This window comes from Armigeres subalbatus, chromosome 3 (genome assembly GCF_024139115.2).
Source record: "Armigeres subalbatus isolate Guangzhou_Male chromosome 3, GZ_Asu_2, whole genome shotgun sequence".
NCBI classification, from domain to species: domain Eukaryota; kingdom Metazoa; phylum Arthropoda; class Insecta; order Diptera; family Culicidae; genus Armigeres; species Armigeres subalbatus.
The window spans coordinates 6,426,384-6,498,472 of record NC_085141.1 but is presented as its reverse complement, the minus strand read 5'-3'; the positions used below and the strand labels follow the sequence as shown (position 1 = coordinate 6,498,472).

Here is a 72,089-nt window from a genome sequence, read left to right as displayed (position 1 = left end):
CCCCTACCAACCGTCACCCGTGGATTCAAGCCATCCAAGCCATGGCAGATAATCTGGAAAACTGTCCCATCACGTTCATGTGGGTTCCAGGGCATTGCAACGTACCCGGAAACGAGGCCGCCGATGCTCTCGCGCATATTGGTCATTCAAGCACCCGCCTCACAAGGAACGTTCCCGGCACCGATGCCAAAACTTGGCTAAGAAACATCATAGAGGACGCTTGGGCTAACGAGTGGCACAACAACCGAACGCTATCCACCCGAAAAATAAAAGGGCTTTGGGACAGTTCGTCGAATGACATTTCGTCGAATGACGTTTAGTCGAATGACATTTAGTCGAAAGTACATTTGGTCGAAGGGACATTTAGTCGAATGGACATTTAGTCGAATGGAAATTTAGTCAAATGGACATTTAGTCGAATGGACATTTAGTCGAATGGACATTTAGTCGAAAGCATATTTAGTCGAATGTTGAAAGTGTTTTGTCGGTAATAGGTAATTAGTTAAATGGATAATTCGTCAATAGATTTTTGGTTGAATTTGAATAAATAATCCACAAGATTCATGGATAAACTGATAAGAGGAATTCAGTCGACGTGAGGAAGTTCAGCGGAAGTGCGGAAGAGCGGAAGAAACGAATTTGGATGTCAATGAGGATTTTTAACCTGAGCTAAAGAAACTTATGGAGACTCTGGTGTATTATAGAAAAATTGAAAACCTACAGAAATAGCTAAATATTAGATGGTGTACTGATGGTGAAATACCCTCTATTTTTTTCGGCACATTATAAAAAAAAAACAATGATATCAATGCCACTTCTTCATCGTAGTCGGCTTTGGAGCATTTCGTTGATTGACAGCTAGTCTAATGACATTTGGTCAAATGACATTTCGTCGAAAGGACGTTTAGTCGAAAGGACATTTGGTCGAATGAAAATGGTTTTCTTATTCTATTCATTGAAACTCTTTCTTTCACTCAACATTTATGCAATAATTAGTTCAGAATGAAATTGTCTTCCAACCTAATTCGTTTATTATTGGCCGAAAACTTAATTCCGACCAAATGGTCATATGAATTTCTGGTGAAATGGTGAATGAATTTCTTTTAACCAGGTGGTAAAGATTCATCGTAGTCGGTTAGAGGGGTTCGCCAAAGTCAATATCCAGCTGGAAATATTCTCGGGATATTCACCGTTTTCGTATTATTTATTGTTTTTATGGACCCATCATTCTTTGGACAATATTGGAGCACTAATTATGTGACTTTTAGAAAACCCGAATGAATCATTTTTTTTTTGTTATTGACTAAAGTTCTTTTCTTTCAAATAGCCATTCGACGGAACATTGTTAGACTAAATTTACCAAGATTTTTATTTCGAAAACTCGCTTTCGACCAAACGTCATTCGACCAAATGTACGAAGATTTTTTATACTTAAATCAAATTTCGACTAAATGTCAATTCGACCAAATGTCCTTTCGACGTAGTGTCCCTTCGGCCAAACGTCATTCGACCAAATGTCCTGCGTATCTAGTGGATTAAAAAAACATTTTCGACTAAATGTCCTTTCGACCAAATGTCCATTCGACGTAATGTCTTTTCGACCAAATGTCATTCGACTAAATGTCATTCGACGAAATGTCTTTCGACGAAATGGTATAGATTCAATAAAAGAGATAACGACTCCCTGGAAGGACCGAACCAATCGAAGGGAGCAGGTGGTACTCTCCAGATTACGGACTGGCCACACCAGAATCTCACACAATTTTGCTGGAGGTCCCAACTTTCGACAAAGCTGCGACACCTGCGGAGGGCCTAATAGTGTGGAACACTTTCTCGCGGAATGCCCAGTCTTCCATCAATCAAGAACAAAATATCAAATCAACAGCATTAGCGACGCCCTTAGAAACGATGAAACCGGTGAGAAAATCCTAATTTCATTCCTGAAAGACACGGTACTCTTTCCATCTATTTAAAACCACAGGTAACACTTGATGGAACCCTATGGAACTATCTGACATCAACGAATGAGACTGAACGAAACTTACGGAAAAACAAATCACTTCCCTCATCCTGGAACATGGACTCTTCCATAACGAGACGAAAATAATTACTTACTTAACTAGACTTTAAGACAAAAATTGCCAGCATTTTTCTATGTATAATTACAGTTATATCTATTTGTAACCACGCTCTTGTAACCGGCGAGGGGGACCCTTAAGGCCCCTTTCCATTTTCTTTAATTCCTCAATGAGGAGAACCAGCCAAGGGCTGAATCCTCTCTAATAAAGAAATATATAGAAATTAGTTTTTGATTCAAAATTGAATGTTTTTGATAGCCCATTTTGATTGAACGCATTTAGAACTTGTTTTACACTAATTCAAACATGCACTATCGATTTTTCCTTTTCCACTTCCCCTAGTGTACCTTAACTGCGTTTCCGATTTAAATTCGAATGAATTTCCGGATAAAATATAAATGAATTTTTGGTATAAGCTTGAATGAATTTCTATTTCTTGTGGAAATTCGAATAAATGATCAATGAAAATTCGTATGACATTCCGGCAAGCATTCCGGTGACAATTTGAATGAAGTTTCGGTTGAATTTCGAATGAATTTCCGGCGATATTTCTAATAAATTTCTGGTGCAAATTTAAATGATTTTCTGGTGGAAATTTGAATGCATTTCTGGTAGAAATTCAAATCAAATTCCGGTTTAAAATTGAATGAATTTCCGGTTGAAGTTGGAACAAATATTCGTTGGGAATTTGGGTGAATTTCTGGTTGAAATTTGTTTTAATTCGAATGAACATTTTGGTGGCATTTTGAATGAATTTACGGTTTGAATATATATGAATTGCGGGTTTAAATTTTAATGAATTTTCGGTTTAAATTCGTTTGATTTTCCGCTGGAAATTCAAATGAATGACTAGTAGAAATTCGTATGTATTTCCGGTAAAAATTTAAATGATTTTCCGGTTGAAATTTGAATAAGTTTTCGTTTGAAATTTTAATAAATTACCGGTGGAAATTCGAATGAATGTGCATCGAATATGTGTGAATGAATTTTCGGTGAGAATTTGAATGAATATTTCGTCGATTGACTGTCCTTAAAAAAAATCAATAAAATTATCGTGAAATTTCAAACGGTATTTAAGTGACAATTTAATCCAATTGAATTTCCACGGGAAATTCGTTTAAATCTCCGCAAGAAATTCGGTTGAATTTCCACGGGAACCTTTTTTAAATTTACATAATTACTGTGCAATTTGCTCCGCTTTCCCTGAAGCGCTCATTGTCGTCTAAAAGATGAAGACTCAGCTGATTACACACGACTCGGTTGACATACTTAGAAGCCCCTTTTTCCAACAGTGACTAATGATAACCACTGCAGAAAAGTACAAAATTGCACCACTCTGTACTGCTCTGTATAATGGGATATTTCAGAGAATCAAAAGAAAGAAGAACGTGTTGCTTGTGGCGTGCCCAGGGAACTGTTTGTTTGATATACCTTTGACTTAATGACGTGAACCTGTTGTAAAGTTCAAGCCGGGTTGTTAATGGGTGCACCAAGTGGCCTCTACAAATAAAGTATGATACTTGGCATGTCAGTAGGTCAGAGAGTATGTATTTTCAGAATTATTTTCGAAAAAACAAGCTGGCTTCAACGAGAAATGGTAAGGTAATTATGTAACAAACATAAAAGTGCATTTCATTTAACGTAATTTATATTAATTTTATGAATAAAAGGTAAGAAAGATGGTGAATTGTACTTTGTTAAATTACAATTCATTGACAATTGCGTCTATCGCATACCATTTGAACGACGTATTGCATCATTTAGGATTTAGTCGAATCGATCGGCACTACATGTGAAAATCAGAAACACAATAATTGTTTTCAACTGCAAGGGGCATAAAATCGCAACGAATACTATTAGACATGCGTCTATGCAATTTTATACTTTTGATACAACCCTGCCTGGAAATCGGAAATCAACATTGTTGGTGAACTCTCTGATCAATCTACACCCAAGCAGGGGGTTTAAGATTTTCCACCATACGTAGCATGTAACAAATGTTTTCCATTACCCATTTGCCTGACTCTTGTACAAGTTTTGTAGAAAATATCTCAAAATTCTGCGTTTTAGGTATTTATGTGTCTGAATAAAAATCTAGGAATTTAGTATTTCCAAAAAAAAAATGATCCAAAATTTGTAAGGATTCAATAAAAGAGCTGGCTCGCGATGAAAGGTGCAACATTACATAAGTTCATCAGTATGCAAAAGGATTGAATATCTAAAACAAAAAGAGATTCTTTGATAAAATGCATATGATTAGCGTCGGTTAGATGCTCTTATCTAAAACAAAGTTCTAATTACTTTTTGAAATTCAACTAAGCCACGCTTGGTTGAGCAGACTTGGCTGTGTTCAATTTAGTAAAGAATTAGCCTTCTCATACCCTCATCGTACCTCATCCAATGCTTGCATTAGCATATCCTCCCGCACACAAAGTGGAGATGTGGCCAAAATCGTTACCAAGAGGACTATTGTGTACGCGATACCTGGGATAACAATCTGAATTTCGATCGTAGATAGTGGTACTTCGTAGCTGTGCGGTTTCCAGAGGAGTGTGTGATGTGTAACGAATCTGTGCTGGAGCTCAGCTCCACTGGGAATTGCCTCAGGCAGGCGATAATGTAACACACTTCTCCCTGAGCCAAGCACAACTTTGGATCGGAGCAGTTTCGAGTCAGTTAGGGTAGCTTAGCTGAGTCCCCAAACTGCTGCAGCTATGCCATGTCATGCGATCCACCACAGGCACCGGTGAAATAGGATGATAAGGCGTAGAATAGCTCGCTCGGAGCGTTGTTTCTGCGGCTCGCTGTAGTTACCCTTCTGATGTTAGTGACGAGAACGACGAGAATCGAGAACATTAGGATGAAAAGTTTTGTGTTGGGGAGCTTTTGTTTTACTTTGTGTTTTGCACAGAATCAATATAATTTTCCAATGTTTAAATATAGGGAAATACGTGGGAGTGAGACGGAATAAGTTTGCACGTGGATCAGGGCTGAAGCAGAAGGAATGGGGTAACATAGCTGTGCCGAGCGTAAAACGTAAATCTGCAGAATTAGTCAATGATGATGAGTTTTGAAATGATTGTCTTTATCAAAATCAAGTATCATAGATACTGATTTTGACATGTTTTCTTTTAAATGATAAAATTAGTGAGACTACAACCTACTCGATAAGTTCTCTGATGTAATGGAAGCGAAAGTTGATTCTGGGAAAATTACAGACGTACCACTACTCGAATTGAAGAACTTTTCAGCCAAGCTCTACATGTTTGCAACAATGCCATTGGGTATGGCTATGAGCTCCATTATATAACCTTGCATCGGATCGGTAGGCGATGCTTGTTTCAAAATAGGTAACTTCCAACTGTATTTATTCTTGTGGGAAGCTAACGCATCACGTATCAATTCTCCCCAATGAGTTACGAATGGAAATTCTTTATCAAATTTAGCATCATAGAAATCAAGCATACCGAGGCTGCATTCTCTAATCAACAATGAGCTCTTTCGGTTCTGTTTCTACTTCGAATCAGATTGCAATCTGCAATTGGCACCCTTTGATCACGTTAGCAAATAAATCAATTTGTGTGTACCGTGCTCCATTGCAGGACAACTATTGGTATGAATTCAATGGACAACTGGTCATCTATTTGATAGCTCAAGACCTATCAGAAGGAATTCAACCGCTCCAGTATTTACATGTCCTTCCGTTTGTGTTTCCCAAGTAATGGGTAGGTATTGCCTTCTGATGCGGTCGCTCACAACCAGGAGACATACATACGAAGGATGGTCACTCGAATGACATGCAACAAGAAATGCAATCAAATCGACCATTTGTTCGGGGGCAAAGGTTTGACTTATCGAACCGAGACATTGATGATTTGATTGAACTGTTGCAGTAAATGGTCGTTGATTGGGACTGGATAGAAACAAACAAAAAGGTACAAACCCAGAACACGACACTCAAAATGATTTTTTTTCTTTTTTGATCAAAGTTTTGGACGAATCGGTGTGGAGATCGAAGTGTGAGGCGCTGAAGAGTAGGGGAAGAGGCCCCAAAATGTGAGAAATGTGAATATTATCAATATGAATGAGATTTTTTCTAATTTTTATATGGCATCAGCTAGCTATATTGATTAACTGTTGCGTGAGGTAGAAACACCCATGAAAATCGTTATAGCTAAGACATAAAAGCAGTCTATGCTTAGCTAGGGCATATTGCCCCTCCTTCCCCTACCGTCTTAGCAGTGAATGTGGAAATGCGTAGTGGCGGTCATTGATTATGAAGCAGCGAATCATCACCGGTCGGCAGGTAGGAAGCAGCAATTGTGATTTTTTTTGGCTTCAGTATTGTAAGCCGCTGGCTGCTCAATGGGATTATAAGTTTGGGAAACACTGCCGAGCACGGGGTCGCTTATTACTCGTTGCACTCACGCTAAAAATGAACTACTCAAAATTGAGTCGAATCCGACTCATTTTCATTAAAAACGGGACAACTCAAAATTTGAGTAAAAGATACTACTTCAATAAAATGATGATTTCGCGAAAGTTAAGCTTGGCCTTCCATCAATTTTTAATACGACAGATGCGAATCAAGTTTATCTATCTATCTAAGTGCATTTTACGACAAAGAGACTCCTAGTTTAGTGCAATCATCATTTTAATGAAGTAGTATCTTTTACTCAAATTTTGAGTTGCCCCGTTTTTAATGAAAATGAGTCGGATTCGACTCAATTTTGAGTAGTTCATTTTTAGCGTGCTGGCAGAGATCCTTACAACACTCCTTCGGTACTCACCTGATCAGAAGCTGGATTCTGGACGTCGGTTGTCAAACTCCAGTACTCATAATGGAACGTACACACGGTCAAGCAGTTTGACCAACATTGACTCCACCTCTCGTTTATTCAAACATCCATCAAGTTTCACCAACAGCGACACGAACAATCAATTTATTCGACCAACAATATCACACACGAACGACAGAAGCGCTAACTTGAGCACCAACCATCAAAAAATATATGGGGGTTTGTGCAACTTCACTACAAATGCTCAAACATATTCGGCGAATCTTGACTCCACCCCGACAACTCAAACCAAAATCAAACCGTTTTAATTTTTTCCAACCGAGCCGCCAACTGTCAAATGGTTGTTCGAACAACTTCACACACGTTCAAACAAAGCAGCAACCGAAGCGTTTTCTTGGGACGAAGTCAATGTTCGTCAAACTGCTTGACTGGTGTGTACGTTGCATAACAAGGAGAATATTGCGAGAAAAGAGAAAAATTCTAATTTTGAGGAGCAAAGAAGAAGAAGCAGACTGAGTGTCGGAAACTTCAAAATGGGATGCACTGTACCGTGGGGCATCGAAATCCGTACACTTAAGCACCTTCGTATATGAAAAAGTCATTAGAAAATAGGAATCGAATGTAAATTAAACGTTTGTCATTGACACAGGCGCATGAAGGCTTTTACTTTTGAAGTGTTTCACATTTACTCATTAAAAACTATGAAAAACATAATAAAATAATGAATTAAATCCACCGTGGACGGATTTCGAATCAAAGGATCAAAATCCGTACAGCTATTTCTTAACTAAATATTTAAATTGAAACAACCTGATTGACTAAACTACCACTGTAAATAGATCGATATGCATCTTGAGAAGCGATCCTGTCAATTTGTATTCCGCTTATCTTATGTAATGATTTGCAATTAGCAATTGAAACACAGTTACTTTTGGTGCAATTATGTTGTACCCGAAAACAAGATGGCGGCACAAACTCCGCGTTTGGTGGGTGGAGATTTGTTTTTGATTTTTGTGGTTTTAATTTTAAAACCTTCTTTCCAATTATATGCCCTAAAAGCTTACTGTCAAGTATCTGAACAGAATAAGATTAATTATTCCTACATTAATTACCTTTAACCTCTCTTAATTTATTGATATCTCATGAGGTGGACGGATTTCGGTGCTGTACGGATTTCGGTCCCGCACGGTACGAAAAGTGTTGATATTTCTTGATATCAAGAATATTCGAGAAATCTAAAATGTTTCAAAATCACCTAAATATATAACAAAATACCTTCAAAGTACCATAAAACTTGTTTAAAAAATATAGCGGCATGTAACACTCGTTTAAAGTTGCATATTCTCGTTGAATTTAATAATCAACATTCACACCGAAAAATAAACCAAAAAATTTTACCGTGCAACAAGTGATTTGACGTTTGCGGAACAGCTTTCCGACAGTCAACCATCGGACCCCGGTTCGAATTTTTCAATCTTCTCGCAATTCGCGAAGTCGAAGCAAATTCTGCTCTTCCCTCCTATGGGAAATCCCATTGCTATCTGTCAGAGTTTGAGTGAAACATGGCCGCCATCTCCTCCTCTCTGTTGCTCTACTGTAAAAACCCATAAAGAACTGTCATTGGTTGTGTGAAGAATTTTGCTTCGACTTCGCGAATAAATCAAGGTAAAAAAGGTCGAACCAGCCAGACCAAAAACTGGGGAACCTCAATTCAGGTAACACGAAAATCGTAAACTAATCAAAAGAGCATATAATGTTTGGGAGTGAGTCTAAAATGAAGCCAACTACCATTTTAAGCTTACATTCTAAATTTGTTCACCCTCGCAGGGGCATGCATGGTAATAAAGAGGTTTTTTGATATTGGTGTACTTGCGGTTCAGATGACTACGTTGGCTAGCCTGGTGGTGTGACCAGCCGGGCGCCGGGATAACTGGACGAAACGGCGGTTCGTCTCGGTGATTGGTGATGGTAGGCGATGGTGAGCGGTGGTGTCAGGCAACTCACTGACAGGTCGTCAACGATGCGGGTTGGCCACGGATGGATTTTCCAGATGAGTCGGCTGGCTTTCTAAGCGGATTGGCCGAACTGATGACGCGATTTGGCCCCGATCGAGCATCAAGCTGGGATGGCCGGATTGAGGGCTCTCGAGGCGAGTTGCCGGAAAATGAAGCGGGTTGGCCGGACTGGAGGCTCTCGAGACGGATTGGCCAGACGATGAAGCAGGTTGGCCAGACTGAAGGCTCACGCGACGGATTGGCCAGACGAGGAAGCGGATTGGCCACCAAACAGCAAGAACGGCCTGATTTCCCAATTGAGGCCACGTGGTAGTTTGAGCTTGATCCCAAGATGGCGTCGGGAGAATTTCGGTGCTTCAGTGGCTCGCTTCTGATCAGCGGGTAATCGATGGCCTAGGTCTGGTCTCTAACCTCAGAACTCCTGCTGACCCTTATCGGAAATCCTAAATGGACTCCAGACGTTCAAAAGACAAAAGAAAAGGCCCAGTTCTGGACCTTCACATGGGAAATTAGAACCACAAATACTTCATTTTGCACCACCTTACACACCGCACAAATACACCATAACCTCAACCTCTATTTTTAGTTATTCATTTACCTTTTCTTTTTTTTTCTTAACTTATTTTTTCTTCAAAAGCACTCTTTTTCCTCATTAAAGCTAAGAAATAACTGTAGGATAGACACGTTATTCAGATTATTTATACAATGTTTTTAGCCCCTTTTTAATCACTAACCGTACTACTACCACTTAAGTTGATATTTAGCTCGTTCGTGTCTTTTAATATAATTTTTCTACAGTTTTTACTAAAAAAAAGAAACACAAAAAAAACATTATATACTTTTAACATTATTTTTTAACACGTTTTACCCAAGTTACAATCAGTTACCACAAATAGGCATCCTTGTCGAACTAACGTTTAATTAAAGTATTCGTAGCTGAACAATATGTAGTATGGAATAACAAATTGGGCAAACATTGTTGACATTTGTAACAAGCTTCTGTTCTGCTTTCAGCTATGCATCTGAATAATACTTTTATAAACGTTACCGACTTATTTCTTTTTAAATCGAAATGTATATTGAACAACTAGCTAAATACAAACAACTTAAACTTGCAAAGTTTATGCTGTTCATCGTAATGCATATGTTTAAATAATTTGTTTTTGAAACATCGAACAAACGCTTGAAAACTCTATTACAATCTACGCACGAGCATGAGCTTATTAAGAAGTCTTATAATTGACGTTATCAGTAAACATCATTGCTTCTGTTTTCTTTCGAGTTTTGTCTATTTATATAATTATGAAACGTTGAATAAACGTTTGACAATTCGCTTATTGTAATAACAACAAAGGCTTTGGTTAAACGTTGTACGAACGTTTATTCCACTCTACAAATAAATTTATTTTTAGCGGACTTATTCTTATTAAAACATTTTGCACTTTGCCATTCACTAGAGAATAAATTATTATTTTTATACTTACTTCAGGAATGATAGAAGAAATCTGCAAGAAAAATCTACCTCCATGATGGCAGATAGAAGGCAGCAGCTTCAAAACTCACTAAATCAAACTATAAAATTAAGACTGATAATTCACTTTTCGGAATGACATTACACTAACTATAACGTCATTGAACTCCTATTAAGCTTTTGTTTGGTTGTTGACAATTTTGTTGAGTAATGACCAACAACCCCATTACAGCTATTCAACCAGTATTGTTCAACAACGTATGGTTTATACTTCTAATTCAGCTTGGTACTTTCCAAAGTGACAAATATAGCTTATGGTAAACAAGAGGGCTGGGGATTCAAAGGTCGTTGGATCGATACCGGTATCTTGTTCATAATTTATTTTTCATCTTATTTCCAGTATGTTGAACAATGCCTTAATAAGTGTAACAATGTAATGAAATAAATTGAAAGATAAAAACGCTAATAGCATTTAAAGTCTTCCCCTTAGACGCAGTTTCCGTCAAAAAAAATCTGTAGCGACCACCGATACTGACGCCACAGAATTTTCTTCAGTCATAATGCGAATAAATTTATTGCATCGTCTCCTTTCGACGCGTGGTTGGAATTCTACTACCAATGACAACTTTGTGCCGTTGCCAAACGAATTCTGTTTCAAATTCCGATCGGATTCTGTTCAGATTCCCGAATGGGTTCTTTTCAGAATCTCAAAAGGAATGTTTAGAATCGTGAAGGAATTTTTCTCAGAATTTCGGGCAGATATTGGTTAAAATTAAATGGGGCCCTCCTTAGCTGTGCGGTAAGACGTGCAGCTACAAAGCAAGACCATGCTGAGGGTGGCTGGGTTCGATTCCCGGGGCTGGTCTAGGCAATTTTCGGATTGGAAATTGTTTCGACTTCTCTGGGCATAAAAGTATCATCGTGTTAGCCTCATGATATACAAATGCAAAAATGGTAACCTGGCTTAGAAACCTCGCAGTTAAAAACTGTGGAAGTGCTTAATGAACACTAAGCTGCGAGGCGGCTCTGTCCCAGTGTTGGGATGTTATGCCAATAAGAAGAAGGAGAAGAAGATGGTCTCCCTCGGAAGTGGCGCTTAAGCCATCTCACTTTTAAGCCGGGAAAGTCAGTAAGGCTGACGGTTATAATATCTCAAAAACTATAACTCGTAGGAAACTGACATTTTGGGGTTTTCTTATCTTGTGTATCTACTTTCGACAAAAAAATTGTAAAAAAAAATTATTTGTAAAAATAGAGCTTGAGCTTGAGCTTGATTGACTGCTCGTAGTTGCTACTCCATTATGACCAGATCAGCTGTTCTTGCACAAGGAACCAACAGATGTTTGCTTGGGACTAGCACACATCTTCAATGTGCAAGTACTGGTGATCTCATTTGATAGGTCATACTGGCGCCTGCCACGTCAGAATGCAAGTCAATGTAGGGAAGGGAGAAGAAATGATGATGCAATCACTCGCCCACTGCAAGCCGAATATACCTCTGCACTTGCCACGAGTTCATGCGGAATTTGTTGGAATTTTTGGGTTAGGTTGGAGAGGCAGAGGTCCGTCTTGGTTAACGAGCTGCCAATGTGATAGATAGGAGAAGGTAACTGATGGAATTTCTAATTGGATGTAGGAAACGAGCTCCATAGTTCATTTCCAATTCTAGCAGATTACTGTTAGAATACTCAAGTTGAAGGTATAGGAATAGTAATGGAAACGGTATGGAAGTCCATTTCCAGTTCTAGCGATTGCTAGAACATGAGAAATACAGAGGAAGATACAAAGTAGGAGAATGGAACGGACCTGGGATTGAACCCACGACCTCCTGCGTATGAGGCAGAAGCAGTAGCCATATGACTACCAAGCCCTCTTCTATTTGTAAAAATAGATTTTCCGATTAAAGTCCGCCTAAATCCCCATAGTGCAGCGGCAAATAGGACAACCTTCACAAAGATGTTGCATGGGTAAATACTAAAATTATTGGTTTGCATAGTTAGAGGAAGAGTGATAAATAAACAAGGCACCTATGGAGGTAAAATGAACACTTGTATCAAACTTTCATTAATTTATGATAAAAATTGTGCAATTATGAAGCGGAAGTTCAAGAAACAAACCATATCAAATAACTAAGATAAAATTTTGAATATGTAAATTTAATTTAAAAATAACTGATACCGCCAACGGGGGTGTCATTGGGCCAAAATGTGGTATGCTCCAAATAAATGTTACAAAGCTCTAGTAGTTAACAATGGAATCAAGTTTTAATTAGTTTGGTACAATGAATTTACCACTGTGTGGGGAAAAAAAAAAAAAAAAAAAAAAAAAAATAATGAATAAGGGAAATTCTTCAAAGTTTTGATCAAAATTCGTAACAATTTCTCAGATATTAGGAGTTGAAACATTTTTCGTTTTTGGCCCAATCTTACCCCTAGGTCCAATGTCACCCCGAACGACGGTATTTCAAAACTTTTTTTCTTCTTTTTATTATATTGATAATTAGGAGCTTTTCAAAAATTATGGCAGATTTTTCTTTTTTTTCTTCCCCTTGAAAGCGGTGCACCCTAACCCCTTCAAAGGGGGGCACTCATGCCCCTTGAAAGGGAGGGCACTCATACCCCTTAAAAAGGGGGGCACCCCCCCATTCAAGGAGCATGGAGGCACCCGCTTTCAAGGGGCCCTCAAGGGTGCCCTCCTTCAAGGGGCTTGGGTGCCCCTCTTTTCAAAGGGCATGAGTGCCCCCCTTTCAAGGGGCATGATTGCCCCCCCTTTTAAGAAGTATGGGTGCCCCCCCTTTCAAGGGGGATGAGCGCCCCCCCCCCTTTAAAGGGGTATGAGTGCCCCCCTTTCAAGGAGCATGAGTGCCCCCCTTTGAAGGGGCTCGGGTGCCCCCCTCAAGAGGCATGGTGCCCCTCTTTCAAGGGTCATGGTGCCCTCCTTTCAAGAGTCATTGTGACCCCCTTTCAAGGGACACGGTATTCCCCCCTTTCAAGGGGCTCGGTTTTTTCCCCCTTTCAAAGGGCTCGGTTTCCCCCCCTCTTTCAAGGGGCTCGAATACCCCCTTTCTAGGGGCTCGGGTGCCCCCCCCCCCTTTCAAGGGGCTTGAGGGGGGCTCGGTGCCTCGGTGCTCGGTGCTTTCAAGGGGCTCGGTTTCCCCCTCCTTTCAAAGGGCTCGGGGGCTCGGGTGCCCCCCTCAAATGTGCCCTCCTTTCAAGGGGCTTGGGTGCCCCCCTTTCAAGGGGCATTGGTGCCCCCTTTCAAGGGGCATTGGTGCCCCCCTTTCATAGAACTTGGGTGCCCCCTCCCCCTTCAAGGGGCACGTTGCCCCCTTTTCGAATGTGCCCTCTTTTCAAGGGGCTTGGGTGCCCCCCTCTAAAGGCTTGGATGCCCCCCCTTTCAAGGGGTATGAGTGCCCCTCCTTTCAAGGGGCATGAGTGCCCCCTCCCTTTCAAGGGGCTCGGTTGCCTCCCTTCGGGTGCTCTTTCCCTTCCAAGGGGTTCGGGTGCCCCCCCTTTCAAGTGGTTTGGGTGTCCTCTCAAGGGGCTCGGGTGCCCCCGCTCAAGGAACTCGGGGGCATGGAGCCCTCTTTTCAAGGGTAATGGTTCCCCCTTTCAATGGGCACGGTGCCCCTCCCCCTTTCAAGGGGCATGAGTACCCCCCCATTAGTGTCCCCGCTTTCAAGGGGCTCGGGTGCCCCTCCTTTAAAGGGGCTTAAGGAGGGCTCGGTGCTTTCAAGGGGCATGAGCGCCCCCCCTTTCAAGGGGTATGGGTCCCCCTTCAAGGGCCCTTCTCCCTTTCAAGGGGCTTGTGTGCCCCCCCGTTTGTAGGGGCACGTTTTCCCCTTTTCAAATGTGTCCTCCTTTCAAGAGGCTTGGGTGCCCCCCTCTAAGGGCTTGGGTGCCCCCTCTTTCAAGGGGCATGAGTGCCCCCCCTTTCATGGGGCATGGGTGCACCCGCTTTCAAGGGGCTTGGGTGCCCCCTCCCTTTCAAGGAGTTCGGGTGCCCTTTCCCTTTCATGGTAGAATGCCTTTCCGAGGCTCGGCTGCCTCCCTCAAGGGGATTGGGTGCCCTCCTTTCAAGGGGCTTGAGTGCCCCCCCTCTAGGAGCGTAACTGGCCCCCTTTCAAGGGGCTCGGTTGCCCCCCTTCGGGTACCCCCCCTCAAGGATGCCCTCTTTTTAAGGGGTATGAGTGCTCCCCCTTTCAAGGGGCTCGGTTGCCTCCCTTCGGGTGCCCTTTCCCTTCCACGGGGTTCGGGTGCCCCCCCTTTCAAGGGGTTTGGGTGTCCCCTCAAGGGGCTCGGGTGCCCCCGCTCAAGGAACTCGGAGGCATGGAGCCCTCTTTTCAAGGGTAATGGTGCCCCCCTTTCAATGGGCCCGGTTGCCTCCCTTCGGGTGCCCTTTCCCTTCCAAGGGGTTCGGGTGCCCCCCCTTTCAAGGGGTTTGGGTGTCTCCCCCCCCTTTGAAGGGGCATTAGTGCCCCCGCTTTCAAGGGGCTTGGGTGCCCCCCCCCCCTTTCAAGTAGCTCGGTTTTCCCCCCTTTCAAGGGGCTCAAATACCCCCCTTTCAAGGGGCTCGGGTGCCCCTCCTTTGAAGGGGCTCGAGGGGGGCTCGGTGCTTTCAAGGGGCATGAGCGCCCCCCCTTTCAAGGGGTATGGGTCCCCCTTTAAGGGCCCCCCTCCCTTTCAAGGGGCTTGGGTGCCCCCCCCCTCTAAAGGCTTGGATGCCCCCCCTTTCAAGGGGTATGAGTGCCGCTCTTTTCATGAGTCATGGGGTGCCCCTCTTCAAGGATGCCCCCCCTTTCAAGGGGCATAGTGCCCCCTTTCAAGGGGCATAGTGCCCCCTTTCAAGGGGCTCGGTTGCCTCCCTTCGGGGGCCCTTTTTCCTTCCAAGGAGTTCGGGTGCCCCTCCTTTCAAGGGGTTTGGGTGTCCCCTCAAGGGGCTCGGGTGCCCCCGCTCAAGGAACTCGGGGGCATGGAGCCCTCTTTTCAAGGGTATTGGTGCCCCCCTTTCAATGGGCACGGTCCCCCCCCCCCTTTGAAGGGGCATGAGTGCCCTCCCTTTGAGGGGCCTTTCAAAGGGCTTGGGTCCCCCCCCCCTTTCAAGGGGCATGAGTGCCCCCCCTTTCAAGGGACATGAGTGCCCATTGAAAGGGGGGCACCATTACCCTTGCTTTCGCGGCGTCGGTCAACCGGGCGGGTTCCGATCCCTTTCAAGGGGCTAGGGCGCACCCGCTTTCAAGGGGCTTGGGTGCCCCCCCTTTCAAGGGGATTGGGGTATGGTGACTTTAGCCCCTTTTAAAAGGCATGGGAGCTACCTTTCAAGGGGATTTAGTATTTTGGCCATAACTTCTGATCGTATAGTCCAATCTGCCCAATTCTCAATAGCAAACAATAGGACAGGATTCTCAGTCGAAGTAATTCGAGTAATTGCGAGTAATTCGGCCAATGCCAACTTCCAAAAAGTGTGCCTACAAATTTTTTTACACATACACACAACGGCGGAACACGTGTTGTTCGTGTGCCCACGTTTTCGCGCAATGCGTGACCACATGCTTGCCACATGTGGTCTGGACACTACCCCGGACAACCTAGTTCGGAGGATGTGTGAAGATGAAGTTGGCTGGAAAGCCGTTTTTTCGGCTATCGTCCAAATCGTCTCGGAGTTACACAGAAGGTGGCGCGTGGACTCAAGGATGGCTAGTTCAGGCGCAAACGAGAGGTGGTCCAAGGGTTCGGAGTCGGCTTCATGCTCTGTGGTCGAACTCGATCTTTTTATCGAACAAGTGGCCGCGCGAAGAACAACATGGTATCGTCGCTTTCGCGGCGTCGGTCAACCGGGCGGGTTCCGATCCCGATGACGGAAAGGGGTCCTCGTCAAGGCTGGGGTAGGCGTAGGCACCGCGTCGGCAAGTCCCTCTGTGTGTTGGAGAACAGACCCTATCGCAGAGAGGTCAATTTGGGGTGCACGTGGCATCATCATTCTTGATACCAGTCGTGCAGAGGGAAGCAGGCGCGAAGTCGACCCTTCCCACCTTCCGAGGACATAGGGCGTGGTAAGGCCACCTGGAAAGCCGGCAATGCGCTGGCACGATACCATGGTGTTCTTCTAAAAAAGCGAGTCAGTCACACGCAGCTATCCTCGAGGGTGCGTCGTGCACTGGCCCCCCTTTGAAGCATTACTTTCTGGTTGTACCGAAGGGACTATGGGCTTGGCGGCAATGGAAACGGTTTAGCGGGTCGGGGATGTAGTCCTGCCTCCCTCGCAGAGATGCATCCTGAACAGAACATGAGCCAAGAGCGCGCCTTGGTGTTCTAAGTTTTGAACTCTGAACACAGTTCAGTGTGCACTGGGTTGGTACGCAAGCGAAACGATCATGGTAACTAAGATTCCTTAGATTTGGAACTATGCAAAAACATACGAGCATGCTTGATTTATATCCGTTAGATGCCCACGTGTTCCATTACTAGCCGAAAAATGAGTAGCATGCCGTCGCTTGAGTTTGTTTTCCTAGGATACATGTTGCTAAGTTAGGTCAGTGCTCTTGAACAGTGTGCAGTGTTCAGAACTTTTTGAACATGAACACGCGTTCTCGTGTTCAGATGCATCTCTGCTCCCTCGTTTGCTGTTGGAGGTGGTCCCTAACCCCACACTTTCTGGACAACCCAGAATGTCTGTTGAGCAGATTCCCCCTCCATTGCTTAGGAAGAAAAAAAAACATACATACATACACACAAACAGACATCACCTCAATTCGTCGAGCTGAGTCGATTGGTATATAACACGATGGGTTTCCGAGCCTTCTATCAAAAGTTTGGTTTTGGAGTAATCATATAGCCTTTACGTATACTTAGTATACGAGAAAGGCAAAAATATCAATAAATTATCAAAGCCCTATACTGCCCCTATTTGCATAAGCGTCCCATGTCAGTTTTCTTCAACTTGAGTAATATATACAGCTGAATTATTTAAACTCGTTGTACATGGAGAACTAAAAAAAAATCTTATAAATTGATAAAATCCGCAATCTTTCTGAAATTTGGCATAATTTTCTTCTCCTGTATACATTGCCATGGAACTATTGATTGGACCATAATTATGTTTATTTGTTGTGCAAAAGAGTATAAAAATCTAGAATGTGACTTTTATGCGAAGAAATAGTAAGATGGGACTACACAAGTGGGTTTTGATTTTCAAATTTCTAGAACAAAGCCTATGATTTTATCAGTTTTTCTTAAAGATGAGGTCATTTTAGACTTATTTCTGGAAGAAAATCAAAATCGCCAAAAAACGACATGGGACTCTTAAGTGAATCGCAGCAGTATATTCGTTTTTTCATTCGATGTTTTTACATTGTTAAATGTAGTTATTGTCAGATTCTCTGGATGTGATACACTGCGCGGCGTTTGTAATGTTCCCAAATGGGTACTTGCACAAAACTTCACGCGGCGAATGACTGTCGAAAGGTACGGCCGCGCCAAACGATACACCGCAATGCTATTCACCCATAAGAATCAAGTAAACGGGGTGCAGAAATATTGTATTATATTATATTATATATATTATATTATACAACAATTGTATTAAAATCTTCCGAAATTGTATATGTCCAATTATTATACAGTTTCTATAAGGTTCTTATGCAGGACTGTATTAAAATCTGCCATTCGCTGGTTGGGTGTACAAAGCGCAACCCTCCTCAGTTTTCATATGCCACCGAGTATGTTTTATTTCGTCGCGAGACAGCAAAAGTAATTAATTAGTGTTTTATCCCATCCCATAGATCGCAACGCGTACCAAAGCGAACCCAGATAAATCGTCCTTTGTAACTAAAACGATATTATATCCCAAGACAATCGTGGTTATTCAGAGGTACACTCGGTATCTAGTAGCAACTAGAGTCGGACTAACAATCGTTACCTTCCTATATGACCGTAAGGACGTGGCCGGCGTCGTTAATGACTTAAAATATTTGAGCTCCCGAAACGTGTACATTGAGAAAGGGTAGCTAATCCCAAGCCCCATTCGGTACAATTTCGCAAGTTGTAGTCAATCACGGAGTAGCAACTACGAATTGTGCGGTCATAATCCTTATGCTCATGCTCATGCTCAGAATTTCTTGAGAAAATATGTATATGCAAAAATCATATGGTCTGTGTTCGTATCCGCATGACGAGAAAACGGCTGGATGGTTTTTCATCATTCCTTCAACAGAGACGTTCGTTACAGTTTCCTAAGGGTTTTCATGAACAAAATTAAAAAAAAAAACCGTGAAATAGGTATTTGAAAAATAATTCGAAGAAATTCGGAGGAATTTTCTAACAAAATATCGCAAAATTTACCGTTGAAATCGTCTCATTAAAATTTCTATAGAAATTTAAGGGTCAAAAATCTTTTGAAAATACCTTCAAAATTCCGAAAAATGTTAAAACTCTTTATTACCGTCGTGCGGTGCTTCTTTTGATGCGGGGGGCTACTTTGGATTTTCGATATTCCGAAAAAGTTAAACGAAAAAAATATCAAATTTTAAACAGAAAGTTGCCATCCAAGTATCAACGAGACACCCAAATTGTGATAATGGCAAATTGCTAGTAATTCACGTTATAATTCTGGTTTCAAAATGTCCAAAGTAGCCCCCGATTTGTCAAAAGAATCCCCGCACGACGGTACTAAGACTTCCAATCCCAAGTTTATTCATCTCAAAAGCCCTCAAGAAGTTTACGTTGCAAATCCTAGAAATTTCCTCAAATATTAAGTAATAATGTCTATGTAAAAAACAATGCGTGGGGAACGATAAACGAATGGAAAAATTACAGAAAAATTACAAAAAACCCTACCGTCTTCTAGTTTCAATTTCTGTTTTTTTTTTCTCTATATTGTAAGCGATTTATTTTATTGTTATGCTATATGCTTATAATTCAAATATGACGGCCTAAGGCACTATTCTAAATTACTTTTAACACAAAAAATATAAGTGGCGTTTGAGTTTTGCACCATAAACCATATACCAACTTTTTCTTTCAACAGCACTGACATAGCCAAGGGAGTTCTAAACTCAAAATGATCGTATTAATAGAGAACTTTTGCTCATTTACTGCAGTAAGCGAATCCTGGAGAAAACTTTTCCCCGTGACCTAGGGACCAGGGACACGAAATCGCAGTTGGAGAAGCAAGATATTCCCGAAGCAGAGGGCCAACTTTGTGGATTCCTACACGACTGCGAGCACAATCTGTAAGCCTCATTTGCCCACTATCAGTCTCTAACTCCGCGTCGCTTGCGCCGAGCTGAAAAATAGTGAATAATTTATAAACCACTATTCACCGGGCGCCAGCTCTGATTTTCCCGGTCTCTGAGCTCAGATGAAACGACTCCGGACGAACCGTCGTCGTCGTCGTCCAGTGTCGTTGCGAACATATCGCCCGGCATGCAGAGGTAAAGAAGTGAGAACATTCAGAGCCAATGAGCTAGGAAAATGTTTTATGCGGTTTTTCAACTGCCAATATTTTTTGCAGGCAATCTGCGAGAGGAAGGACGATCTGCGTCACTTTTTTCATTGTCCTCTGCAATGAAAATGTAAAAAGTTGGTTCCACTCCTCGTGAACATGTCAATTTCGTTGGAAATCTGGAGCTCACAGATTTTCGCTTTGATATGGTGGGAACGGACTTTTGGGATTGATGTGAAAGACAGAACGATAATTTAGTACTGGCCGGTTGTGGTTTAAAGCGGAAATAAAAAGAAAAGGGTTGACTGGGAGGGCCATAGCAGAAGCTATTTCGGAGAGGAAATAAAATAAAAGTTTAAATTGATAGTTTTATGATTGTTTCGATGGAGCAAACTCCTACTAGCGTTGGTCTCCCATTTTCATTTTTATGACAGCTTTGACAATGTCTGTTCAAGTTGATTGGATTTATGTTCCTACTTGTTTAACAGTGAAGTACTGAAGTTGACCCATTGATACTCCAAAGAGTATCATCAATCTCAAGGCCGCACAATCCGAGGACATCGCCAACGCTAACCACAAGTCAAGGTCCTATCCGTCCTCTGGGAAAGCTCAATTACTTCCCGGAAGTTCTAACATATGCCATCCACCATTCTGCATGCGAAAGGCTACCATTCGTTGCATTCGCCTGCACTTTAGCAGCCACCGTCGACCGGATGCATCCATTTTGTCACCCATTATTCACCATGATTTATTGAATTGCCATAGATAAACAAGAATGCAACGATGTGGAGCTAAAACCACACGACTCGACACTGGCAGGGCAGTGTCAGTGGCAGCAGACACTGTGCACGAGCTGATCCTCGAAGGACCGCCACTACTCTATTTCGAGCTCATCGGCGCATTAACATGTGAACGCGACGAGAGATGAGGTCAAGGCAAAGGGTCCCCGGATAATCTATACGAACAACACATGGGACACAATCACAAAGCTATCCCCCTAAGCTGCGAGGGGAAGTCCTGGACGCCGCATGTCATTAGTTCAGCTGCGCTCTTCTCGCTCGAATCTATCAATTATGGTTTTTGGCACTCTGAAATTCAAATTAAATAAGGGCCACTCCCCGCTCGACGAACCTCGGCTAAACTAAGCGCATAAAATCTGGTCTGTTTATCGATTTTCCACGCTGGTGAAACTGCAGACTAGCTTGGCCCTTGCTGATCTGGTGATGATTACCATACAATGATGGTCCGTATTGTTTCCCGTGTGGCAAAAAGTGCAGCCCGGTTCCCTTCTCAACCGAAATGACGGTGAAATTTATGGCGGTGATAAAATTTCCTATCGATTGAACTTGAACCGCTTCCACGAGCTCCATTTGCGACGGCACTGGCGGGACACATCGCAGTTGGCTGTGGCCCGATCGAGATTGTTCTCCAACGCGAGGTAGGCTTACACATAGTTGGCCGCGGGGGAATTTTGCTTTATGATTTTCCCCCGGTGCATAATTAAAGAGGCATTCGAACGGAACAGCTGGTGGGTTGGTCCGCTGCAGTCGGGCTCGGGTTTTCCGTTCCAGGGAATAAACATACCTACCACAGAACACACGACCGTTGGTGTGGTGATTGCGGTAATGTTTTCCTATCGGTAATGTTTAATTTCGAGAATTGGCAACAGGGGGAAACTGTTGATTGCTGGCTTGCTGGGCAACTGTGGACGAGCAAATATTTGGCATAAATTTTTCAGTAAAATTAATGTTCATTTAGCGAGTATTGATTTATGTGATTACAGTGGGTGGATGATTGTTAGCACAAGCAAAACAAGTTCTATGCAATGACTCCTGGTCGATTGTTATGTTTGCGTTTAACTCGTGATTGGAGTAAAGTTATCCAAAGTCATTATTATTAAGGTACCAGTCAAAACGATTAATGCAAGAGATGGCGTTTTTTCAATGGTAGTAAAATCGAAATTGCATCACTATTAAACTACTAATCAGTGCAAACTAAGTGCAGGAGATAATCTTTTCACCTCATACTTTATTCCTTATCACTACTTTCTTCTAAAACACCACCATTTTCCATAAATTTGCAAAATACTTGATTTTCCCATACATTTTATCGATTTCCAACTACCATTCTTCCATGAGCTCATGGTGAAAATTTTGAAAATCTCAGAACATAGAGTAGCAGGCTTAACAACACAAATAGAAACGCCGGTATCGCCACTCAGTGACGAGTACCGTAAACATGGTGCACGAAAGGTTGTTGTCTACACTTTTTACGGCTGCTGCACCCTGGAAGTAAATGCCATCGAAGTAAACAGACGGTCCCTTATTAAAACATATCCAGCTTTTTATTATAGCCACGTATGATTACCATAGTTGATTTTGACATATGCTGTGTACAGATTTTATGGTACTTGCAATCCTAGCAACCTTAGGAGATTTGCTGAACAAATTGACATGTCAAATTTTTCGCATTGTTTTGATGTCCAATTATCGATTTATTATTTCTTCACGATATTTTACTTCGTATCTAACACTTTTTTTTAACATTTTAAATGGAAACGCAAAACAGGAGATGAGATTTGATAATTTTGACAAACGTATTTTTAATAATTTCTTTTATTCCAGATGAATCAATGAAAAAGGCTTCTAATGTCTAAATTGAATACTGATCATGAACCTATATGTAATCGGACTTTACATCTGTTTCTGCCACTGTCTGTGTCGACAGCCAATGTGGAGCTTTATCCTCCTTTTGTAGCGTTTTGTACTATGCATTTTCAAATGTTGGGATTTATTTTAGGCGAGAAGTCCGTTTTTGGCCATACCAGCTGCTCTGCCCTGTACTGCCGAATATCGATGTGAACGATGTATTGCATCTTCAACTGAAACTCGTTGAGTGTATATAATATCCTTGTGTAAGGTTTTCCAAAAAGTTTGTATGAGGACAAATTATTGGCTCAACGTCATAAGCATATTGTTACATAATAATATTATGGTATCATATCATCATATCGGCTCAAATTTGTTTACCAAGTATATCAAGGACTATCTTGAACTGGCAATAAATTCCTCCGTGTTCGGATTTAAAATTTAGGACATTATTGGGTCGGTAGGGTTTATTTACATTTAGTACGCCGGATAGAGAATCAATCCTATGCTTCAGCTTTTCTCACTCAAACCGTGTAATTCGTGCGCGATTTTAGAACCTGTCAAGAATCAGCATGTGTTCAGAACTTGAAGAAATTACAAATGTAATTCAACAGAGAAAACATAAAATATACAAGCTAAACGGCCTTCAACCGATAATACGCCATAAAATACTGTAGCGATTGGAGAGCTGTGAGCGGGAATTTTGTGTGTGATAATTGATATATTATTGAAAATACATAATTTCTGAGCTCAGGCCTCGAATTATTCTTCTATAGTTTTGGTTCCCTCTCCGAATCCAATTCGTATTCTCGGGATAAGCTTCATCAAAGCAAACTCAAATATCAAATCTATGTTTTGTTTGTTTTTCTGATGAATTATATTCATTGCTTAGCTGCAAAAAAAACTTGGAATTAATAACCACCTAAAAATAAAAACATAATAAATATTGGTCAACACATCTGAAAGAAAATAAAAACGGTTATACTGAATCGGTTTGGATTTCAAAACAATGCAACATTTTTTGACATATTACTTTTAGCACGCCTCTAAGGCTACTTTGACTGCCCTATAAAATCTGTACACAGCATGTGTCAAATTTGAATTACCATAGTTGATTTATGGCTAGCGTAAAAAGCTGGATTGATCTTGCCAAAATCAAATAGAGCGTACATTTGTATACATAAAAACTACCAAAAGGCTTATTTTTTTATTTGGGCGTGTAAAATGTGATGAATACACACACAGTCTATAATATTTTTATAATCAGGGCGATTTTTATTTTCTAAATGTTTTAGGGGGGGCGTTCAAGCTGGCCCTTTCTAGAAATTACATTTTTACGTTTTTTGGGAAAACGTGCAGCTTTGCCATATTTTCGTCTCAATAGTAACATATTTATATATCATTACAAAGCTCTCAAAGATATCTATGCAATAGGTTTGATAATGTACTAATAGTTCCGTCCAGAATTCAGTTTTAAGTATAGTTTTGTAAAAGCATATTTTCCGCAATATTTAACAAACAAAACAGTTTGGTACCCCGCAGTGAAACATAATGCACTACTCTGTTGAACTCCTAAGCTTTAAGGACCATGAATAAAATTCTGCCAAAATTTGCCATTTTGTAAAATACATGAATTTGAAAAAATGCCCAATTTTGCCTTTCTCGAGCACTAAGTATACGTAGAAGCTACATGATCGCTCCAAAAGCATTTAAAAGGAAGCACGAACACCCATAGGGTTGTATACCTATCGGCTCAGTTCGACGAAACGAGGTGATATCTGTGGGTATATATGTGTGAATGTCTGTATGTGTGTGAGCAAAAATGATCTTAACTCTTGTTTAGACACTTACCCTAAACCGATTTACTCGCAACAACCCAAGTAACACAATAAAACATATTGATAATTGCACAGTTTTAACATTTGTCATATAAGCGTCATGTTGACGTTCTGGGAGAACAGTTTGGTCATTTACCTGTTTTCAAGAAGTTTTTCTTACATGAATTATTGGTTGTTTTGGAAAAACTTCTTAAAAACAGCCCTACAGCCAAATTGTTTCTCCAGAACACCAGCTTGACAAAAATTTTCATGATATGTTTGATGTTTACACTTGTTTTATTCTTGTTCATTAAATCCTTTAAAGTACATTCTATGTACAAGTTTTGCATGCATCTAATAAGTTATCAGCATTAGTTTCGTATGAGCTATGTTGGCGTTTAAAAAGACATGTTAATGCCATAGATTTTTGAACAGGGCAAGCTATTCTAAAAAGTTGATATTCAAGGTTTTTGGCACTAAGTTGTCACAGTTCTGAGTTCAGTTTATCGCGAATTACAAATTTCTGAAGCGGACAGAGTTCAGTGCGTGATCTCTCTTGTTTCGGACAGCAGAACGATCGCGCGGTCGGCCGAAGTATTGTGTTCTGCATTGCGCGGCCGGTAATGAAAATTAATCAGTTCAGTGCGTGATCTCTCTTGTTTCGGACAGCAGAACGATCGCGCGGTGGGCCGAAGTATTGTGTTCTGCATTGCGCGGCCGGTAATGAAAATTAATCAGTTCAGTGCGTGATCTCTCTTGTTTCGGACAGCAGAACGATCGCGCGGTCGGCCGAAGTATTGTGTTCTGCATTGCGCGGCCGGTAATGAAAATTAATCAGTTCAGTGCGTGATCTCTCTTGTTTCGGACAGCAGAACGATCGCGCGGTGGGCCGAAGTATTGTGTTCTGCATTGCGCGGCCGGTAATGAAAATTAAACAGTTCAGTGCGTGATCTCTCTTGTTTCGGATAGCGGAACGATCGCGCGGTGGGCCGAAGTATTGTGTTCTGCATTGCGCGGCCGGTAATGAAAATTAATCAGTTCAGTGCGTGATCTCTCTTGTTTCGGACAGCAGAACGATCGCGCGGTCGGCCGAAGTATTGTGTTCTGCATTGCGCGGCCGGTAATGAAAATTAATCAGTTCAGTGCGTGATCTCTCTTGTTTCGGACAGCAGAACGATCGCGCGGTGGGCCGAAGTATTGTGTTCTGCATTGCGCGGCCGGTAATGAAAATTAAACAGTTCAGTGCGTGATCTCTCTTGTTTCGGACAGCTGAACGATCGCGCGGTCGGCCAAAATATTAGTGTTATTTCCCATCCCATAGATCGCATCACTTACCAAAGTGAATCCAGATAAATTATCCTTTGTAACTAAAACGAAATCCTATCCCAAGACAATCGTGGAGATGCAGAGGTATACTCGGTCTCTAGTAGCAACGAGAGTCGGACTAACAATCCTTCCATTCCTATATGACCGTAAGGACGTGGCCGGCGCCGTTATTGACTTTAAATATTTGAGCTCCCGAAACGTGTACATTGAGAATGGGTAGCTAACCCCAAGCCCCATTCATTGTGTTCTCTGTACAATTTCGCAAGTTCAGTCAATCACGGAGTAGCAACTACGAATTGTGCGGTCATAATGCTCATGCTCATGCTCATGCTCAATTACAAATTTCTGAAGCGGACAGAAAGTTGTGATATAAAATAAAAAGGAATGTACATTTTCGAAAGCGAAAAACTGAACTACTTAAAAATATGCACACTAAAGTATCGCATAGTGATAACCCCTTAGTTGATGAGTCAGGTCTTATGAATTCTTGCTTAGGAAATACTGAAGTGACTGATTCATATGAACACAAAATCATTTCGATTGCTGACGACGAATGCAAAGCTACTTTCCAAGAAACGGAGTTACCTGGAATTTGAAACTATGCAGCCTGACTCTCAAGCTTTCTGCAGTGAAATTAAAAAGTAGGCCATTGACTTTCAGATTAAGCATACTGCGCCAAATGCTCTTTTACTCATCCTCAAGAGCAACATACCAGAGAATGTGCTACCAAAGTGTGCTAGAGCTTTAGTTAATACTTCGAGACACACTGATATCTCATGTGATGACAGGCTTGGCGGGAAGTATTGGCATTATGACCTGCAAAAAGTTTTAGTGGAATGTCAACAAAGACGGCTTGCCCGCATTTAAAAGTTCTTCTACGTCTTTTTGGCCTATTTTGGTTAATATATACAAGTTAAGAGAAGTTCTTCTTCCATTGATCGTAGCAGTCTTTTGTGGAGGCAGTATGAAAAATGTTCGAAAAATTTATAAATTATGCATAATAACAACAGTTACTTATTACAGCAAAACCTAAGGATGTTAACGTATTTCTGGGGCCATTCGTGAGCGAGCTTAATGATGTTCTACATCGTGGAATTGAACTCGAGAATATGAATCTCAAGGTAAATCTCCGTTGCTTCATCTGCGATACTCCAGCAAGATCCATGCTCAGAGGTAAAAAGTGAAGGACTTTCCAAATAGGGGAAGGAGGGGCAATATGCCCTAGCTAAGCATAGACTGCTTTTATGCCTTAGCTATAACGATTGTCATGGGTTTTTCTACCTCACGCAACAGTTAAACAATATACGTAACTGATGCCATATTAAAACTAGGAAAAATTTCAATCATATTGATAATATTCACATTTTGAAAAAGTGGTGATATTTCGTTGCCGGAAAACTCATGAGGCAAAACGCCTTTTAGCAGACAGCTCTTAGGGAACAACGTACCATGCGTCGGCACATCAGCATTCTGGTACGGACAGTGCGTGGAGACGCGAGTATATTGTAGGATAGTTCCACTAGGGCGTTTTGCCTCGCCGAAATGTTAGATGTTTTATCAAAATGTAGAAAATTTCAGTTTTTCCTATATTCCTATCTGTTATTTTGACACATTTTTCGCCTAACCTACATAATTTCACGTCTAGTTTTATTATGGCTATCTTAAACATGGTAAATATAAGTGAAAACCCGAAAGTCGTTTTGCCTCGGGGAGGGGGGCGTTTTGGGGCCTTTTCCCCTACCCGTTTACATTTGATATTATTTACAGGAGTATTCGGTCACAATGGATATAATTCATGTTTAAAATTCACCACTGAAGGGGAATACTGTCATATGTTCAGAACTATGACATATCCGGATATTACGGCACCGCTCCGAAACGATAAGGGTTTTATGTCGTTTTCGGTTATTGCTGGGTCGAACCTATCACGGAAGAATAAAAGTACCCAGTGTTGTGTTTTTTAAACTTATTTTTGAGTTATTTTTTCTCTTCTCTTTCATCCACTCTTTCTTCTGTTGTCAAAAACAAAAGAGCCAAACAATCCAACGACGCCAGTTCAATACGGGAAGCCAATTTTGAGTTTTATTACCTGAGGTCGAAATTGAGTGAATTAAACTTACATTTGGGTAGATAAATTTTCCGTTGGGTACTTTTTTAACATGGGAGTAAAGGCAAACCACTTCGACCCTACTTACTCAATTTTGGCTTCCCGTACGGATGTTCGAGGTTGGGTGAATTAAACTCACTATTGGGTAGTTTATTTCTTCCCTGAGCTCTGCCCCGGATCCGCTCATACAGCTGTCAAAACGTTCGGTTATTCATTCAGGTTGGATCGCGATCCGCACCAGATCCGACCCAAAACGAATGAGCACTGAAAATAATCGAAACGTTCGATTAAAGAATTCTTACACATGGATGTCAATGTAGGTTCACTGTTTGATTCAAAAAGTATATCTTTCCTGATTAAACTGTTCTACCCCTTGAATTCAAGAGTTAAAACACTTGAGAAGTCAATTACCAGTCACTCACTAACATCAAGTGTGATGTTTGTTTCATTAAAGTGGAATACACGTGGTCTCATCCTACTAATCAGAAACAGTGACTTCAAAATGTAAAACACTTCCGATTCAATCGTTTTGGATTTGGAAATAAAGAGAATTCTGTTATTTTGCTGCAAAGTAAAACCTATGCAATCGAAAGTGCTTTACACTTTATTAAAGCATGTTCTAGTTTGAAAAAAAAATGCTTGTTGTGGCAGTTAAAATTTGAAGAGCGATCCATGTTCTCAATAAAAAAAAATATGTTTTCAGAAGGTAAGTAAAATTGAAAGAAACTTATAAATTACACTAGTCAACAGTGTTTTACTCCCTTCAACCATTCTCAGTGTACTTAAAAGATTTTTCTTCGCTGAATTCAGTCATGTATTCATATTTTTTGTAACACGTCCAGTTATTGAGAAAAACGGGTTTAAATTAACAAAACTTCGTGTTCTTATGGGAATTTGGTTTCTCTGTTCTGTAAAGCTGGTGTTAGTTTTACTACTTTGAGAAAGAGGTTTGAATTATATAGAAGAAATCGTACAAGATCTAAGTAAGTTGTTGAATCTTTTTTGACACGTTCATTTGTTGTGAAAAACGGAATTTATTTCACAAAAGTACGTATTTTCATAGAAATTTGTTTTCTCTCCTCTCCAAATCCGAATTTCGGCTCCTTTGTTTTAGAATAAAGTTTGAATTTGGTGAAATGGGTCTTGTAGAATGTATGTGGGTTGTTGGATTTCATTTGGCACGTTCAATTGTTGTGATAAACGGAATTGAATTCACAAAAGTACGTATTTTCATAGAAATTTGATTTCTCTGCTCTGCAAAGCTGAATTTCGACTCCTCACTTTTAGAATAACGTTTGAATTTGATGAAATGGTCCTTGTAGAATGCATTTGGATTGTTGGATTTTATTTGGTTCGTTCGTTTGTTATGAAAAAAAGAATTCAATTCACAAAAGTTTGTATTTTTATAGAAATTTGTTTTCTCTCCTCTGCAAAGTTGAATTTCGGCTCATAACTTTTAGAATAAAGTTTGAATTTTGTAGAATGGACCTTGTAGAATGCATGTGGGTTGTTGGATTTCATTTGGCACGTTCATTTGTTGTGAAAAACGGAATTTAATTCACAAAGGTACGTATTTTCATAGAAATTTGGTTTCTCTCCTCTGCAAAATTGAATTTCGGCTCCTCAGTTTTAGAATAAAGATTGAATTTTGTAGAATGGGCTTTGTAGAATGCATGTGGGTGCTGGATTCCATTTGGCACGTGTTTTTTTTTTGTGAAAAACGAAATTTAATTAACAAAAGTATGTATTTTCATAGGAATTCGGCTTCACTGTTTTGTAAAGCCAAAAATATCCATTTTCAGAACAAATCAATGCGCCAAATGTAATCCAACCAACCATATGCAATCTACAAGGCCTTTGCTACAAAATTCAAACTTTATTCCCAAAGTGAGGAGCCGAAATTCAGCTTTGCAGAGCACAGAATCCAAATTTCATTGAAAATACGTACCTTTGTGAATTAAATTCCAGTTTTCGCAACAAATGTACGTGCCAAAAGAAAGCCAAAGACCAAAATGCATTATACAAGGCCCATTCTACAAAATTCAAACTTGAATCTTAAAATGAGGAGCTGAAATTCAGCTTTGCAGAGGAGAGAAACCAAATTTCTATGAAAAGACGTACTTTTGTGAATGAAATTCCGTTTTTCACAGTAAATGTACGTGCCAAATGAAATCCAACAGCCCACATGCATTCTACAATGCCCATTCTACATAATTCAAACTTCATTCTTAAAATGAGGAGCCGAAATTCAGCTTTGTAGAAAAGAGAAATCAAATTTCTATGAAAAAAAGTACTTTTGTAAATGAAATTCCGCTTTTCACAACAAATGTACGTGCCAAATGAAATCCAACAACCCACATGCATTTTACAAGGCCCATTCTACAAAATTCAAAATTTATTCTAAAGTGAGGAGCCGAAATTCAGCTTTGCAGAGGAGAAAAACCAAATGCCTATGAAAATACGTCCTTTTGTTAATGAAATTCCGCTTTTCACAACAAATGTACGTGCTAAATAAAATCCAACAACCCACATGCTTTCTACAAGGCCCATTCTCCAAAATTTAAATTTTATTTTAAAAGTGAGGAGCCGAAATTCAGCTTTGCAAAAGAGAGAAACCAAATTTCTATGAAAATACGTACTTTTGTGATTGAAATTCCGTTTTTCATAAGAAACGAACGTGCCAAATTAAATTCCAGCAACCCACATGCATTCTACAAGGTCCATTCTACAAAATTCAAACTTTATTCTAAAAGTTATGAGCCGAAATTCAACTTTGCAGAGGAGAGAAACCAAATTTCTATGAAAAGACGTACTTTTGTAAATGAAATTCCGCTTTTCACAACAAATGTACGTGCCAAATGAAATCCAACAACCCACATCCATTCTACAAAACCCATTCTACAAAATTCGAACTTTATTATAAAAGTGAGGAACCGAAATTCAGCTTTGCAGAGGAGAGAAACCAAATTTCTGTAAAAATACGTACTTTCGTGAATTAAAATGCGTTTATCTCAAAAACTGGACGTGTTACAGAAAATCTGAATACGTGCCTGAATTCTGCGTAAAAAAATCTATTGAGTACATATAAAATGGTTGAAGGGAGCGAAAAAAAGTTCAATTTTGTTGGATAGTGTATCTAGTGACGTACAAACAATCCAGCCATTTGGTTGGAACGCGGTCGAGTTATTAACGTTGCGAACGGGAATGAGGGGTGCTGCCCAAATGGTCCCGCTCCCTATTTAAAAAATATTTCAAAATTAGTTTTAAGCTCCACAATGTCGGCATTGTAGTAATCACAATCCACAATGCATTATATATTAATTAGTTCATTGATATTGTATGTATAATGTTCATTTCATTCATTTATTTAGTTAACATCTAAACAGATAACACTGAATCAACAATTTGACGCCACAATGCACGGTTCGAGGCTGCATCTCTCCATCCTCGGATACGCCCCACGCTCGCCAAGTCGTTCTGCACCTGGTCTGCCCATCTCGCTCGCTGCGCTCCACGCCGTCTCGTACCTACCGGATCGGAAGCGAACACCATCTTTGCAGGGTTGCTGTCCGGCATTCTTGCAACATGTCCTGCCCATCGTACCCTTTCGGCTTTAGCTACCTTCTGGATACTGGGTTCGCCGTAGAGTTGGGCGAGCTCATGGTTCATTCTTCGCCGCCACACACCGTCTTCTTGCACACCGCCAAAGATGGTCCTAAGCACCCGTCTCTCGAATACTCCGAGTGCTTGCAAGTCCTCCTCGAGCATTGTCCATGTTTCATGTCCGTAGAGAACTACCGGTCTTATTAACGTCTTGTACATGACACATTTGGTGCGGTGGCGAATCTTTTTCGACCGCAGTGTACATAATGTACACCCTTGAAATTGTAGATTCTGCTGAACAATGGTGCACAAAATAATTCATTTTATACATACATATATGTACTGCCGTTGCAAATATAGGTAACTGTCACATATTGCGATGATTTTTTCACCAATATGAGACAGTTACGCTTGTGACGGCAGTATATGTTTGCGACAAATTGTGTTTTCCCCGCTTGTCTTAAACATTTAAACATCCAACACCTTTTCTCAAATTTATGGTGCAATATCATTAGATTATTGTTCAACATGACTGGCTTCTACCTCACTATCATCGCCCAGTTGAAGTTCGTTCAAAAAACGCTTCATTGGCCAATTACTGTTATCATGGTCACTTCCGGTTGGCTGCACTCGAACTTTTATTCGATTGTGTCAGTTGGTTAGACAGAAATCTGAGAAGAATAGCCCTCCGGAACCAGCAGAGCCACCTTCCCCGGCCTGCAGGGGCGTCAACGGCAACGCCAACGAAAGCCATTGCCAAATATTTCCAGCTGATTTCCTCCCAATGACGACGAGATTTTCTTTCGACGACCAAGCAAACTTAACAAGCTCAACGGGAAAAGTCACATTGCAGCAAACGAACAGTGTGCCATTGCCTTCCTCCAGCTTCGCTCGCACCAACTTTGCGGAAAATCCGGCTTTTATTCTGTATCCATGTGGGATGCTCGAGCATTGCATGATTTAGTTCAATTTCGGGGTGTATAATCCTTTCTGCTTGGGCGGGAAGCAGGAGTGGTGAACCGAACGTAAGAAGAGTCAAGTGCTACTCTTTAGTGAGGTTATGTACTTGGGGGCCCTCTGGTTGTCCTCTGTTGGACGTTCGAAGAAAGCCGTCGAATCTCAACGGTCGTTAAAATGAGGCGTATGGAAAGGCAGTCCATGAAACGACTAGGAATAGAGGACATACTGAGCTTAGCGATAAAACCGTGCAATTACGAGGAAACCCATACTGAACACGATCCTCGGCATTCCTAATAGAATGGGCTCTATGAGATTTGAGGAAAAAAACTTGATATTACGAAACATTGAATGTTTTTGATTTTATTATCACTATTATTGTGGACTATCTTTTTTTCAAATATTTTGAATCTTGCGGTCATTAAGTGAGCAAAAACTTAAGGAAAAAGGAGGATGAGCCCAGGAAATAGAATGAAGTTACAATAACAATGGAGAAAGAATAGAATGCAAAGAAAAATTACCAAAAATATTTAAAAAGTTAAAAAAAATAATGCAAGATGGAAAAAAAGGAAAATAAAATTTAAAAAAAGACAAGAAAAAATAATAAAGAGAGAAAAAATAAATGCAACGAAAGCAAATTTCAAATGACACGAAATAAGATATTTAAACGGTATTCATTCCTGATCCATTATTGAACGGTACCATTTATATTATCCCACCGATCTAAAAGTGCATTCTGCACAAAGACCGATCATCATTGGTGGATTAAATTTTACTGCCGTTTCCCCTGCTTCGCCATTCCAACTTGATATGTCGCTGATATCCTGTTTTCTCCACATTGGCGACATGGCGAAAATTTTATGTTCCTATACCATCCGAAAAAAATAACCCAGAACCCACCAGCTGCAGGCTACATGGCACAACATGAAGAAAAGTGAAACGACAAGTACTTTCTCATTTATAGTATAGGTTCGAAGGATTACCGGTTTATGGGCGACCATCGGATTGGGCTATGGTGCCAGACAACTATACTCTCTATTACGTTATTCGATGGCCCCACTATCAGTTGCTTGGTTGAGTCGATTGGGACTAACAAGCTCCGGCTAGTGGATTTCAGCAGCAGACAGCCCAAAGGATAAAGGGCCAAATAATTGCACTTTATTGAAGTTTATATGTGTATAATGTTGTGGATTTTGTGAGGTGATTTATTTGCTCCCATGTCAGCTCAACAACAGTTTAATATATTTGATTTTTTCTTTTGCGTTTTGGCAAGTGAGTTTTTTAATAAGGACCGAAATCAAACCAGAAAAAGAGTTGATTGAAACCTTTTCATAGAAACATTTTTCAAGGAAATGAGAGAACCTACAAATCCCTACCCAAAAAATCAAATGACCACTAACTCCCTAAAGAAGCCCGAACAGTTGCTCGCCAAACTACAGAATTGATGAAAACCCATCAACGTAATGAATCTTTTCAACTTCGCCCCTACATCAGAAAAGCAGCCAACCAAAGTTCAGGTGAAATAAAATCATTTTTCAGCAGGACGGAAAAGTTTGCCACGATTTGAATAGACGTCCCACCCCCAGTATGGCTTCCAAAATGAAAGAAAACAACTTTTTCTTGCGTTCTTATGTTAGGGTTTTCCACGAATGCAGAAGAGGAAGATTTGTCCCGGTGAAGAAAAATGGCGCTAAAACTCGTATGTTGTGAAGGGAAATCTAATATCAACCAACCGGTATGAATCTTGAAGTAGAATAAATTTGCCAGGTATTAAAGCTAAAGAATTTAATTATTTTTATACAAACCGACCTTTCTTGACTACGCGCTTTTTGCCAAATATCTTGTTGGCATTTATTGCACATTTGCACAGCTGCTTAACATAGCGTTTACTTAGTGACAATTAATTGAAATTTCACCTCTATTTTTAATTAAATTTTGCATGACAAACTTTTTTCGTATTCTATCTATTACGTAATTTCACTTAAAGACCAAGCGTGAACTTGTTTTATTCAAAACGTGGAAATTGTCCCCGCTCACCCAAATTATCCTTCTATCCTTTACCATATGTATCTCGTAATGCTTGCGGTATACTTTTCTTCCATGCGGACAGACTAATGATGATTGCAGATAGTCTTTTGCTTGTAATAATCAGCAAAAACGTTTTATTGTACTTCCCTTCTACAGAGAAAAAGGAGTTAAAATGCGTAAAACCTTTTCCGTAACGAAATGAGCCGTTGAAGTGCTAAAACCCTCCCCGACGTTTACTTGAATGTTGTACATTTTTTCAAAATCCCCTCCCTTCGTCCCCAATCTCGACTTTTTGTAAAACATTTCCTTCTTTCAACGGCTCATCAACCGTTTTCAACAAAAACATTTAATTTCCTCTGAGCCTTTCGACAGCAATGGTCCTCATATGCGGCAAACAGCTTTTTGAAATACGTACGCAAAACTGCCTCTAGTGGATTGACTTTGGTGCCGCACTACCCCCCAATTTCCTAGATCGGAAGGCTTTGCGCGCCAACACAGTGGAACGGGAAGGACCATGGAAACACATGTGCCCTTATCTGCAGTGTAACGACGGCTGTGCCTACTAGATGGGAAGAAGGATACGGAATGGCAGGCACGTCCTCCAGTGCGCCTCTTACGATGAGCCCCCCATTTTGTGCTTCCGCCGAAGTACTTTCCCCAATAATATGTGTAACATTTCTGCATAAACGTAATATATGTCTCTCCAGTGAGTAGCCCCCCATTGACTGACTACTAGGGTTAAACACGCGGCGTGTTCGACACCGCACCTAGGCGGGAGCACCGTCCTCGAACGTGCAATGCCGGGTCCGTATCCTACCATGTCTAATAGCGAACCAGTCTGTTACTTGTTGTACGAACAACTCAACCGCCATCGCCCAGATGGAGAACGAGGCCATCCTCTATCCAGCACGCTCTTTGTCATATATCATGAATATCATCTTGCACATTATGCTGCTGCTGATATGCGCGCGAACAATGAGTGGAAAGCGTTGGTATATGTATTCAAAATCAACGCGCCTTATTCGTATCGTATCCATATTTCGATAACGTGGATGTAGCTCGGATAAATATAAAACGGCTAATCGATACACGGAGGGAAGATTTATTGTGCTAATTCAAAATCAATAATTTACATTATTCCATCGAAACAAGTTTATGAGAAACGGTTGAAGCTTGAATCACCTTATATCTGGAATCTTTGTTTATTTTCTTACAGTGCTTCTAGTTGCTCGATTTAGATTGTTTTCATTAATAAAAAAATCTACTACGATCGGTTGAAATTGAAAAAAAAAACAGATTAATCCACCTAGCGGTGATGGTGCCTTTCTCGTTTTCTTTTTTTCAAGTGAGTAATTTCTACGCACTTTTAATATGAAAAAAAAGTATTTTGGCCATAACTTCTGAACCGATTTGCTCGCAACAAGTTTCAATCGACGCAAAATCCTGTTGTTTCCTATTGAAAATTGGCCCGATCGGACTATGGATCGGGCCAATTTTCAATAGGAAACAACAGGATTTTGCGTCGAATGAAACTTGTTGCGAGCAAATCGGTTAAGGATAAGTGCCTGAAAAATGAGCTAAACTTTTTGTGCACACACACACACATACACACATACAGACATCACTCCAATTCGTCGAGCTGAATCGATTGGTATATAACACTATGGGTCTCCGGGCCTCGAATCAAAAGTTTGTTCTTGGAACGAATATATAGCCTTTACTCGTACTTAGAGTACGAGAAAGGCAAAAACCTGTGATAGATGAAAGACGAAATAATAATAAAAATGTTGATGCCAACGTAAAAAATCCAAAGCTTTTTGCAGCTGTAGACAAAAAAAGTTTTTGTTACAAAGGAGTCTGCGAACTCGATGAGGAGAATTGCAGTGTGCCATAAGTACGATTTGGCGTGAGAATTTTTGAGCTCCGTTTTTTTCCTTGGTTTTCACAGTAGAGGCATAAATACTAAAACGCTGTTGGCGCTGTAGTCATTTAAATTATGTTGCCAAATTAAGCTTCAACAAACTTTAATTGACCATAATTTATGCATCATGTTGTAGTGCATGTTTGGTTTCATCACCAACATCGATTTGACAGAAGGATTCGTGTACTTGGGCTCACTGATGACCTCCGATAATGATACAACCAGAGAAATTCGAAGACGCATCATGGCAGGACATCATAAGTACTTTGGACTCCGCAAAACGCTCCGATCGAATAGAGTTCAGCGCCGTACCAAACTAACTATCTACAAAACACTTATTAGACCGGTAGTTCAAGGACAAACGCGCACTGGGAGGTTTCAAAAGAAAAGTTGTAGCCTAGCCTGGCGAGGCTACCTAACTAGGGGGCGTTTGAATGATTTTAAAAACAAATGGTTTATGCGCCACCTCCAGGGAGGACCACTTGTCGTTCTCAGTGCCCGGCAAACTCAAACCTCAGGGCGAGTTCTGTTTAAATCTATCGCGTATCCTAGCAGATGCCGAATGCTATCCAGGTACTCCAGACTCCACTTACTAACCAACTCAAAAAGTATTCGAAAACCAAACTTCCTACCGATTACGAGTGCACTTAGTCGACCAGTTTCATCACCGGAAAAGTTCTTCCCAACACAAACCCTGACACGCTTCAGGACAAAATGGAGGACTGATATTCCCAAGCAGTCCGACTTGGAGTAACAACTATTCAACAAAACTACATCAAAAGAAACGAACGAAACGTGAAAAACCTCTTACGACCAGTGCACTTAATTACGGGACTTCCTCGGCTGAATTATAACAATTACATTTAGAGAAACGAGAAAACTTTAGCATCACATTTATTAACAAATTATTTCTATTCGGGTACCCACTTCTCTCTACATACTTCTCTATTTGATTTCTCCTCCCTTATGCTCTACTATCTAAAACTAACTGTGCGGATTTCTTCTCACTACTAACGGCCTTTTTAAACGGTATCTACCCCAAAGCTTCACACAAACCAAAACATTTGTCGGGCTTACTTACAGTTTGATTTCTGCTTGCCTTCTCTTCTTTACCGGCTCTCTTTCAATCCGCTTCTCCTCTTCGTCGCGTCGCGCCTGCGACGCCGGTTCACCAAGTGAACACAGACTTCACGGCTAGACGGCTAGATTATGCTACCGTAAAGGATACCGTCGTCGGTACGATGAATTTCCGGCGGGAAATCGCTCTTCCGGAGTGCGATAGAACGGCGCAACTCCCTTCTGACTCCGGCCGGCAGTCAGGAACCCTTTGAAGCTGGCACGTGGGGTCAGGAGCGTGGCAAAGACGTAATGGGCGCGGTGTGGCGAGCGGGAGGCGGTTGGTGCGGAACAAAACTTTTTTTATTTTCTATCACGCACAGTACCGCACAGTTGGCTAACTTTTATTGCCTTTACTACAACACTCGACAAACACACCGCGGAACTAATTAAATAAAATCTTCACACTCCTGCCTCTTCCACGGGTCAGAACAAAGTGGACGAGACAGAACTTGAGTTTCCTCAGATAGGTCGCGATCTTAGTCTAGGCATTCGTACCGGAAATCGAATACCGATCTTTTCAGAGATCGGTTCCCGATTACCCTTTGAATTAGTCAGTAGTTTCATCCTTTTCCCTCTCAAATATTTGGCATCTAGCTAGCTCGGTTCAATTCTTACTCCGATTTCTTTTTCATAACAATGTAACGACAAGTGGTCCTGATAGGAGATCTTACTCAATCCCAACGGTTCCAAGCGCATGTTTCGCGAGATCATAACTCAGCGCGCCAAGTGAGTGAATGAGAAATTCTGGCGGTGAACTTTCTTGCAGGAAATGACTTGGGTTCATTTATTGCATGCGAGGTTGTGAGATTATACTGCTGTTCGTTTCCTACTTTTGATTATTTTCTTATAGAAATATATAAACGCAGAACATCAAACATAATTCGGAATACCGCTACGCTACAAAGTGCTACATACCATCTATTGTGGGGTGCCGATGGCGGACGGTACGTGGAGGAGGCGAATGAACCACGAGTTGCGTCAGCTGTTGGGAAAACCATCCATCGTTCACACCGCGAAAATCGGAAGACTGCGGTCGGCCGGACACGTAGCCAGAATGTGGGACAGTAATCCGGTGAAAATGGTTCTCGACAACGATCCGACGAGAACAAGAAGGCAAGGTGCACAGCGGGTAAGGTGGATCAATCAGGTGGAGGACGATTTGCGGACCCTCCGCAGACTGCGTGGTTGGCGGCGTGCAGCCATGAACCGAGCTGAATGGAGAAGACTTTTGTATACTGCACAGGCCACTCCGGCCTTAGTCTGGTAATAAATAAATAAAATTCGGTGGAAATTTGAATGAATTTTCCGTGGAAATTCGGATGAATGTTCCGTAGAAACACGGTTAAATTTCTGTGGAAAATAAAATGATTTTTTAGAACATTCAAATGATCTTTTTAAGAAATTCAGATGATTTTCGTTACAGGATAAAAACAAAATTAATTGTCTTCAAAAGACAAATTTGTAATTGGATACTCTCGGCAGGGAAAGTCTATTTTTATAATGCTAGGAACAAATTTCCCAGGGTGTAACAAGCACATCGTAACTGCGTAACTGCGAAGTTAGAACAAAAGCCATAGTTTTCACTGCAAATCACTAACAAGATAAATATTGCATCAAACCGCTAACAATAGAATAACCTCTCCTGTGCTGCCCCACATGCTATCCAACTCGTATCTAACTTTTGATTTTACACAATCATCCTGTGAGGAAAACTTTTGATTACGTATCCTTCATCCTATAACATACTGAAGCTGTTCCAACCAGCGGCATCCTTCATTCCGGCATGAGGTTACGGTTTCACGCTTACCCAAGGCCTACTATTGTTTTGCTCGTTCATTCTAAACTCACTTCCATCGCAGTAGCCCACGCACGTTCTCGTCTGTGGCGTTGCTAGGCCCATAAATTATGTGAAAATTTTTGATGAATGGCTACGATGCGTATGCGATTTTATCCATTCAAATGTCCCCCCTGGGACTAGAAGGAAGCTACCGTTATGCGGTTCGGGTTTTCCGAAGAAATGGTACCCCACCTCTTTTTCCAAAACTATTTTATGTGTTTGGGAACCAAACTACATTGAAAACTTTCCGATGATTTCATCAAACGATGAATACCTAAAGGCGTTTGGAACAACTTACCGCAGTCCCCTTTTCCTGTTTCGTGTGTAAACTCAAAAACTTTTTAGGTACCATATCGGAAATAGCGTTCAAAAATCTTTTTGATTTGACGTTCAACAAGGCGTGAAAAAGCTCACCGAACTGGGAAAACCACTTCAAATTGTGTCTGCCACAGTAGTTGATGGCGCTACCAACAAGAACGTGGTAACGGTTGAAAGCAGCAAAACTTTACGATTATGACCCTAACTGAAATTAAAAGAAAGTTTATGAAGTCGGCTTACCGCATCAGGAAATCAATTAGTGCATGATGGTTTCCCGTTCGTATCACAGGGTGAGTACGCTTTCTATCCCCTTGATGGAGTCCGGAAAGGTGCAGGAAGGGCAAACTTTTCTCCGAATGCCTGTGATGAGAAATTATGCCGGCTATTAGAATAAATTAGCAAGTCTTCCTCGACCTAGGATCGAAGCAGAGCGTAAAGTTGCTTGGAATGAATGATATAGTTGTGAAATGTGGATGTATGTGGGCAAATTGTAATTTGATCCTTTACGATCTATTTTTATTTCAGTACTATGTGCGTAATGATTATCTCAATCCGCGGTCTTGAAAAATCTGAAAAAGTGCACGTGGTGTCTTTGTTGTACAAATATAATATCAATATTTGCCCTTTTGGAATACGTCATACTCCATGACAAATTGACAAGCTTCGCAACAATCAAGTTTGATTTTTTCCAAGCTCGCCATAATGGCGGCTGTTATAAATATTTTTGACAGCGGATGCTGTTTAATTGTTTAAATTTGTTTAAAGACGTAAAAAAGTCTCGCCAATTTTCAGGCACCAATCGCCAGGTAATTACCGTTCACCGGTTTACTCGTAACAAGCTGCGTTCGACGGAGAATCATCACTCATTGTTTCCTATTGAAAATTGAGCTGAACAGGCTATGGGCTCGGAAGTTATAGCCAAAAACAAACTTTTTATTGGAGGCCCGGAGACCCATTTTTTATTCGCAATATGCATTTCAAAAATTCACTTATTTTCAAGAACGTGAGATCCTGTTTAGTTGTTTCGTGCCAGATCGGACAACCGAACGAATATGAAAAGTTGCGTTTGAAAAATTATTATTTCATTTTTCATTTTAAGCAATTGTCTCTAATAGATTTATTGCAACAAATTGCATTTGACGATATTGTCTCATTGTTTTATTTTGAAAATAATGTGAACAGTTGTATTCAAAACATTAGGCTCAAAAACTCATTCATTTTTTCAGCACGTTCAACTAAAGATCTGAGTAATCAAAGAACTCATCTCGATATATTTTACAATTAACGAGAAAGGCAACATCGCCGCTAGGTGGATTAATCTGGGTTTTTATTAGTGCAAAGCAGACTTGCAAGAACGTAGTTACTCCATGTGCTGATAGTAAAACCAGCAGTGATGACAAATGGGATGAAAATGGAACTTAAAAGCAAGATTCAAATGCTCAACTACCACAAGGCTAAGTTCTATTTCAACCTTCTGTCTGTCACCACACCTGAGATTTTCTTTTGTTTCATAGAAGCATAAATACACATTTGATGATATAGCAAAAACAATTGACTCCCAAGGAGAAAACCGCAATGAATTTGTTCTGAGGATCATCGTTTGCAAAGTGAGTTTCACCTTCTGTCATAGATGGAAAAACATGTTTCAAAAAATTTAATTTTGTGAAATAAAAGAAAATATTGTTGATTATTAATATTTCATATACTATTTTGCCAAAGCAGGAACTTAATGATGCGTATAAGAATAACCCTTGATTAATCCGGTAGAAGTCTCAACGAACAATAAGAAAAAAAAGGGAAAAAATGATCCCCAATTGTTTGTTTGCGTATATTTACTTTTATGACTAATATAAAAGTGTGCTATAAATATTCCAGTTCAAGACTGGAACAACAGCCCTACCTTACCCTTAGGGGTTTTCTGAAAATTCCATCACTTCATTCGCAGAGCACACCTTATTTCAAATTCCAGAAGGTAAATATTTAATTATTTATCTGGAGCCTACGCAAATCTCCTCAGACAACTGTTGATGATGGTTTGCAACAAAGTTTCATCCATGTTGGAAGTTTATTTAGCCGTAATGAATTACCGCTCGGGTGTATTCGTTACTGACAGAGCAAGTTACGTTTTTTGGCTTCTGTTAGCTACATGTTTATGAAGTGGATAATTGTTTGTGATATGGTTACCACCCAATGTGGTTGCAAAGTCAATACAAGCTGCTTCTGTTAATTAAATGTTGTGCTCGGTCGGTTTTCGAAGTTACTTTTCCGCAGAAATTTCCTCCCAAATAAAAATATGTCAATCCGCATGGTGCTCATTCTACTTTTGATTATGTGTCAGCTGAACTTCTACGAAGGCACGATAAGCATTCATACAATACAACAGAACACAATTTAACATTTATAAATTGTAGTAATTTTACAAATTCAAAATAAAGAATTCCTGGAAATATATGGAAATATAATTTACAACTTCCTACCACCAAATTATAAATGGATCAACGCTACAATAATTTATGAAATTGCTGATCTTTTCTGTAAAAATGCCAACAGCATTAAAATTTATTGTCATTATGTAAAAACAACATTCTGTATTCTAGCTTCGGATGAACTTCAAATAATAAAGCAAGCCATGGACGACATTCATCTAAACTCGTGCGTTCGATTCGTAGAAAGGAAGAACCAAGTAGGCTATGTACGAATAACTTCCGAATCAAGCGGTTGTTGGGCTGACACAGGACGATCAGACAGTGTTTCAGTATGATATGGCATTAATTCGACAGAAATCAATTTCACCCACATTTTTTTCGTCACAGCATCTAAACCTTGGACCTGGCTGTTTCGAGAGCAAAGGAACTACTCTCCATGAGCTGATGCATACCTTAGGATTTCTGCACCAGCACACTCGTCCCGATCGGGATCAATACGTACAAATTATGTACCAAAACATCATACAAAGCCCGGAAGTGTTGTTCAACTTTGAAATAATCAAACCGTGGACAGGGCTTGCCTTCCCATTGCCGTACGATTACGATAGCATCATGCACTATAAGGCCCACATGTATAGCAAAGATCCCCAGCGGTTGGTAACCATTGCGCCTAAGAGCTCATCGGTAACTAGGATAGGACAACGAGATCGACTCAGCGAGCTTGACATAATCTCAATAAACTTCCTGTATTGCGTGTGAAATAAATGTTTCTGCACAAAACAATGTTTCGATTGTTCGCGCTTTATGACCGACTATCGCCCTTGAAAAACAGACTCTAATTTCAATCATCTCGTATTAGTGCGATAACATTAGGTCGGTTTGGAAGCTATCTTAAAGATGTACGTACTTGCCCTGGTTGTCGGTTTGGTCTACCACGTCACAGCAAAGTTTACCGTAAGGGATTTGTCTAGTTATGGAACTGCGCTGTATCGAACAATTGATCCGAGAGTTGGTAATTTAAATTTTGAAATCTTGTGTTCTGTAACCTATGAATTACTTTTCGTCATTCAGATGAACTAATAAGAAACTTGGATCCATCATCGGGCATCCAGCCATGGCAATTGGGAAACCTGGTGGGAAGCGATATGGCTCTGCCCATTCCAAAGTTGAACAACGCCCTTGCAGGGAACTCTAGTTCGTACTTTCGTTGGCCAAACGCTACAGTGATCTACGAAATGAACGGCTCATTCAGTAAACAAATTTCCCAAAATTCTTATAACTATATTTGTTGAGTGAACATTTCTTTCAGATAGCACAGAACTTCTTTTCATCTACGGAGCGATGCGAGAATTCGAAAAGTACACATGCGTACGCTTTAAGAAACGAACCACAGAAGAAGCCTACGTGTCTATTGACAACTCGCAGTATGGATGCTGGGCCGATGTTGGCCGAGGACGCGGCAAAACTCGGGTTCACCTGCAGCCGGGATGTGCGAACTCGCTGACAACTCCCGTTCACGAGCTGATGCATTCTCTTGGGTTTCACCATGAGCACAACCGACTTGATCGGGACAACTACATTGAAGTTATCTACGATCATATGATTCCGGATCCGTCGGTGTACTTCAACTTTCAGCTGGTCGATGAGACTGAAACCACCAACTTCAGCGTTCCGTACGATATCGGGAGTATAATGCACTATTTGAATAATTCGTTTTCGGTTAAACCGGAAAAACTGATAACATTGGAGCCGTTGGTTCGGTGGAATAGTACCTTCGGACAAGGTCCAACTCTTACCAAGTACGATGCACTATTGATAAATATTATGTATTGTGGAGCTCCGGAACCCACGGAGGCACTTCCCGTACCACATGAATGGATTCCAGCAGAACCGCTGAAAAAACCTAAAACTTCGGTTCCATTAACGACAACCTTGAGATCGGTTCAAGTTAAAAAGACTACGGCTTACATGAAGATGTCCAATGAGGCTAAACAACAGATGGAAGATAATCTTAAGAAAATCTTAAGCTTAAAACGGGGATAACTGTCTAGAAATGTGAAAATAAACAACATTTACTTAGCATGACTCTTCTTGATTTTGATATTAAATGGCACGATGCACAACCAGGAAATTACATTGAGCTTTCAGCTTACATTTGGATTTGCCTCATTGGTGTTTTCTGGAGTTTGACTCGGTTTTGCGATTCAAGCTACTTAAAGAAAAAGACAATTTTTAGATAGGGTAGGCATTGGAAACCCCAACAACATATACCACTTATGAACATAATTTAGATCCAGACACACAATTTAAAGTCTATGCTACCATTCGAACAAGTTATTTGTATAAAAGTGTAAACATTTGAGGAATTGATAACCGAAACATTGCCAATATTGCACTGCTAAAGAAAACAGCAAAAAACATTTTTTCAATAATTTCTTAAAACACTGCTAAATTTGATTGGGGCTCATTTATTGGTTTGGTTATGCGCACTCCTTTTCTGAATGACATATCATTCAATATAGCTGTAGTAGCTGTTGAAGAAATTCTCAAGACGCAAGCATTCCCTAGGGATTTATTTTTTTGTTTTTCCTATAGAAATTTTCGAAGGAATATCTTGATATATTTCCAAAAGAATTTCTGGGTCTATCTCAAAAGTAATTTCCTGGAGCATACTCCAATTTTTGTTTAAGGAATGAACAGAATTCTGTTTTAAAATTAAGGAAGGATGAAACAGGAAATCCTAAAAGAACTTTCGGAGTAGTTTTTAACGGAAATTTTAAAGGATTTCCTGGATGAAATTCGTGGGTATTTTATGAAGAATTCTTGAGGGAGTTCTAAAAATAATATCCAATTTACGAACAATTCCTAGAAGAATTTTTAAATAATTTTGTGAAGAGATTCCCGAAAAAAGATTCCAAAGGAATTTCAAAAGGAATCTCCGATGGTCCAAAGGAATTTCTGTGAGAGTTGTTAAAAAAATCTTTAGTTTTTATTCATTTCACCCTTGCTGCTCGCTTGTGGTGCCAATCGAATCTGTATCTTCATTACTTTCATCTACTCCCTTTCGATTTAACTGGTATAATTATCACCGGAAAAAGCCAATAAATTCATTTCGATAAAGTCACGCGGTGTTCAAAACTATCCTAATTTTAAAAGATTTTTCAAAAGAATTTCTGGAGGAAGTTCTGAAGAAGTTACTGAGAAAAATATCAAAGGAATTTTCTTCCTAGAGTTTCCAAAGAGTTTTCTTGAATTACTATAATGTATTCCGAATTACTATAATATATTCCTTGGAAATTCCTAAAAGCATTCCCACAGAAACTTCGAAACGATTTTTCTAAAGGAGATTCCGAAGGCATTTCTAAAGCAATTTCCGTAGTTGTTGTAGGTACTGAAGAAATTCCTAAAAGAATTCGTAAAGGAATGATTCATTCTCATAATTCCTTATTTGGATTTTCGAAGAAATTTCTGGATTTATCTCCGCAGAAATTTCCAGAGGATTTTCAGAAGAAATCCCAAGGAAATCCGAAAGATTCCTTGGGGGAATGAAATTCCTTCAGGATTTAATTTGGAAATTCATTTACGAATACTTTTAGAAATTCCTTCGGAAATTCCCTTAGGAATTATTTTGGAAAATCCTTCGGAAATTCCTTAAGGAAATTATTTTAGGAGTACCTTCGGAAATTGTTTTAGGAGAAATCCTTCGGAAATTTCTTTAAGAATTCTTTGGAATGTTGAAATTATTTTCGGAAACACCTTCCGAAAGTTCTTTAGGAGTATTCTTTTTATTAATATCCTTTTGAATACCTTTGGAAATTGCTTTATGAATTCCTGCCTAAATTGAATTAGGAACCCTTTCAATTTTTGTTTAATGAATTACATTAGCAATTATTTTAAGACTAGCAGACCCGACGAACTTCGTTTCTCCTAAAATTGATTAATTCTCTGATTAGTTATCGAGTTATGCTGAAACTTCTGTGTAATTTGAAAGGGGGGTTTCAGAATAGGAACCAGAATAGGAACCACTACACCACTCCCTTCCAAAACCTCTACATGCCAGATTTGGTTCCATTAGCTTGATTAATTCTATATGGACTGGATTCTGTATGGACCGTTGACAATCGATATACTCCCCCTCCCCCTAAACTGGCCAGATGGCACAGCCCCAAACTTCTTAAGACCTTCGTTTATTTCTTTAGAAATTCTTTCTGAAATCTCTTCATACAGATTTTTTTAGGAATAATTCAATAATTACTTCGATATTGAAGGGACCAACGAGATAGAGAGGTATCGAGATAGGGAACACATTTATGTTTGACCGAAAGCTGTTTGGTCTAATAGTTGAAATTTGTTTCCTTATTAAGTGAAGTGTTTGAAGTGAATAGTGAACAACGAGAACTGAGAAGTGAGAAATGAGACGTTCGGCATGAGTATAGTGTAGTGAAAAGTGGGTACTGAGAAATGGAGTACTGAGTAGTAAGATGTGTAGAGTAACAAGCGTGAGAAGGGAGAAATAAGAAGTGAGAAGTGAGTATTGAGAAATGAGATGTGATAGTTGCGAAATGAGAAGTAGGGAGCTAGTAGTGAGAAAAAAGAAGCAAGAGGTGAGAAATGAGAGATGATAATTGGGAAGTGAGAAGCGAGATGTTGAGTAGGGAGAGGTGATTGGAGAGATATAAGACAGAAAGAAGACAGAAGAAAGAAAAAGAAGGAGAGAGAAAGTAGCTCGTTTCTCACTTCTCGCTCCTTGGTCCTTCTCATTTCTCACTACTCCTTTCTCACTATTCGTATCTCACTCTACACATCTCACTTCTCACATCGCACTTCTTACTTCTCATTTCTCATTTTTCATTTTCACCTCTCACTTCTAGCTTCTTTATTTCTCAATTAACGCAATTTTCTTCTCACTTTTCACTTCGCATTTCAAATTTCTTACTTCTAACTTTCTACTTCTATACTTCATATTTCTTATTTACCTCTCCTTACTATTAAGCACTTCTCATTTTTCATTTCTCACTTCTCACTTCTAACTTTCCACTTCTAACTTCTTATTTCTCGCTTCTCACTAATCATTTCTCACTTTTTATTCTTCACTTATAACTTCTAACTTCTCATTCCTCACTTCTAACTTCACTCTTTTCACTTCTCACTTTCCATTTCCTACTTCAAATTTCCCAACTCTAGAAAAATCAGTTTTTTAGAACAATTTTGACGTGTATAATTGAGTTTTAAGCGAAATTATTGGGTTTGGTGAGTCACGTACCCCAGCTTAACTCCGCAAGTGATTATAAAAATTGGCGGAAAATCATTCGGAAATCGGGTTCGGGGAGATTTAGTGAACCGATTTGGACTTGGCGATCTTATTGGGATATTAGACCTGGAGCTGTGAAATTTGATTGAAAGATAAATGGAATCTTAGTCCCTCTAGGATAAATGTGACAGTAATATACTGCCATTTTACGCATAATTGTCTTATGTACATAGGAAATTCCAGCAAATATGAGACAGATATGCATATGACGACGATGAATTACATCCCCGCAACTTCGACGTCGTGGCGCTGCAGGAGATTTGCTGGACAGGACAGAAAGTGTGGAAAAGCGGGCATCGAGCGGCTACCTTCTACCAAAGCTGTGGCACCACCAACGAGCTGGGAACCGGCTTCATAGTGCTGGGTAAGATGCGCCAACGCGTGATTGGGTGGCAGCCAATCAACGCAAGGATGTGCAAGCTGAGGATTAAAGGCCGTTTCTTCAACTATAGCATCATCAACGTGCACTGCCCACACGAAGGGAGACCTGACGACGAGAAAGAAGCGTTCTACGCACAGCTGGAGCAGACATACGATGGATGCTCACTGCGAGACGTTAAAATCGTCATCGGTGACATGAACGCACAGGTAGGAAGGAGGAAATGTATAGACCGGTCATCGGACCGGATAGTCTGCACACCGTATCGAATGACAACGGCCAACGATGCATAAACTTCGCAGCCTCCCGCGGAATGGTAGTCCGAAGCACCTTCTTTCCCCGCAAAAATATCCACAAGGCCACATGGAGATCACCTAACCAAGAAACGGAAAACCAAATCGATCACGTTCTAATCGACGGTAAATTCTTCTCCGACATCACGAATGTCCGCACTTACCGCAGTGCGAATATTGAATCCGACCACTACCTCGTTGCAGTATGCCTGCGCTCAAAACTCTCGACGGTGTACAACACGCGTCGAAGTCGGACGCCGCGGCTTAACATTGGGCGGCTACAAGACGGTAGACTAGCCCAAGAATACGCGCAGCAGCTGGAAGTGGCACTTCCAACGGAAGAGCAGCTAGGCGCAGTGTCTCTTGAAGATGGCTGGAGAGATATTCGATCCGCCATTGGTAGCACCGCAACCGCTGCACTAGGCACGGTGCCCCCGGATCAGAGAAACGACTGGTATGACGGCGAATGTGAGCAGTTAGTGGAAGAGAAGAATGCAGCATGGGCGAGATTGCTGCAACACCGCACGAGGGCGAACGAGGCACGATATAAACAGGCGCGGAACAGACAAAACTCGATTTTCCGGAGGAAAAGCGCCAGCAGGAAGATCGAGACCGTGAAGAAACGGAGCAACTGTACCGCGCTAATAACACACGAAAGTTCTATGAGAAGTTAAACCGTTCACGTAAGGGCCACGTGCCACAGCCTGATATGTGTAAGGACATAAACGGGAACCTTCTTACGAACGAGCGTGAGGTGATCCAAAGGTGGCGGCAGCACTACGAAGAGCACCTGAATGGCGATGTGGCAGACGAAGATGGCGGTATGGTGATGGACCTGGGAGAACGCGCGCAGGACATAATTCTACTGGCTCCGGATCTCCAGGAAATCCAGGAGGAGATTGGCCGGCTGAAGAACAACAAAGCCCCTGGGGTTGACCAACTACCAGGAGAGCTATTTAAACACGGTGGTGAGGCACTGGCTAGAGCGCTGCACTGGGTCATTACCAAGATTTGGGAGGAGGAAGTTTTGCCGCAGGAGTGGATGGAAGGTGTCGTGTCCCATCTACAAAAAGGGCGATAAGCTGGATTGTAGCAACTACCGCGCAATCACATTGCTGAACGCCGCCTACAAGGTACTCTCCCAAATTTTATGCCGTCGACTAGCACCAACTGCAAGGGAGTTCGTGGGGCAGTACCAGGCGGGTTTTATGGGCGAACGCTCCACCACGGACCAGGTGTTCGCCATTCGCCAAGTACTGCAGAAATGCCGCGAATACAACGTGCCCACACATCATCTATTCATCGACTTCAAAGCCGCATATGATACAATCGATCGGGACCGGCAGCTAATGCACGAACACGGTTTTCCGGATAAACTGACACGATTGATCAAAGCGACGATGGATCGGGTGATGTGCGTAGTTCGAGTTTCAGGGGCATTCTCGAGTCCCTTCGAAACCCGCAGAGGGTTACGGCAAGGTGATGGTCTTTCGTGTTTGCTATTCAACATCGCTTTGGAAGGGGTAATACGAAGAGCAGGGATTAACACGAGTGGTACAATTTTCAATAAGTCCGTCCAGCTATTTGGTTTCGCTGACGACATAGATATTATGGCACGTAACTTTGAGAAGATGGAGGAAGCCTACATCAGACTGAAGAGGGAAGCTAAGCGGATCGGACTAGTCATCAACACGTCGAAGACGAAGTACATGATAGGCAGAGGTTCAAGAGAAGACAATGTGAGCCACCCACCGCGAGTTTGCATCGGTGGTGACGAAATCGAGGTGGTAGAAGAATTTGTGTACTTGGGCTCACTGGTGACTGCCGAAATGACACCAGCAGAGAAATTCGGAGACGCATAGTGGCTGGAAATCGTACGTACTTTGACTCCGCAAGACGCTCCGATCGAATAGAGTTCGCCGCCGTACCAAACTGACAATCTACAAAACGCTAATTAGACCGGTAGTCCTCTACGGACACGAGACCTGGACGATGCTCGTGGAGGACCAACGCGCACTTAGAGTTTTCGAAAGGAAAGTGCTGCGTACCATCTATGGTGGGGTGCAGATGGCGGACGGTACGTGGAGGAGGCGAATGAACCACGAATTGCATCAGCTGTTGGGAGAACCATCCATCGTTCACACCGCGAAAATCGGACGACTGCGATGGGCCGGGCACGTAGCCAGAATGTCGGACAGTAACCCGGTGAAAATGGTTCTCGACAACGATCCGACGGGCACAAGAAGGCGAGGTGCGCAGCAGGCAAGGTGGATCGATCAGGTGGAAGATGACTTGCGGACCGGACTGCGTGGTTGGCGACGTGTAGCCATGGACCGAGCCGAATGGAGAAGACTCTTATATACCGCACAGGCCACTTCGGACTTAGTCTGAATAAATAATAATAATAATATGCATATGACGGCTGTATTGGACTGCTGTAAGTCGACTGCCGAAAAGTCGAAAGAGCCGAAAATACCGTCGTCAACAACCGTGTTTAAGCAGTAATACAGGCGATTGTCCCGAGCAAAGGCAGATAACTGAAACGATATCAAACTGATAACAGGATCAGTTATCCTTATTATTTGTGGACGCTATAGCGCCCTGGCAAGTGTTTTTTTTTAATGTAAACGGTTTATTAATTCATGCATTAAAAATATCAAAATTCTCTCTCTCTCTCTCTCTCTCTCTCTCTCTCTTCTCTTCTCTTCTCTCTCTCTCTCTCTTTCTCTCTCTCTCTCTTTCTCTCTCTCTCTCTTTCTCTCTCTCTCTTTCTCTCTCTCTCTCTTTCTCTCTCTCTTATCATATGTTTAAATTTTCAAATAATAGATGAACTTTAAATGAGAGTTCTCAGTTCATCAAAGCCGAAATTTTTATAGCATTATTTTAAATTTATACTTGATAAGGAGAAATAGTAAAACCGTACCCACTAAAAAATAAGAAAGGGGGGAGGGAAAGGAGGAGGGGGGGTTATATCATACATTTTTGCATTTCAGTTAACTTACATCTGAGAACAAATTACAGAATGAAATGCGTCTGGAATCTTTTTTGTGACATGATTTATGAATGGTCGTCCATTAGGATTATAGGGTGAAAGGGGGGTAGAGTGAGGGGGAAAAGGAGAGAGGAGTCTCGCTGGAGATCTTAGTCCGTACAAAGTTATGGAAACAATAGATCTCGGAGGAAAAGTAAGCGGTATCGTATATCACAAAAATGTATCCACGTGATTTATGGATGACCCTTGGCGTCCAAACTCGTGCTTAAATCACATGGAAAATATTATAGGTAGATTGGTTAGCGGATGATAAATAATAAGTTCAGTTGTTATTTATTTTCTATTCAGTTTTGAAACAAATGTAGTAGAATTTATGTGCTGGATAAGGAAACATGACTAAATGTGATCGCTGTTGTACAAAACTATGGAACGAAGCGAACGATCGGAACTTTCAATTTCTGCCAGGTCAATCCAAAGTCAAAATGAACGGTTTCACTGGCCTGTTCACCGTACCGTGGTAGCGTAAGATATGAAATTTGGAGCTGTTTGGAAGCCCAGCCTGAAGCCAGTTTTTTGCAAATTCTTCAAGTTTCATCTCGTATCCAGCAACCAACTTTTCTTCCAGGCATGCAGCAAATACCTCGGCAAAGTTGTCAAGCACCTGTAAATTTCAATCAAATAATTTTATTACAAGAACAGAATCAATTTACATATTGAATTCTTACGGTTCTGAGCACTCCAACATTTTCCAGAATGGTCCTCTTATCTATCAGTTTGTGACAATTTCGGCCAGTGAAGTCATACTTGCTGTGCCGTTGGCAAGAACTGGCTTTCACCCACCGTCCAGCAACCTCCGGATTAATAGCTTCAATTCCTTTGTAGATGGCGTTTAGAATGCCGAGTAGTATATGGAGACAGAGCATTAGTGATTAATCATAGATTTAATCATGATTAATGATAAGAAAATTATTTTGAGCTTTTTAGTGGAATAAATATTTGATATTATTTTTTTTATTCTGCATTTAGACGACATTTCTCTGATTTGATTTATCATTGAATACCAATTTGATAAACCCCGGCCTTATTTAACATTTCTACTCTATCCTTTGTGGAGCCCAACAGTGTCTTCAGCAGTGTTGGTAAAATCACTCATAAATCTCAATCAACGAGCGCTCCTGTGCGAACGAAATCGTCTGCGATTTTAAAGGAATGCATCACGCTTGAGTTTTTCATGCTAAAACGCATCATTTCACTCATTTGCCAAAAAATCATTTTGGTTTAAAAACGCATTTGAAATCAATTTGGGGGCAATTTATTGCTTATACATAAAAGAGTGTCTAATATTTTATGCGACAAACGTCAATTCATTGTTTTTAACGAAGGAGAACAAAAGAAAACCTACGATGATTCAAATGGATGATTCAACTCATCCGTGAGTTTTTAGGTACTGAGTTGGGTGCGTTTAAACTCACGCTTGATTTGAATCATCCATGAGTTTTGAGATTTTGAGTTTCTTCCTTGTTGCCTTTCGTTCATCGGTTCTTCCTTCTGTCCAAATGTCTTCCTCTTTTCTGTTCCAACTCTTGATCACGTCCTTCATCTGTCCTGTCCTCCTGTTCCACTCTGTCATCAACTTTGTTGTCTCTGTTTCTTGTCCCCTTGCTTGAGGTGTGCTAATTGAACAATTAGCACACCTCAACAAGGGGTTAGGTATGCGACAACCCAGAAAGCGGATCTAGAGCAGATAATCGTGGATACTGAGACAGCGATTTCACGAAATGTTGATCAACGGGACCAGAATAGTGTGAGAAACATCGTAGCAGACGCCATCAAAGCAGGACATCATGGGACATCGAACAAAGACGAGAAGAGGATTTTAAAGGAGTTAAAGGAGAAACCAGTTTACTACATGAAGGCGGACAAAGGAAACGCAGTGGTGATAATGGACAAAGAGGACTACGATGAACAGATGACGACAAAAATCAACGGAGGACCATACAGGCATTTGAGAGTGGACCCACTACCCGGACTAATCCGACTTACGGATAAAACGATAAAGGAATGCAAGACGATCATCGGAGAAGCCCGCGTTAAAAATGACGAACCCTGTGTTACCAAGGATCAAAGGACTACCAAAGATACATAAGCCAGGTACAGAGATGCGAGAAATAGTTTCATCAGTGGGATCCCCTACACAAAACTTGGCCAAGTGGTTAGTCAAGGAGTTCCAGAGTATGCCGAAGCCGTTCCCCAGCAGATCAGTTGTAAACACCCAGGAGTTCACCAAGAGGATATTGGAATCAGGAAACATCGGAGAAGAGGACATCATGGTATCATTCGACGTAGCGGCATTGTTCCCAAGCGTTCCAGTGAAGGATGCTCTGAACCTTTGGAGGATTGGCTACTAGGACAACGGACGGATACAACATGGCGAGGAAAGGTAAAGATGTATCTCAAGCTTGCAAGATTATGCATGAATGAGAACTACTTTACATTCCGTGGAAGCTTCTACAAACAAACGAAGGGTGCACCTATGGGAAATCCGCTATCACCGTTTTTGTGCGAATTATTCATGGCGAATTTGGAGGACAACCTAGAGGAACAAGGAGTACTACCTGAGAAGTGGTGGAGATACGTGGACGACATTTTCAGCATCATCAACCGGAAAGATCTACCCAGGATTTTGGAAGCGATAAACAACGTGCATAAAGACATCAAATTCACCCACGAGGAGGAAAAGGAAGGTAAATTACCTTTCTTGGATCTACTGGTTATCAAGGAACAAATGCAACATTAGACTTCGAAATCTACAGGAAGCCCACCAACACCATGAGAGTCATCCCATACACATCAAATCATTCGTATCAGCACAAAATGGCAGCTTTTCATCACATGATCCACAGGATGCAGACGATTCCCCTGAGCGAAGAAGGAAAAACGAAGGAACTACAACACATCTTGGAAACAGCGAGGATCAATGGATACAAGGAAAGAACAATACAAGCAATCATCAACAAGAAGCAGAGGAACCTACGGAAAAACGAACTGACAACGCAACACTAACACCGATCGATGAACCGCTGAAGAGGGTATCGGTCCCCTATGATCGACACATCACCCACCAGCTACGCCATCGACTGAGGAAATTCGGCATCGATTTAGTATTCTCCAGCAGAAGCAATCAACTGAAGACACTGTTGGGCTCCACAAAGGATAGAGTAGAAATGTTAAATAAGGCCGGGGTTTATCAAATTAATTGTTCACAGTGTGATAAAGTATATGTAGGTCAAACAAAAAGATCGTTAGATGTAAGGTTCAAAGAACATATTGCAGAAGTAAGTAAGGCTAAGAGGGAAACTGATAAGGGATTAAATTATGAGTTTAGGTCTAAGGTAGCTGAACATGTATATCAGGAAAATCATTCAATTACGACATCAAACATTAAAATTTTAAGAAATGTCTCTACTCCGTGGAAACTTGATGTTGCTGAGAGCTTGGAAATCTACCGACAGGTACAAACGCGGTTGTTGAATAAAGATCAAGGAAATGGTAGCTCCTGGCTCTTCAAGTTTATACCTAAGCATTAAGCGCATCAAGCGAGTAGAAATAAGCACCGTAGTAAGATAAGTACCTAGATAAATTATTATACCTACGCATAGTATAAATAGTGTAAGCTGCGATCATTTTCTTCAAGTCGAGTCAAGTACAAGACACTGAAGACGGCCTTACTGTTGAGGTCGAAATACGTATCTGTCAGGATACAATTAAGTGGTGGAATTCAATGGGATTGTTTAAACTCGTCTTATGACAAATGATTAATGAATAATGGGTTAATTAATCATTATGCATTAATCATAATCATACAAAAATACGATTCAATCATTAATCACTAATTGTTAATCATAGATTTTTGCATTTAATCATTAATCACTAATCGTATTCATGATTGTTTTGAGTTTATTCATTAATCATCAATTTAATTCATTGCATACATTGCTTTTATTCATTATTCTTTAATAATAATCATACAATTTTTATACCTTTAATAACATAATTTGGTAGAAAGGTTACTTGATTATTGATCACTATGCAAATAAATTAATTTGATTATTCATAATCACTAATCATTAATCATATCGATCGTTAATCATTATTCATACACATATTGTGTCAACATTTAATCACGATCGGTAATCGTTAATCATACTTCAATCGTTTTATTCTTTAATCATAATCGTTAATCATTGCAAAAATTATTTAAATCGTTAATCATAATCATTAATCATTGTCAAAAATGAATAAATCATTAATCATAATCTTTAATCATAGAGTTGAATGGTTTAATCATAAGAAATTTAATCATTCATTGGAAGCTTTATTCATTAACGCTCTGTATGGAGAACGGGAGGTGGACAAATCAAAACAGTTTTCTGACTGTGTACGCCATACAATTAGGGATATTGTACATAATTGTAAAAATATTTCGCTCGTTTGTCGTCAGAACTATCCTCTTTCTACTTGTCGTAGTTATCGTTGATGGAACCCAACGTTCGCGGTTCCTTGCATTGCTCATAGGAGTAAATGAGGTAAATTCCTGGCCATAATTATTTAGTGCTTTCATTGATGTTATTTAATGTTACAAAATGATTCTGATCATTTTTAGCGACATTTGATTTTAAGCTTGATTAAGGGTATATGGTACGTATTTTATATTGGGAATCTGTCTAAAGAAACACCAAACATCAACAGTTTTAAGCATAACTGGTTGGATAACATATTTTATCATTAGTATATCATCAACCGTCATAATACATAATAAAATTAAGGATTACTTGGCGATTCCTATGTGCTACAGAGTAATTCTCGCTGTCGGTGGTTGCGAACCTGGCGGGAAAGTAGTTTTCAAAAAGAAATCCAAGATGGCGGCCAAATTCAATATGGCTGCTTATATTTTTATTATTGCAAATTGAGGATATACTCTTCCTCTTTCCAACGATATGCTGATCTCTATGATCGGTTGAAAAATGTTGGAGTTATGACAGTTTTGGTGAATCAAGAATTGACAAAAATCGAGGGGTCCATTGAAATGATTTCGTGTATAACTAACGAGGGGTTCATCTTTCTGAAGAATTTAACTCGGATGCTTAATATACTCGCCGAAAGCTTTCGAAAGAATATAAATTTAGGCATTTTGAAGAACATCGTGCAAATAGTGGCCCGGTTTCAGCGAGAATTACTCACAAACAAATAACACTGAAAATCTAACTTTTTATTCAAACTACTATAACTAACTGGGAAAACTATCTTTTATTCTGTTATGGTTTCATAATTTGAATCTATTTTATTCACAACTAAAACTTAATTTTAAAATTTGAGAAAAAATATTAGCGTGTCTGAACAAGTGTTTAAAATATGCTTAGAGTGCATATATAACTCAAATAAATTTACATATTATTTCATTATATGATCTAACATATCTCAAACTTGAAAGTCCATGTTGAAAAACTCATCAAAATAGTAAATAACGCGGCAAAGAACTCATTTTATGAGCATGTGAGAATGGAGAAAAACGCTATTAATTTTATTTCAAAAACAACAGACTTCCATCGACTATCTTTCAATGTAGACATTCTTGTTTTGCCCTGAAAATCCCGGATGGTTATTCTACAAGCTATATATTATGAAATGGAACTATATTTGTTTGGGTTTATTCAATTTCATAAATTTGGTTTATGGCCAGGTATTGACTATAATTACTCCTTAGTGCATTGCTGAGAAAGCAGAGGCTTGCTAGTGTGACAATATGGTCAAGGATATGTTGCACTATGACCCATTAATCCGAGTAAAAGATTAATTATTTTGAGATCGCCCGCCGCAATTACTTCCAATTCTTTAACTTCAACAGATTTGACCAAACTTTCACAATATTTACATACTTTTCCGGAATGTTTGGAACAACTGCAAGCAGAAATAGTTTCTTAACTCCCGTATCCTTTTCACCTTTGAAGATGCTCCGCAACTTTTCGACAATAGATAGAGTTACTTTGAACGATCCTCCTCCCCCATCAGCACCAATCTTGTAGAAAATGTTAGTCTTCGAAATCTGCCTCTCCTTTAGCACAAACTCGATAAGGCTTTTCACATCAGTACAATATACGACGGGTTTCATCACCACTCGTATTTCAGATGCGTTATCCTTTTCAACATTAAAAGATATATGCTCCAAAGAGAAAAAATCTTTGAGCTTTTGATTGGCGTCTGTTAACTTTTTGGGTAAATGCAATGGCACTTCAATGTCCATTCCCCTGAATGCCTTGCTAAGTCTCAACGTTTTCCTGGTGTTCAAATCACATACATTTTTGATGAGCATCATGTCGTCCATGGACAGACATTTCTTTGTGGATGACCCTGAAGATCCACATGTCCATAGTGAAGGTCGTACTCTTATGTTGGAAAGATCGATCGATCCATCATCAGCTCGGTTATTTCTCAAATATTCTGCTACCACTGAATCGCCGGCTCGGGGATGCTCACCTCGCAAAAACTCCAGAAGATTTTTCTGTCGTTCGATGAGGGAACACGTATGTTTTTTGCCTTGTGCTATTTCCGAAAAACATGCGGTGCAAAACTTCGCAGTACACGCTTTTTTGAATTCTGTATCTGTAGCGAACGGCCGCCCACGTTTTTTAGTCTTCTTCGTAAGATTGAACAGGTTTGGTAAGGTTACGCGACTAGCGGCACACACGTCACATGCACAAATCATCTCATTTCTTGTGGAAACGCGGGGATAATTTTCATAGCGATGAGCTTCTATACTCTCTCTTTCCTCATTTAGCGAGAACAAGCAACGACTGCAAATCTTTCTGGGATAGTACCAACTTTTTACCTCGATATCCGGCAGAAAATGAAGTTTGATGAGATGCTTAGATTTTTCGGAAATTGTTTTTAAACTGCTCTTCTTTAAACACAATACACAAACTGAGTTTTGACTTTCCTCGTGGCTTTTCGGTTTCATTTTGAATTTTATGTTCTCGGACACTGATTTGCTTATATCAGGCGGGTGCTAAGGTGTCAAATATTTGTTGCCTCAAATCAAGCGAATGCCGACGGCACTAACACTACGCCGTAGTCTATGAAAAATAAACACTGCAGTGAGTGAGAATGTTCTGAAACGCACAAAGTTTGGATAATGCCAGAAACAACTGTTTCTGCTCAGCACAGAGTTTTTTTCTACCAACATACTTATTAATCTGCATATTTCGCGTACGGAATAAAGTGAAAACACTACATTTTTTTAGATTTGGTGTATTTTTGTTCGTTGCAATCTTTAATTTAATATATTATATATACTTGAGATCCAACGAAGGAACAACACGAGATGCGCGTTTGTCATAAACCAAACAGACAAAAATAATCAGTTGCGTTGGAGACGCACATCAGGGCCATAGTGAGCGGGTGGTCAGGTTGTCAATTCCGCCAGTACTCTAGGGGTGCAAAAATATTTAGTACTAGCTGACCTGACGAACTTCGTCCCGATGGAAAATTATTTTTCCAAATTACAAAACGGCTTTTTTTGCTGCGCTTTTACTTCTTTTTGGATGTTTTTATTTATACTCATGCGTTCATGCTTCTAATTCCGAATGATTCAAAGAACAATTTGGGAATGGTACATGTTTTCGCTATGAAACACGATCATCTAACTTAAAAAAAAGTTGTACTAGAGCCCCCGACAGATTATTTACACCCCGGTCGCAAATGAAAGGTATATGCCTCCTCTGTCATGTGGCAAAATTTCAGACATGCCGAATTTTTTGAAATAAAGTTATTGAAAAAAGACACCGTGAATACTTTCTGAAATTCTTATCGATATCCCCTCAAAAATTCCATACCGTCGGGTCCAATCATTTCGCTGGAAATTCTTCAGAAATACCTACATGGATTCTTTCGGCATTTAACTGAGGAAATTACTTTGGAGAAAGCAATTTTTATTATTGGAAATACATACTTCATAATATTCCTTCACAAATTCCTTAAGAAAACCTTAAAAAACCCTTGCTACTTGCAATTGCCTTAGGAAAATCTTCCGAAATTTCCTTAAGATATTTCTTTAAGATTTCTTCTAAGAACTTTAGCAACTATTTCAGGAATTTCTTATAAAAAATCTTTCAGTATTACTATTATTATAATTGGAGTTCTTACGAAATTTCTTCAGAACTTCAACCAGGATTTTTTTAATTCCTTGAAACCTTCGGTTTCTGCTATTTTAGAATTGCTATTTAAAATTTTCATATGAATATCTTGGGGAATCTCCAAATGAATTGCTGGATTTATCTCCGAAGTAATTTCCAGATGATTTTCTGGAAAAATCCCTAGACTAAATTCCAAAACAAATTCTGGAGAAATGTACAAAGATATTCTTGGACAAATTTAATATTGGAAATGCCTTCAGGAGCACCGTTATTACTTCCGTTAGTAATTCGTTCGTAAACTCCCATGGAAATTCCTGAAATTTTGGCCTAGATTTGTGGAAGGGATTTTTGCTGGAAATTCCGGAAGAAATACTAGAGAAATTTTCGAGGGAATGGAAGGTATACCTTTGAAAAAAATTGAATTAGATGTTATTGGAAAAACATTCCAAAGAATTTCTAGAGACCTTTCAATAAATTAGACGATTTTATTCATTTTATAGACCATAAAATGCAATAAAAATTTCGTATTATTTGAAATTTTTTAATTGGTTTATCGCTTGACTGATTACGCCCCCAATTATGGTTCTTACTACTGACGCTAAATTATAAATGAACCAATTATGCCAAAAATGCAGGTTGCCCACCAGTAGATGCAGGTTGCCGCCAGTAGCGGAAACACGACTATGACTACTTACCTGTTTGTCTACAGCGTCGATACACCTACGCCTGGTGACCCTGGCTTACTATGGAGCTCCATAATCGCCGATCTTGGGCAATATATTCCTCCAGTTTCCCTAAACGTTTGGGGTCCCCAGGTTCGATTCCACAGAGTGTGTCTTACACCATTTTCTAGTTCCCTCCGGGCATTGTACGTAGTACAGTACTTTTTGCTCAAAACCCCCAGAAGCTATGCGGTCTGCCACTATTAACGTCCACGCTTTATGGCCGTGAAGGACCACTGGTAGAATCAGAGTTTTATACCGAGCAAAATTCCGTAGAAGGCCCTATTTCCAGCAGCAATCGGTATTTTATATAGACATATAGGGTTACTGCTCCTGGACTTCATCTCATAGCTCCGATATTCATGCCACGAAAAACACAACAATGGGAAAGAATTTGATTTGTTTCTTTCTTTTTGTGATTTTTCTCAGCAGTGAGCACCCACGTCGCAAAAAAAAATGCGACGACATTGGTGCCGTATTTCTTTGTTTCGCGATGAGATGTATGTATGTTCAGTGAGATGGAGAACAGCAGGAGCAGTTTCCCTATATATTTGAAAATTAAACACGCAAAGGCATATATAGTTCGTTGTGATTGCCGCGGATATTGTGGGAGTCCCAGGTATTCGCTTTGCGCTCTAGTTGACAACGGTGGCTCTTCTCGACCTTCAATCCTTTGAGTAGTCAGTACGAATAAGCGCGTCGTATTTTTTATTTAGAAATTATGTTCAACACTGCACATACGCACACATTGTACTTGCCTTCGCAATCCAGATGGAAAACCCATTCAACAATTCTGAATACTGATATGGAACGACTTACCTGACTCGAATAAGAATGAATTATGTAAAGCTCGACCGGTTTAGGGGCTTCCATAAGGCTGTGTCATTACGTCGCGAAAAGGGGTTACAGGAGAGTATAATAGCGCTGTTATGCAGTCTCGCTAAGAAAATGTTACAAGCCAAAGCTCATAGCTTAAAAGAGTGCTAATTTCATGATACTTGTCTTAACTGGCAAAGTGGGATTAAGGCCATTCGTCAACTCCATACACAGGAACGGAACGACTTTGTAGGCAGGACAAATATCTGCATCTCAAAATCGGTTTGCCTCAACTATGACGGACCAGGGGCCTCCATAATGATACTTAATACCGCATTAACATTTCCCAGCTTCAAGCATTACCAACATTATTTCTTAGTAGGTAACAAAAGTTTCGAGATTTGGGATATAATAATAAAACACAAGTTGATTTTTTTTTACATTTTAGTTTAATGAATGCTTTCATACAAATAACCACAGTACATCGTTTATTTATGCAATTTATCTGAGGAGAACCGAGTGTGGGACAATGTAACGTAAAATACTGATGAAATCTAATCACTTCGTTTGTGTTCTAAACTGATTTGGTTGGCAATATTATACAAGTGTGTATGCATCTGTCTCTGTATTTGTGTGAATGTTGGGTTGTGAACTCAGTTCCGGGAGTGGAAACTACGCTTGTCATCTACATCAATAGCTGCATTATTTAATGTCACAATCCTTTTTATCGGTTTCCAGCGATTCGCTCCCTCTATTTTTACGTTTGGCGTTCGAAACGTGACTGTTTTATTTCTTAGATATAATTAAACTGCCGTAAATATATTCCTTTGTATGTAGAATCACAAAACCAAAAAGTCTGAATTATTTTGTCCTGCTTCGAAGGGTGTTTCTTCACTAAAATATTATTATCAATGAGACAAACACAAATCGTTATCCAATATTTGGGGTTTGCAGATTCTTATTACATTACGAATATATGTCCTTTGATTTATTTTAGTTTTACTTTATTACATCAATTTTTATTTCATATTTTGCTTAGGTAGGTTTTAAAATAGTGGTTTTCATATAATTGTATGTATTGTTTATATATGTTTGTCGTAATTCTTATTGAAGATACATAATACATTGATATACTTGATCAAAATATGCTCAATGTTTATTAACTCTGTCCTACAATCCAAATGATTCAACGTTCGCGTTCCTATTATTATCCAACAACGTTGAATCGATCCAAATGCTAGCCAATCCAACCATATTAATAGCTTGTTATATTAATTAATTATTTTCAATCATCTTAGCTTCCATCAAGTGTAGGTGTAGTGTAGTGTAATTTGCATTTCCATTACTTTTAAACTATTTCGCATCGTTTTTGTATGAATTCTCCACATTTTTCTCTCGTGATTTGTAGTACTTGTCTTTATAGTTAATAAGGCAATGTTAAATTAAAAAATAATTTTGCTCTTCAATGTTTTACTTAATTTTGTTTCTTCTTGTCCTTCTAGTACTGCTCAAGGTTCAACTTTCTTTTATAGCGTTGAATATATTGTGTTTTATCCCTTATACTCTCTAAATAACAATTTACAATTGATTAACCGCAGAAAATGTCAGAATATATCGATTGTAGATTTAGGAATCTAGTTCAATAAATAAAACCTGTGGATGAAGTATGAAATGTTCAATCGAAACGAAAGCGATTCTTCCATCATATCTGTTTGTCAGATAGGGTAATTCTGAACTTAGTTTTAGTTTAGTTGCTTCTGCTGAGTAGGTTGACTATTCTATACTTACAGCGCTATCAAGTCGGCCACTTATACTCACATGGGCAAAACAACATGCCACACGATAACTAGGCTTAAAATTTAGTCTGACTTTGAGATACATGCTAGATTTCACACCATACAATGGAGCTGAATATACTTTTGCTTGAGAAGTCGATTTAATAGGAAAAGAACTAATCCCGCACAGAACCTAAGATCACTCCAGAATTACTTGCCTAATATAAAAATTATTTGATTTGAATATTTAAACCGTAATCCTTATCCTGTAAGTCACTTTGTGTATACAATAGTAGCCCTCTTATCATAACAAAGATATATCGATCGCTGCTGATGCTGATTCAAAAACGAAGACATGAATCAGCCCTCTCACCTAATAATCTGTCTATCTCAATTTCCAGCGAGTCCGAGTATGTAAATATCATCGGGGAGAGTTTCGCAAAAAAAAATATCCTCAACCTAAATAGTTTTACCGCTAACAAGTTGGCTGTCCTAATGTAGTAGAAGTGTACTTATTATTGAAATACTTCTCACTGTCTCGCTTTTTTAAGTTAGCTCAAATTGTGTTGATAGTAACCAGTCTTTTGATTTCGCTATTTTCTGCCTTACTAAATAAATTACTTTCCTATCCTTTTTACTTCTCCTGCTGCTTAGTTTAGATTCTAATTATTTTGGCTGCTTGTTTGTTGAGTGTTTAGTATTCGCAACTTAATCCATAAAATCAACTTTGCTTTCTGTTATATTTCTTAATTTTTTTGGTGATAACAATTTAGCAGTTTTATTGTGACTATTTGTTTGCTAAAACATTTAGATTTCAAGTATTGCCGGATTTGCTTATAGAGAGTGATGAATGGCTCAATCCTAAGGTTTTACTTATTTCTTACATACAGGATGGATCCTTATCTAAATTTATTTCAGTTCTATTATTTTCACTTTAGCATGAACCAAAACTCGCTGGTAAATATGGAAGAATCGTTTTCGTTTCTAAGATTAAAATAAAGCAACTCGTGAAACCCAAGAAAAATAATAATAATCTATACCTTTAGTTGAAACAAATTATTGAAAAATATAGTCACTTGAAACTAGTATTGGAAAGGAAAAGTATTGTGCCTTGCAACAAAAAAATAACTTTCGTGATCATTTTCCAAGGCTCTCATAGATGTGGACCGCAGTACAAATAGCACGTGCTATCGAAGCATTCATCGCCAAAATCCACCACGTAGCGGCCGAATTTTCAAAAATATCAAAGTAGCTTTTTTCTTAGGCGACTATTTGGCGCTTATATTTTGTTGCGATTAAAAATAAGCGGAGGAGTAGATTTTATTTTGACCGGTACAATACACGGTGGACAAATTAAAACGTGGAAATGTTTCGAAAACTGGTAAAGCATTTTAAGTAGACCGAACTCCATTGTATTCAAAGGTGGTTGGAACCCCAAGTAACACCGAAAACATTATTATTAGCGAAGATCTAAGAATCATGTTGAATTAAGGTCGGGAAAATGACATATAAAACATGTTATGTTCGAAAAAAGCTATGAAAAGATGTTTGCTAAACATACAGCAGTTTGATCATTGAAGATGTTTTGGAGTACAATCTTTCGACTTGTTAATAACATGTTGTTTTTTTGACGTTTGATTGGTTCTACAAGATGTTTTGTTTTACATTCTCTCAACATAAAGGATGCCTACAGGATGATATTACAAACATGGTCATAATATGTGTGGCATGTGCATAACATATGTCACCATACCCTTTAATAATTTTTCATACTTTCAACCGATGTATACAACGAGCGCTCAAAGCCGTTCGTTGACATCAATGAAGTCTCAGCAATTTTAGTCCGAGACCTCAAATTGCAATGCACACATTTTTAGTGCCACTTACTAAGTTGTGCTGTCTCCAATGACCTTCTCTAATAACACTAGCTTCGACTGTCTCCCGTAGGAAAAATTGTATTTGAGAATCGCTAATAAAATCATTATTGTTCTAACCGTAAATTGATCAACACATTATTTATTCTTGGTGACACGGGTCCCAAAGCTCCAATACACATGTTCATTTTTGACATTTGTTTAGTTAGAAAATACATCTTAATGATGGGACTATGTGTGTAATGTATATCAGGTTGAACTGTACTTCTTTGTAGTTTTCCTCCCGAGCCATTCTTTTCATTCCCGCTTTTTAGTGGCCACCCGTTATTTGACAATTATATCACAAATTTATCCATATGTTATTAATTATTATAAAATCCAGTTTGAGTAAAACAATTGAGAACAGTTCAATCTGAACAAATAATTGCGACACCAATCTCGTCGCTATGACATGTGTGCTCACTGCTAAAAAAATCACAAAAATACGAAAACAAATAAAATTTCCTTCCATTGCTTGTTTTTGATTGGATGAACAGGGGAGCTAAGAGATGAAGTACCGAACATTTTCGCTAGTTGCTGCAAGTTTATATATCTATATACATAAAAATGAGTTTCTGTCTGTCTGAACCTTATAGACTTAAAAACTAGTGAACCGATCGGCTTAAAAATGTGTATGCAAAGGTTTTGGGGCCGCGGAAGGTTCTTAAGATAGTTCGATACCCCTCCCGCTTTGGAAAGGAGGGCTCTCATACAAAAGAAACACTATTTTTTTATAACTCGAGAATTAATCAAGCAAATGGAACCAAATCTGGCATGTGGAGGTTTTGAAAGAGAAGATATTGTGGATTTACTCGACCAATGGATTCAAAGGTCGGTTCACTTGCCTATTTCAAACGTTCCCTTTTCCACCAAGGTTTGCCAAACTAAATAAATGTTTGGTAGATTACCTTGTTTTTTGCTCCTTGTCTATCAAAACAGATGTCAAAACATCGGATAAAGAAAGAGAAGTCCGAGGGAAATAGCAAAAAGCACGTGGCAGACTTGTCAGTTTTGACAGATTTTATTATGAAGACGGGTGTGAAGGTGAAAACGGCGATTTCAACGACCGTTCAAGGAGCGACTATTTCGAACGGTCGGGTCCAATAGGGAAATCCACGTACAATATGTGAACTAATCCGAGGAGAATAAATAAATTTTAGGCCAAACGAAGTTCATCGGGTCTGCTTAAGGTGACCAGACGTCCCGCGTTTCGCGGGACAGTCCCGCATTTTCGCCATTTGTCCCGCGCTGAAAAGAGTCCCGCGAAATGTCCCGTGTTTCACTTATTTCAAGATAATGTCCCGCGAAATAAAGAAATATTTAATAAATAGCAGTAATTTAGCAAACGTTCTTCAAGAACTTATAAGATTTTGAAATTTATTATATTGATTAATAGTTTTCGATTTTCGTCACATACAAAGCATCGCTCCGGAGGCTTGATGAGTGGTCTTTCACCCAATGCCACGGCCACACTCGCATGTGGTTCAAACATCTTTTCTGCGTCCAAACTATATTTCTTACATCTTAAATAAAATTATCATCAGTAACAAATAGAGTAAGAAAGAGCTAAACAAATTTGTTTAGCTCTCTCCTACTCTGTTTGTTACTGATGACAATTTTATTCAAGATGTAAGAAATATAATTTGGACGCAGAAAAGAGGTTTCTCGAAGGGTTTCTCATATTATCATCAACCTCATTTGTATCTTCCTGTCTCCCACAAAATTATAACTGTGGTAGTGCAACGCCGAGCGGCAGCACAAGCGCTCACTCAAAACAAGTGTTTGTCGGTTTCTAATTTTATTTCGTCCAAAAATCTCGCGAGTTTGAGGAATTTTGACAAGCCTGCTTTGGTGTATTCTAGGGATCCTAGTCAAATCCTCTTGGAGACGAGAACGAGGAAAGATTCAATTGGATATCTACTAAAAGAGCTATAATAAGTGAAATGGAAGGTTTGAACGTGCTATTGAGGAATATTTTACTCAATCTGCAACAATAACAATGCTTTTAAAGTGAAGAACTGAAATAATTTCAAAATTCACAGAAATAATAAATTTTCGAGATTTTTCGACTATACAGTCTGATTTATTAGAACAAATTTTTAAATTTTGTCCAACGTTTCGACATCTTCAGGGAAAAAATGGTTTGCTCTTTGTTACAGAACGCCTATCATACTTAATAAAAAGCGATCATTTTTTTCTCCTGGAAGAAGACGTCGAACCCGATGACGAAACGCTGGACAAAATTTAAAAATATGTTCTAATAAATCAGACTGCATTGCCGAACAATCTCGAAAATCAACACTACAGTAGAAGTCAACAACTAGAAATAATAAAAAAAAATAACAATGGTCCTTTGGCCCAGATTCTGACAGTACTGAAAGGTTAGTTGACTAAAGATCTATGAATATAGGATCCCTAGCACAACAATTTCAACTCACATCGTGTTCGTATGTTTTTAATAAATATTTCAGTAAATACTTTACTTGAAATCTGAGCAAGTTCGACGAATTTTAAGTAGCTTGTATCTTTTTTTGTTTCAAACTTATGGAACTTATGGAATCGTCTGTCAGTTTGCGTGGAATAAAAAAAAACTGAGTAAAATGTAGGTATTTTAAGCAAATTTGAGCGCTCTGCATAATTGCATAAAACGAATAATCCGATCACTTTGAATGTTAGCTAAAAGAATCACGCAACCAATACAAATAAGTTTAACCATCAGGAACTCGCACAGTTGTAAAAAGTTGAACAGTTTCATTCACAAGAGAGGTGAGATTGTGTGATTGATCCAGGGCCAAACGAGTCCCAGTGGGGTTTATCAAATTTTAAAATTTTGACTTAAGCACATTTTTGAATAAAAACAAGGATTTAACAAATTTTGTCCCGCGCTGGCACAAAATATATCTGGTCACATTAGGTCTGCTAGTTCTAAATAAATTCGTTAGTAATTCCCTTCATCTTCTTCATTGGCATTACATCCCCACACTTGGACATTGCCGCCTCGCAGCTTAGTGTTCATTAAGTACTTCCACAGTTTTTAACTGCGGCGTTCCTAAGCCAAGGTACCATTTCTGCATTCGTACATCATGAGGCTAACACTGTTAGATGACTTTACCCATTAATGGGTACTATGTTATTGTTGATATTATTCCCACCGTGAAAAATTCACCCATTTTCTTTAAAAAGCGCCACTACTCATTAAAATGGGTAGTGGCACTTTTTCAAGAAAATGGGTGAATTTTTCACGGTTGGAATAATATCAACAATAATATAGTACCCATTAATGGGTAAAGTCATCTAACCGTGAACACGATGATGCTTCTATGCCCCAGGGAAGTCGAGACAATTTCCCAACCGAAAATTGTCTAGACCGGCACCGGGAATCGAACCCAGCCACCCTCAGCATGGTCATGCTTTGTAGCCGCACATCTTACCGCACGGCTACACGGAATCACGAAACAACTCACTTCATGGTTCCTTTCACTCAAATCCGCCCTTGCGTGGAAGAAGCCAAAACAAGTTAAATGCGAAAAAATCCAGTGAGTACTTTGCCTTTACGTGTTGAATTTTCACCCACTATGAAGTTTCACCAACTCAAATTTATGTTATTTTAACTCACCCGAGACTATGGTGAAAACAACTCAAATTTGGCTTCTTCCACGGAACAGCACACATTGGGTCGATGCAGCTCTCTATGTTAATAATATCATTCATGAGAGTGAGTGAGAAAACTATAGACCTGTGCAGGAGTTCATGAAATTCACTCACCCGATGGATTTTGACATTTGAGCGGGTCGTCTTCTCGAACAAAAGTTCATTTTGCGTTCATTATGCGACCCGCTCAAACGTCATAATTTCTTGGGGGAGTTCATTTTGCGTTAGTCTATAGGTATATTAGGTATACCTAATATTACTGAACTTCGTACTCAAAGTTGAGTTCTTCAAACTTTTTTTTAAGGTTCTTTATTTTTTCTGTGTAAGAAGGGCTCCCTATAAGCTATAAAAAGAACAAAAACGACTCTTTTCATAGCAGTTCAAAATATTCACTAAACACGCATAGTGAAATGAGAAGGCGACGCTTCCTTTGATTAAAATAGATGAACCTCCTATTCGGTAAACATTTTACGTGTTTTCTGTGTTGTTCATATCATGAAAATGCACAGAAAATCTCTAAATAAATTACCGAATAGTTTTACTGTTCAGAAATTAAGTCGAGTCAAGTACGAGACACTGAAGACGGCCTTACTGTTGAGGTCGAAATACGTATCTGTCAAGATACAATTAAGTGGTGGAATTCAATGGGATTGTATTAACTCGTCTTATGATAAGTGAAGACATTCCACTAAGGGCCGATTTCTTCACCTCCGCTTAGTGCTTAAACCCGGTTTAAACGTATGGGTAAGCACCGCTTAAGAGTTAAGCGGAGGTGAAGAAAACGGCCCTAAAAAGCTCAAAATAATTTTCTTATCAGAAATTAGTGATATTTCTCAGGAATCTGTGAATCTCATCGTTGTGCACAAGTCACGTTTTTCGTTTTTTATCTAGCTATGGACACCAAAATATGTTTTTGAATAAAATGCATTTCACATCATTATTTACTTTTGATTAAATGTAATATTGGGACTGGAAAAAACCTACTGAACAAAAGTGTGGGATTCTTCCCCAAGACCAGACATTCACAACGTTTATCCGTACCATCCGTATACGTTTTTTTTTCGTGCGGCCAGCAAAACATTTCATCATTTTAGGTACGATAAAGTCATGGCCGGTATAAATATTTGCAGTCTAGTTAGATATCTGAAATCTTTTTGTTCTTAATATCAAATTAATTCAATTTTACGATAGACTAATATACTTCGTAGTTTGCTAGTCATGATTGGCAGAAAATTGATAAATATGCACAGCTCACTTATGGAACAGTCTTTTTGGGATTAGAAAGCTATTCTATTAGTACCTACATGACTTGGAGATTGATTAACGATTCCGGCCACGTCCTTATGGTCAATTTAGAACTAGTTCGACACTCATTGCGACAAAAGGTTGTGGATTTCTCTGCATCTCCGTGAGTGCCACTGGAATAGTTGGTTAACAAAGCAACTTGATTTTTAGCAAAAATTTACGTCAAACAGAGTGTAATTGTAAAAATTCAGTGTTTTAGAGATTTTGTTTTATATTGTGGACTTGTGATAAAAATTGAGCAAGTAGTATCAGCATATGTAGGCCAGTTTTCTCCATTATTTGGTATTTTGTCCAACTACCGTGCTGTACGCAACCAACTTCACTTGATGGGTTTAAGAATTCCACCACCAGAGTTCGCCATCAGCTGCCATCATGTTAAAAAAATGATTGTTTTGAACGATGAGAATCCACGGAAGAGGATCGCCTTAAGAATCTACGAGTGGTTCGAGTTTCAGGAATTCTCTCAAGTTCTTTTTGAAATACACAGAGGGACCGTGCAAGGTTTAAAGCACGGACTGTGTTTAAAGCATGGAATGAGTAGAACGTTTCTTTTTAGGTGAAACGTAGTGTCGTTGTGTATTCCACTTTTATTTGGAAAACATCACTTTTTGTGTAATATTTCAACCAAGTTTTAGGTAGTGAAATATTTTCACGTTGATTGCAAACTAACTCTATTTTTTATTTCTTTAAAATGTTTAAAGCGAATGCATGGGTGAGCAGAGCACACAAGTAAGCCTCGCAAGGTACGCATGGTCGGTTGTGATAGAATGAGAGAAGTCTCGCTAGGCCTGGCAGTAGTGTCGGGAAGCAAATGCCTCTGCGGCACCTCAGATTGGGGGACACGAAAGTCCCGCTATGCCTGGCAGGAATGTCGGGGGGTTGATGCTTCTGCGGCACCTCAGAAATAGGTGAAGTGGAAGAGTCTGCCTCGCAGCTGAGGTAGGAGCGGCATATGAGTCACCAATCTAGGGTCGTCTCCGGCTTGGTAGACAAGTGGTATCACTCTGGTGCAGGATGAGGAAAAAGTGGATCGTGAGATGCCAACTCGGGGTACCTCCTGCAAGGTACCTGGCCTTCAAGTTGTTGGTGATCTCGCGGCTCAGGTGGGTGTGAGAGTTTTGGGGCACATGTGGTGCCAGTGTGTCATTGTGCACAGGTGGTACATGGTGCTATTTGTTCTTGAACTTGATGTGAAGCTTGTGTCGGTCGACAGGCTCGTGCAGAAGGGTGGTCGAGTTTTTTGACAACAACGGCTGCACAGTTGCGAACGGGGACAGAGTTGCACCGTTGATCAAAGGTCTTTACCATCTCCAAATCGAAGGCGGTGTTATATTTGATCAACAGCGACTTGTGTGGTGCTATGAATACGGCCACACCGGGAGGTCGTCGGTATTTTTTGTCATTGATCGACGACTACAGCCGCTATACCACTCTGTACATGCTGGAACGGAAGTCCGACACGGTGGATGCTATCCGTGATTTCGTGCGCTGGATGAAGACGCAGTTTGGTAGGCTACCGAAGGTCATCAAGTCGGATCAAGGAGTGGTCAAGTTTTTGAAGCAGGAGGGTATTTAACAGCAGTTTACTACAGCATACACGCCACAGTAGAACAGAGTTGCGGAGCGCAAGAATCGTTCTCTGGTGGAGGTGGCAAGCTGTATGATCGTCGAATCTGGATTGCATTACCGGTACTGGGCTGAGGCGGTGAATACAGCCAACTATCCGCAGAACATATTGCCAACGAAGCCGGTGCAGGAGACTCCCTGTGAGATTTGGTACGGGACTAAGCCGGACATGAGTATGATCCAGGTGTTCGGTTCGGAAGCGTTTTATTGACTTAAAGACAAACAAAATCGTTTTAGGTCGAGATGCTCGTCTCTTGGAGTTGGGAGAGAAGGTTTCGGATGCGCTTGATGATGATGTGATAGAGTTGCCGCAGGTACCAACAAAGCCAAATAGCACCAAGGAGCAGGAGGAGATGGATACGTCCGACACGGAATCCATCGACGACGGTGAAGATGAAGAAGGTTTCCGAGGTTTCGATGAGGAGCAGCTGGAACACGGATTTGATAACTCAGGTAACCAGAGTGTGTATGAATATGCCAGTGGAAGCGATGTGCCATGCCAGGGTGACGATAATATTTTGATCCAGGAGGAGCCTGCTCGCGTCCAGGAGAAGCAATTCACAGATACACCTCGCCCACAGAGAAACAGACGTCCTCACTTAGAACAAAATGCTACCACATGCTACCAAAACCATCGTCATGAAAACATTATCGCTCAATGCTAAATGCACTGTAGGAGGACAAGCGGCGAATAGAAGCCGCGATAGGCCGAACAAAAACCAGAAGAGCCAAAGTGTTGGCACATCAACGATACTCAACTCTGGAGAAGGAAATGAAACGCTAATGTGGACGGGACAAGCGACCGTGGGTGGACTCTCTGGCCGACGAAGGAGAGAAAGCCGCAACAACCAGGGACATTCGCCTCTACAATATCTCACAACGCTTAAGCGAGACGAAGATGAATACAACGATGCCTGTGAGAGACGCGAATGGTCAGCTATTGACCGACCCAACTGACCGGCTAAAACGTTGGTTCGAGCACTCGAACAACTTTTCCAAATGCATGCCAGGCCACCACTAGCCACCACCCCCTCCGCATGATCTGCCTGGGATCCGACGTATAACACGCGTCGATACCAAAGCTTTATCACTGCTAGAGAACCAAACAAACAGCCATCCAAAGCATGAAATCGAACAAATCCTCAGCACCCCAGGGGTCGATATCAGCCGAGATGCTCAACGCTGACCACATGACTTCCGCTGAAC

The 72,089-nt window shown here is 40.1% G+C and overlaps 2 protein-coding genes across 3 annotated transcripts; both read left to right on the top strand.

Moving 5' to 3' along the window:
• Positions 1-41,373: 41,373 nt before the first annotated feature.
• LOC134220635 (astacin-like metalloprotease toxin 2) lies at positions 41,374-42,738 on the top strand. Of its 2 annotated transcripts, none has more exons than XM_062699738.1 (3): positions 41,374-41,457; positions 42,083-42,240; positions 42,299-42,738. In XM_062699738.1, the coding sequence occupies exons 2-3, from the start codon at positions 42,115-42,117 to the stop codon at positions 42,668-42,670; spliced, it is 498 nt and encodes a 165-aa protein (XP_062555722.1). In that variant the 5' UTR covers positions 41,374-41,457; positions 42,083-42,114; the 3' UTR covers positions 42,671-42,738. The 2 variants fall into 2 exon arrangements, with proteins under 2 accessions (XP_062555722.1, XP_062555721.1); XM_062699737.1 differs by lacking the exon at positions 41,374-41,457 and adding an exon at positions 41,605-42,019.
• LOC134220634 (hatching enzyme 1.2-like) lies at positions 42,735-43,991 on the top strand. The gene is made up of 3 exons (XM_062699735.1): positions 42,735-42,923; positions 42,983-43,162; positions 43,221-43,991. Exons 1-3 carry the CDS (start codon positions 42,809-42,811, stop codon positions 43,952-43,954), a joined length of 1,029 nt encoding a protein of 342 aa, XP_062555719.1. The 5' UTR covers positions 42,735-42,808; the 3' UTR covers positions 43,955-43,991.
• Positions 43,992-72,089: the final 28,098 nt, after the last annotated feature.

Coding starts and splice junctions, on each gene's coding strand:
- LOC134220635 (XM_062699738.1), top strand. CDS start 42,115: ATGGACGACATTCATCTAAACTCGTGCGTTCGATTCGTAGAAAGGAAG. Junction 42,241..42,298: donor GACGATCAGACAGTGTTTCA/GTATGATATGGC, acceptor TTTTCGTCACAG/CATCTAAACCTTGGACCTGG.
- LOC134220634 (XM_062699735.1), top strand. CDS start 42,809: ATGTACGTACTTGCCCTGGTTGTCGGTTTGGTCTACCACGTCACAGCA. Junction 42,924..42,982: donor AACAATTGATCCGAGAGTTG/GTAATTTAAATT, acceptor TTCGTCATTCAG/ATGAACTAATAAGAAACTTG. Junction 43,163..43,220: donor CGAAATGAACGGCTCATTCA/GTAAACAAATTT, acceptor CATTTCTTTCAG/ATAGCACAGAACTTCTTTTC.